Consider the following 70,750-nt stretch of genomic DNA (forward strand, 5'->3'; position numbering starts at 1 on the left):
ACACGAGGTACCATCAGCTAAAGGCCAGTGAGTGCAACAGATGACACTTTCTGAAAACAGGGGCAGCAAGAGGCTAATAAAGCCGGCACTTCAGAGGGTACAAATGGAAATGCACAGGTGAGTGTGTAGCAGTAGCACCTAATGAGGCCCAGACCTTGAGAAAGGTTGGTTAGCCTTCTTCCTTTTCGGAGAGGTGGGCTAAGTAAAACAAGGCATTGAGCTGCATTTAAATAAGAAACCTATCTACTGTCTTCACGACTCTGTGAAGGTAGACCCACTGTCCCCTTTTTACTCACCAGGAAACTGACAGCTTCAATTGTCACCTGGGAGCATGTGACAATTGAAGCTGTCAGTTTCCTGGTGAGTAAAAAGGGGACAGTGGGTCTACCTTCTCCCTCTATCCCTCTGAAACTCCTACTAGATTCCTTAATTCTGAAGCAATCCTCATCTGGATGTCTCCCAACTCCTCCCCACTCCCAAACATGTCCCTATTCTCTGGCCACACTTGGGAAATAATTTACAGGATTAAAAACAGGAATGTATCTACAAAGGACAGATACAGCCCACTCCATTTCTTTATTCTAGATATTCGTGGAGAATTTCCTAGCCCTCACCAGCTTCAAAAGCTGTGCTACTTTGGGTGGTGATGCATCAATGACTAGGGATCCTAACAAACCTATGGCTGTCCATTGCAGGCAAGATTGTTGAGCATTTGGGGACAGGGGCATACGGAAGTGCCCCTTTATCCCCAGTTTTGCTTTCTATGATTTCAGTCCAAACCTATATGAAAATTCCAGAATTAAACATGTTTTAAATTGCACAGCATCCTGAGTAGTGATGAAATGCCTCGCCCAGGCCTGGTGGTGACAATCCCTTTGTCTAGTGTCTCCATACTATATACACTCCTTGCCTGTTAGTCATTGAATAGCTTTCTCAGTGATCAGACTGACAGCCCCTATATTGCAGTGCTTGTGTTCAAGTTACCATTATTTTACTTTAAAGACACATTCACATAACTTACTACAATATGGTTATGACTATTTTATTATTGTTAACCTCTCATTGTGTCTAATTTATATATTAAACTTTATCAAAAAAATACTGTATATATAGGGCTTGGTACTATCCAGTTTTAGGCATCCACTGGGAATCTTATCCCCCGTGGATAAGGGGACTACCATATCTAACCAATTTTACCATAAAGATAAAAAGGCGTCCTAGCTGGCTCAGCTCAGTGATTAGAGCATCAGCCTGTGGACTTAAGGTCTCAGGTTCGATCCCCAGCCCCAAGGGGCACATGCGAGGCAACCAGTCGATCTCTCTCCCCATTTTCTCTAAAAAATAAATGAAAAAAAAAAAAAATCCTCAGGTGAAGATTTAAAAAAAAAAAAAAAAAAGCTGTGTTAAATGCCATCACCCATATATAGAGTGTCACTTCTATTTATTACTATCCCAATTCCTCCAACATTTACTTTGCCATGCCTAGGTAGTTAGCAATATGCCATCTGTACAACTTTATTACAATAATGCAATTTTTTTCTTCACAGCCAATTTCTACCTTTCAGGATACTGGATGAGCAAAGGCTGAGATGGGGGACTGGGACTCTCTATCTACTTAAGCAGCAAAACAAAATGGTAATTTCAAAACTCAGACTCTTAGGCGCCACCTAAAGATTAATGTACATTGGTTAATTTTTTTTGTACAGTGATCCAACTGTTAGTAGTACTAAGACACTAAATTTCTTGCAACACAGGTATACTCAGACGTGCATCGCTGATTTGATAAAGGACCTTAATGTTAATTTCTCTCCAGAATTCATTGACCCTAAATTCATTAGTCCAGAGAAACAGCTTCCAAGACCAAAGAATTTAAAGAAATTCTTAAATGTATTTATCTAGCAACTTTTAAATACTAAAAAGTAACGATTCTGGTGCAAGTGTCAAAAGAACAGGGCGTGTGTTCCATATACATCATACCCTTGGCACATCTGAGGGTCACAGAAACTAACTTACTATACGTATTTCATGTTCCACTCTACACTTAAAACTTTCAGTTCATTACCCAGATGATACATAAACCATAGAGGAATGTTTCGTATAAAATACCAAAACTGCCCAGCTGGCGTGGCTCAGTGGTTGAGGTTCAATGTGACCCAGGTCACAGTTCAATTCCTGGTCAGGGCACGTGCCCAGGTTATGGGCTTGATCCCCAGTACGGGGCCTGCAGGAAGCAGCCAGGCAATGATTCTCTCATCATTGATATTTCTCTCTCTCAAATATTTTGGAGAAAAACAAAAAATACCAACACTTACCATTTAAAGTTATATTTACTAGTTTCATTAGGAATGCTTTAGGTGCTCCAAAATAACTATTATCAATGGACACTAATTTCATTTCTTCCTTCATAATATATACACTATATTATTTTTTTAATGTTAATCCTCATCAGAGGATATTTTCCCATTGATTTTAGAGACGAGTAGAAGAGAGAGGGAACGACAAACATGTGAGAAACACATGAACTGGTTGCCTCCTGCACGAGCATAGACCAGGGCCCAGGTTGGGGAGGAGCCTGCAACCAAGATATGTGTCCTTACCAGAATCGAACCCGGGAGCCTTTGGGCTGAAGGCCGACGCTCTAACCACTGCGCAAAACCAGCTAGAGTCATAATATATGCAATGAAAAACTTACTGACATATGGACAGAAGATACAAAACATGAAAAACAAAGGAAAACACATTTACATACTTTATAGGCAAGCCAAAGCCTGAGAAAATGGAATTTCAGCAATATTTTAAAATGTGACCTGCTTTTATTACATCTTACCTATAAATCATGCACAAAGGCCCACAAAATAAATTTTCTTAGTAAACGAGTTTTGGCAAACTCAATAGTAAAAAATAAAGATGCCTCTTTTGCACAGAAAAGTCCTTACTAAACCCAAGAAGTGTTTTTCACAAGATACAAACTGAACCCTAGTTTTGGATGCAATGGCTGTTGATTTGGCTTAACTTTACCACACATTAAATTTGCTGATAGTTAAGGGACAGCAGAGGTGAGGCAGGCTAACAAAAAAAGTCACCAAGACAACAATATGCTTCAATTTTGAAGACTCAGTTTATTAACTGACCAGATTTACAAAAATAAGCATGGTAGATACCTGAAAGGGAAAAACAAAAACAAAAAACCATTAAAGAAGCCACCTCAATAGCTAGGAATTAACATAAATCAGGAGATTATGAAAGTACCAATTCAGTTTCCATTTTTAAGTAGAAAAAAACAGATCTTCCCCCCTCCATAAATACCCTCAAAAGGAGTAACCAAACCAACTGTAACCCCACTAAATATATTAGGACTCAAACCAAACCCGTATCAATATTTAGTGGGAGAAGTATTTGAGACTGCATCCCATTTACTCGAGTATTAAGTAAATCTCTCTGAGTAGATGCTCACCTTAGTTCATCCTTCTAATAAGCCTATTGATCTGGTCTTCCCTGTTCCCAGCATCTCCACCTTCTACAAAATGGGTGGTCTTCTTCTTCATCCCACCGCGTGGAGAAGATAACTTAAAGGGCCACAGGAAGTTGTTCACTTCTTTGAAGCGCTTTCCAACAGTGTAGATCTCATGAATCAGATCTTCCATGCAGATGATGCCATATTTACCTGAACATTTTAAGGTTATTATTTTTTTTTAAAAGATCGCTAAATTTTAAGGCACTTGAACAAACACAATTATAGACTATAATATATACTTAAAAGTCAATAAAAATGAGTAAAAAGAGAAAAATGCAGGCCACAAGATGTCAGAAAATACTAACTCTGTCTAATATCAACTTTTCCCCAAAGAGGCAGAACCTACCAAGAGATCGAGCAATCAGTGAGTTATCTGTCAGGGCAATTCGTTTTTTGTTGATTTTGCCATAACCACGCTTGTAGATCAATTCATTCACTGACTTCAGGTTTGGGTACCTGAAATAAGAAAGCAGACATAAATGACCAAAGAATAAGGTTACCGCTGTCAAAGCACCTAAAATTCATCTCGCCAACATAACCTCCGTCCCCAGTAGAAGTCAAAGGAGAAGGCAGACTCACCCCCAAGCAATGTATGGCTCCACAATCCTCAGCATGTTAATGGAAGCCTTGTTGAGCTTAACGAAGGTGCCGTTGAAGATCTGGCGAAGGCGAAGAAGCTGCAGCACCTTCCGGACCTTTGGGCTCACACCATTGATACTGCAGTGAAAAAAGACCAGCAATGTAACGTGGCTTTTTAGAAGAATTTTTATTAACGAAGGACAGGAAACCATTACAATTTTGGACAACCCAAGTCTACCCAAATAGATGGAATCCTCTCCTGCTACAAAGACCACTGGTGTCTTTCCTTATTCGGCTACATTTTTCTATCACCTCTCCCAACTTGCCCCCTCCCCAAGTGAACGAACGGCCTTCGGACACATACCTAGGACATTTAAACATCCCCTGACCCTTCTGCCACTTCCGGTTTTGTACACATCTGCTATCACACTTAGGAGGCTACACTTTGACTTCTCATCTCCAGGACCCTGCTCAATCAGATAATGGACAGGACCTTTGGGGCACAGCTAAACCATTAAGACAACTCCCTCTTGTGCAAGCTGCCCCCCAAAATACTTTCATTCCAGAACCAAGGCCTCCAGAAGTAATGTCCCGGTTTTGCTGATATTGCATAGTTTTCTTCCCTTCAAAACCAGACTGCAGCAAAAACCAACCAAACAAACCAGGAACTCACCCTCTGATCCGGATGACAAATGCCAACTTGGGTTCGGCGGGGACGTAGAAGTTGCCCGCTTTTCTCGCCATCCTGGCCATTCGGATCTCCGTTCGGTACATCTGCCTGTACTCCTTGTGGTAGTGCTTGGCCTTTTCGTAGATGAGCTTCCTCCTCGCCTTTCGAAGCTGAAAAATCAAACAAGGGTGACCCATCCGATCTTTCGCTCCCAAACACAGTCAGTGACCCGGACCAGTTCTTGAGAAGGAAACGAATCCTCCCTCGACACGCTTTTCCTTTCCTGCCAGTGTGCACGGACATCCCCCAAAGCAGACAAGACACCGCCTTCATCGGAGGAGCTCACCCCGCTCCCGGGCAGGCAGGTGAAGTGAGCAAATCCTGCAAAGGGCACCCTGCTTGCTGGCCACCCCGAAGCCTCTTCTTACACGGCAGGGGTCAGAAAAAAAAAAAAAAAAGAAAAAAAGTTGCCTTACCATCTTTTGGGCAAACTTCTTCCTCAGGCGCTTGATCTTCAGCTCCGCGAAGTTCCTGCGCTTCTTCTTGAGGGTTTCTGGCACCGCGGGGACCTTCTTCTTCTTCTTCTCTCTGGATGGACACGCATTAACATGAACAGCTCAGGAAGCGCCCAGCCCCGCCGGCCGCCCCCCGTACCGCGCACTGAACGCAACTGCCCGCACTGGCTCTACCTCATGGACCTTCCGCTGCGACGGGAGACCAAGACTGTAAGCGATTTCTACGCTAACGAGGGCCTTTAACACGGACACTCGCCTCTAATCCACGCCCGGTCCCAGCCTCGCACAACACAAATACCCCCAGCAAAGCTAACACAATGGGAGACTGCTGCCAGACACGGATCCCGAGACTGTTAGCGAGGGCTTTAACCCCAGGAAAAAAAAATCCCATCACCCTTGCTCAGGCCTCAAGCGCCACATGCTGACAGCAAAGCACTGGCGGCAGGGACGCCTGGATCAAGGACCAGACAAGGACGAACCCAATTCAGAGGTTCCGTGCCTCCCTCACAAAACAGAGGGGGGGGCAACCGGCCGACTCCGCACATTCTCAGCTCTCCCACTTCGCCTCGTTCCCCACAACTCCAAAACCTCCGCCCCAAGGCTGCCTGCATCCCCTGCGAGCCTGCGGCCTCCGCCAATGCCACAAGACGTCACAAACACACAGGTGAGTAGGCAAGGGCACAGGGCACAGTAGGACCGGGGGAAAGTGGGACAAAAGGTCTCTGGTTTCGGGGATGGAAGAGGATTCTCGAGGAGAGGAAGAGCCACTTACTCTGCACCCTCCATGGTTCCAGCCGGAAAAGAGAAAGGGGGCGCATGCGCACTGTTCACTTAAAGACGACACGCGAAGCCCCAGGACTCATAGGTGTCCCGGGATAAGCCAGAAAAGAACTCAGAACTGAGAATACGCCCTGCGAACGCAAAATTAACAAATTCCTGATTCAGTCTCTTAGGATCAAGTTTAGGATAAAATTTGTATGGGGAAAAATGTGTATCGATTAAACTCTTTAATCAATATGAGAGCAAGGAGTGCTGACACCTTGACTAGTCCTTAGGGTGCGTTAACCCGGTGCGGATCAAATTCCACCCAGTAATGAATGCAAATGACACGCCACCGGTGCGAACTACAAATCCCAGCATGCATCAGTCCTAGTGCCTGCCCGGCGGGAGGGCGACGTTTGGCCGGGACTGCAGGCAGCCACCGCGGTGGTGGTTCCAGTCAGGGAAAATGAGGCTCTTTTGGCCCACGATGTAAAGGGCTAGCTGAGATTCCAAGTCGCTCCCGAGAGCCGGTTTTAAGCACCTTTTCGGCTCTCTGCCAACCCCAGTCACAGCCTCCAGCGCCCCAGTTGCCGCGCGGCCGAGGTCCTTCCGTTCCTCCAGCCTGAAGGGCTGTCTTCCGCAGCGCCTGATTGCAGGCGGAGCCGTCCAGAATGACCTGGTTAACCAAAGTGGCGAGAGGGGCACAGCGAAGATCGGACGCCCGGAGGAGGATGGCCGGTGCGCTGCCGACAGCCGGGCCTGGCAGGCGGAGGCCCGGACACCCCACGGCAGGGGGCGTGAGCCGCGAAGGGAGGTGCGACGAGGGCTGGAGGCTGCGGCCACGGCCATGTGAGAGGGGCTGCCCCGCCGTGGTTCAGCGGACTGCGGGCGGGCGGGGGGCTGGGCCGGGGGCGGGGTGCGCCCGGGGGCGGGGTGGGCCGAGCGGAGGGAGGGCCGATGCCGCCTCTGGCTCTTCCCGGTCGCGGGTTATATAGCGCGGAGCGTGGATCCCGCTCAGAGGCGGTCGGGAGCGCTCCGACTTGCGAGTGGCATTTCGCTGCGGAGCCCGGTGCCGGAGTGACAGCCTCGGAGCGTGCAGGGGCCCCGAGACCGCGGAGCAGCTGCCAGCGGCCGGGCAGCGCTCGCCGGCGCCGGGCGAGTCGCCCCTTCCCGGCTCTCCCGCTGCCCCGCACCCCACGCTGCCACCCGCTCGCAACTTGGGTCAAGTTGACAAGTCCCGCGGCGGCCCGCCGGCCCGAGCCGTCTCCGCCGCGCGCCCCTCCCCCGGGGTGAGAGGGAGCCGCCGCGCCGGCTCCGGGGACGCTCGGGCGGCGGCGGCTTGGCCATGAGGGCAGCGCGCGCCGCCTAACTCGCGGCTGTCACCGCCGCTGCAGCGGGACCGGACGGCCAGGCGGGCGCTCCGGGGCCAGGCGGGCGGGCGGCCGCCGGCAGGAGGCGCCGAGCCGGGCAGCCGCCGCATCGGGCACCGCTTGGGCCCCCGCGCCGAGCCTGGGCGGGAGTGGTCCCCTCGCACCCCAGCCCGGCGGGCACCTCGGACAAACGCCTTCTAGTCCCGGCCGCTCGGACAAACGCCCCGGGGCGGGGAGCCCGGCTGCCGCCGGCGCGGGGTGGGCGCGGGCGCGGGGCTCGTGCGGGCCCCCGGGCGTCGCGATGAACATCGTGGTGGAGTTCTTCGTGGTCACTTTCAAAGTGCTCTGGGCGTTCGTGCTGGCCGCGGCGCGCTGGCTGGTGCGGCCCAAGGAGAAGAGCGTGGCGGGCCAGGTGTGCCTGATCACCGGCGCGGGCAGCGGCCTGGGCCGCCTCTTCGCGCTCGAGTTCGCCCGGCGCCGGGCGCTGCTGGTGCTCTGGGACATCAACACGCAGAGCAACGAGGAGACGGCGGGCATGGTGCGCCACATCTACCGCGACCTGGAGGCGGCGGACGCCGCGGCGCTGCAAGGTAACCCGCACCCGCGCCGCCCTCGCCCGCATTGTTGAGTCCAGCCCCTCCCCGGCCCCGCGCCCACCGGGGAGGGGGGGCCCGAACCCCACTGCCGCGGTCAGCCTGGCTGTCCTGGAAGAGACATGCCCTCCTTCCCCCCACCCCCCATACACACACCTACACGGCCCCCGCCCTCCCCATCCAGGAGCGCGATCGCCTCTGTTTTAAAGGGACGGGTGCCAAACCCTTGTCTTAGCCGAGGTCCGGTGTCTCTGAGGACGGGGAAGGCCGAGGGCACTTGTGTCCACAGGCTAGAATCGTAGAGAAATGCCCGCATCGCCTTGGCGATGGGAAACTTGTCTGGGAAGTTGTTCTCGGAGCGGACCGATGCACGTTTGGTTCCTGTGGTCTGAGCCTCCTAGACGAGGGCCGCGCTGGTTTCACTGTAACTTTAATCACCAGAAAATAATTACATTGTGTCACCAGAGATAAGTACGTACTTTAGTGAGACACTTAGCCTGATGGAAAGACGCGCTGCACCCGCTTCTTGAGACAGAGCTTGAATGACTTGAGCCCTTCGGAAAATTTTTTCCATGTTGTTGGTAGCCTCGGGAAATCTGCGTTTTTGTATATTTTTCAACTGACCTGAATCTGAGACTTTAAAAACAAACAAACGTGGAGACCACCACCAAACCTAAGTATTGATTAGGCCAGGAAATTTGACAGTCACTTTTGCTTTTTAACAAGATGTTTGGTTTCCAGGGAAAACATTGAACTGTACAGAGAAGATTAACTTGGGCACCACCCCTCCCCCATATTGATCATTTGTCGCCAAAATTATTGGCACCTGCTGTTTAGGTCAGAAAAATCAAAGGTTAAAATGTTACATTTTCAGCGATGGTTTGGAGGGCAGCAAATACAGATTTTTGTGCTCCCTGCAAAAAGAGAGAAAGCTATTCGTTTTCCAGGGCAGAGATTGCGGTTTTTAAATTGAGTTCTCGGGTGATAACATGGCATAGTTACCTGTGAACTTGATTTATGTAAGGGTGCTATGCCAGTTCGAACACACCAGTGTGCACTTTTCCTGAGAAACTCTAGGATCATTTATTGGCTTTGGATGAATTCAGATTATTAGTTACAGCGTTGATTTGTGAGCCTTGAGGTGCGTTTCCATTTTGAGGGTGCTCATACTAAAGAGTAAAATCCACTTCTGGCCACTGTCCCGCCCCAAGAGGAGTGTGTACTGTGTGTGCCTGGGAGGAGGGGTGTTGCTCCCTGGGCCCAGATCAGTTCTTTCCAGGTGTCTTTCGCTCCAGGAAGCGGATCCCATGAGGTCTGACTTGTATTGGGCTTGTCACAGTTACATGACTTCCCCCTAAGCAAAGCTCTCCAGCAAATTGCTGTAATTCCCCAAGACTTTTCAGGGAGGGAAGCAGCTGTAAGCCCAGCCATTGGCAAGCCTCACGGTGTTAGAAATCTGAAGCTCACTGTAGAATTTTTGTTTTGTGTGATCTTTGTCCTACTGATTGCCATGTGACTCACGTTTTGCAAACCCCCTCCCTTCTCTGTTCCATTCCCCCCCCGCTCCCCCCCCCCCCCCCGCCCCTCATCTGGACTTCTGAGGACAGCTGGGAATGGCGAGGAAGAAATCCTGCCCCACTGTAACCTGCAGGTGTTTACCTACACCTGCGATGTGGGAAAGAGGGAGAATGTCTACCTGACGGCAGAAAGGGTCCGCAAGGAGGTTGGCGAGGTCTCGGTCCTGGTCAATAATGCCGGCGTGGTCTCTGGGCACCACCTCCTCGAATGTCCTGATGAGCTCATTGAGAGAACCATGATGGTCAACTGCCACGCACACTTCTGGGTAAATATAAACATCCTCTGTTCCTTTCTGGGGCCTCTTCCATGAGAAGCGGGGGACGGAGAGAAGCTTCAGTGCCAGCCTGAAAGCCACCTGCACACTCCCACCTCAGACCTTCCTTCTAAGCACTGTTCCCATCGGCGAATTACGTCGCTCACTCACCGGTTACTGTTAAATCGCTGTTTGCTTCCCGCCCCCACCCCCAATTCAGCATTTCTTGAGAGGGTAGAGGACTGAACATTTTGAACTAGTTTGAAAGACTGCCATAAAAATAACAAGAGGAAGCATAAAATCCTGGGTTTGTTTATTTTACTTTCCGTTGAGTTTGTAAAACATCGGCTGTTCTTATGAATTCCTAAAGTCAGAGTTTAGGCTTCCAAATTACTGCTCGGCCGCATTTTGGGAAGTGCCAGGGATTCTGAGATCAGCGTTTGTGGTCCCCTGGGCACAGCCAGGCCACCCTGGCAGGCACTTCACATCATGGACCATCGCAGGGTCGGGGCACTGTCCTGTTGGAGTCCATCTCAGCTTAGAGGAGGCCTCGCAGGAGACAGAAGCCACCCTTATAGGACCACAGGGTCCCTACGTAGGGGCAGGAGGGTTGTGAGATCTGGGGGAGCAGACACTTAGACCATCGAGGACGTCAGCTCCTGGGTGATGGGGAGAACTTCGGAGCTCCGACAGCGCCTGAGGATGAGAGCGAGGGCTTTCCACTGCTCGAGGGACCAGACTAACCCAGTTTTTCAGCCGAACTGATTCAGTAATGGTAGGTGTGAAACCCTCCCCTGTAACTGTACATGGTTGACCCACTTTCTGCTTTACTTCCCCAGAGTATTCCCCCTTTACTTTTGTAGAGAAGTGGGGTCCGATAAAGAAAAGGGTAAGGAGAAAGGACTGTGTGTGTGTGTGTGTGTGTGTGTGTGTGTGGTGTGTTTTCCATAGGCAGATTAGCTTTCTAATCGAACACAATGAAGAACTGTTTCTCCTAAATAGGTCACCTTAAACCTCACTAGTTTTTTAGCAACTGCTTAAAAACTTAACCTAGCTTTAGAAGTACTTAAGTCAAGTGTTGCTCTTTTAACAGCAAACCATTTCTCTTATCCTGGAAGAACCTTATACATTTTATTTTCAAACATGAACTTTATTTAATTCATTTTCAACCCTCTAGAAATGAACATATCAACGTTGTGGGTTAACGCATGTCATGTTTTAGAGGAGGAAGGAGAAGACCAGATGCAGTCTGGGGGCATTAAGTGTGCTTGTGTGTGTGTGGAGGTGAGCGAGTGTGTGATGTGCGCAGTGGGGGTAGGGGTGGGTGTCCTTGCTGCCGCGGGTCCACAAGCGCAGTGGCAGGTGATGGGGTGGGGCAGACGAGTGAAGGCCAGGGCAACTGACAAACTGGGCAACACAGCTTACCCAGAGTCTCGTGTGCTTATAATTCTGAGTGAAACAGTCTCCTTAGCAATAGAAGATGTATATACATTGCAGGTGGACTGTAGTTTTCCTGTTTGAAGAATGGTAAGGGTGAAGCTGCCATGGAAACTTGAGTTCAGTCAGCTATTCATCCTCAACAGGTATTCAGTCTTTGGGAGGCTAGTTATCAACCCCGGCACCGGGACTGGCTTTTTCCGATAGCCTTTGACTGAGCTGATGCTCGGTTTCTGAACTCTAAACACTTATCTACACAAAATACTCTAAAGCAGTGGTTCTCAACCTTCCTAAGGCCGCGACCCTTTAATACAGTTCCTCATGCGGTGACCCCCCAACCATAAAATTACTTTCGTTGCTACTTCATAACTGTTATTTTGCTACTGTAAACAATATGTAATTATATATGTTTTCCGATAGTCTTAGGCGACCCCTGTGAAAGGGTCGTTCGACCCCCAAAGGGGTCGCGACCCACAGGTTGAGAACCGCTGCTCTAAAGTCTAACCACTTACTTTCTCTGCATGCTCCTTTTGCTGAACTATAAAATTTCAAACGCAACCAGATTTTTCCAGAAATCCCCTATGATCTGCAGTTAAGTACTTATAAGAGGGAAGCGGCTCTTCTTCTCTAAACATCCTATGAAACGAGAGCTAATTTAGTGGGTGTTAAGCACAGAAAAGCCATAGCTTCGGCTTTGAAAATACACATCAATTAATGTACTGTACCTAAACATTAGGCTGCTTTCTAACCTAAGGAGAAAACCCAGTCACCTCTCCAGTAGCAGGATTATTGTGGAGCGGAATCTACTAGTACACAGCACGCAGGAACAGACCACCTTCCCAGAGGCCCTTTGAGATGTTGCCTAACTCCACAATTTAGGGAGTTCTTGGAAGCCTGGACCATATGACGTCACTTCATATTAAAATATGGGAGGCTCCTGAGTTCTCCAGCTGTTTTTCCCCCAAGCATCTAAACTTAAGAATTTATTTTCAATATTGAGTCTGAAAATTCGCTTTCTAGTTAGCATTTTTCACTTCTTGCCAAGAAACCTTTTAAGATCTAGCAACTAAAATGTAAAAGAAGACTTACTATCATGTTAATTTTTACAGTGATTCTTTGGGGGGGGGGGCCTACATGGCCTAAGAGCCACTGGAATTCAGCTCCCCTTCCAGTGGCCCCTCTTAGAGGAAGATGTTTCTGGTAGCTGTTCAGACATGTTCAGTATTGGCGTGTGCTGTTCTCTTCCAGAAAAAAGTCACCAGTGTGCCTTTTGACTATATGCAGGTGGGGAAAAGTTGTCCCAAGCATTTTTTAAAAGTAGATCAGCTGAGCAAAGACTTGTCCAGTCATTTGAACAGATCGTCTTGAGCCAGACTTTTAAGTAGCAGTTGTTGGTGGTTTTCATAAAATAATCAATAGCATGCAGTCCTGACCCCGAGTGAAAGTCATATGCAGTTAAATAGAAAACCACGTGGGTGTCATGTGGAGGTCCACCAAAAAGCTGCTGCTTGCAAACCATTCCTCACTCTCTTCCCCCGCCTGGAAGGCCCTCCGCCCCTCCTCCAGCAGCCTTTGAAGGCCTCACTCAAGTTCTTGCTGTAACCTTTTCTGGCGTTTTTGCATATTAGAGCTGCAAGTGTCCTTAGAGATCATCTTGTCCAGCCTCTTATTTTCTGATGAAGCTACAGCAAAATGACTTGTCCGAGCTTTCTCTCTTCCTGCCGTGAATCTCTTGCAGCCTCGCATAGTCTGTGTTCTTTGGTGCAACTTTTTATACTGCGTGCTCTGAAACCCGCAGTAGATGGCACACAGTCTGAAGGCAGCTTATTATATGCATCTGTTTGCTTTCCCCCTCCTGGCACAGAACTCGAGTCCTAAGCCACTCAGTAAATGTTTGATAATCAAGGCCAGGCATCTGCTTAAATATTTAGATCAACTCTTCAGAGCATGCTCACATGGGTCTGTCCCCTGCAGCTTCCAAAGGTAAACATTATGCTGGACTAATTGAAGCTGGGAACGATCGATGAGATTTCACAGTGGGGCTGTCTCCCGTTAGGTACCGTGCGCATCTCCTTTTGCTTTCCTGCAGTTTTTCCATTCTCCCTGCCCCACCTGTATGCTCATCTTTACTGTAGCGCAGTAAGTCTGCTCGGTGGCGCGAGGCTGGCGACTTTGAGAGGGCTGGTGTGAATATGCGAATTGGAATCAAGCTCAAGTGGAATGCCTGGTGTCCATTCCCATTTCCCAGTGACCAGGCCTTGAGGAGAGGACTCCTTCTCCAACTGCTTCCTTGCTTCTTGCTATTCCCATGCACGTTGACGGTTTTTACCGGACGTGGCACTGTTCTGCACAGCCCTCCTGTCTGCTGTGATACTTCACCCTTTACCCTCCAGTACTCTTCCATCACCAGGAACCTTCCTAGGAACCTTCTCTTGGTCACCAATCAAGAAGGGATAGATTGGGGGCAGGTTCTAGTCAGCATAATCTGTTGTGCACCCATTCCGGTGAGGACGAGACCATGCAGAGTGTATACAATACCATGCCCTTTGTTGGTCATTATCTCAGGTTCTCTATATTTTGGTGAGAAATATAGAAAGTTGGCTTCCATACAGGAACTGCAAACCCATGTTTCCCCCCAAAATATTAAACATGGCTTCACTTGTTATTTTTAAGCATAGAGCCTTAGCTTGCTGTTTCTAGAAGATAGTTTATCTGTAGATCCTTCTTGACCAAGGAGCTGCATCTGGCCTTTCGATGTGAGCAGCACATTGATCCCTGATTAACCAAAAGGGGGAAGCAAAAGCATTTAGCTGCAGGCCTTTTATGTGCAGGAGAAATTTTGCATCGCAAAGGACTCAATCTGTCACATAGCTAGTTGGTAATTTACTTCTATTGATACGGTAGTCAGACAAGATAATTGGTAGTTAATTAATAGACCACTTAACTTAAAAGGTTTCACAGTTTTAAAATACTAATTACTGAATTAGGCATTTATCTATATCCAAATGTCTAAAGTCTATTTAGTTAAAATCCATCCAGGAAAAGTAAAAGCCCACCAGGAGACCTGAGTAATGTAGCACTTAAAGACATTAGTACCTAATATCTCATGAATGGTCCCTAATTATTAACGTTCAAGTTTTTGTGTGTGTGATTTACTAGTTTTTAATCTCAAAGACTGTAATCCTCTGTTCTCTGGTTAGAGAAACCTAGTTTTGTTTAATGCTTCTTAGATTTAGAATTTAAAAAAATATTTCTGAAGTATTCATATAAAACTGTATAGTCAATGCTTCCTCCTCCAAACCATAATATTGAGAATTATTAGACTGCTAGAGGTGCATGAAATCTGTGCATGGGTGTGGTCCCTAGGTCTGGCCAGCGATCGAAGCATGAGCGTCTGGCATAGAAGGGCAGGTCCCAACTGACCTCTGGGCCCTGGGCAACACCTGGGCCCCTGCGCCCCCACATGCCCCCCTCCGCCTGAGTCACGGTGCCTGAGTCCCCAGGTGGAGATGCAGTGAGCACAGCTGGATGCTGCAGGCCAGGGTGCAGTGTGGGCCTTTGGGCTGCCCGGCGGTGCCACACAGAAGCCCGGGGGCAGTGCGCTCTCTCCCAGCCAGCCCCGCAGACTGGCTCCTGCATGAACCCACGGGGAGCCTGAGCGGCGCTGCGCACAGGTGTGGGGTGGGCTCCTCACAGGTGCCTGGTACCTGAGCTTGGGGGCTTCCCTTCACGCGAGCCCTGGTGTCCTGGGGAAGGGTAGCAGGGAGAGTGAGAGCAAGCTAGGCGGACACCCCACAATCTCACCACACCTCCATCCTTGTCACCCCCGCCCCCCGGGAAGCCAGCAAGAGGTCAAAGCCCCCCTCCCCCCCACCCAGGGGCTGGGTTGCTGACACCCGCCATGTTCCATACCGCCCCCAGTGGTCACCACACATCATAGTGAGCAGTTGGTCTCTCGGCTGAACAACTGCCTGAAGGGAAAATTTGCATATTGGGCTTTTATTATATAGGATATATTTTCTAGAGCAGTGGTTCTCAACCTGTGGGTCGTGACTCCTTTGGGGGTTGAACGACCCTTTCACAGGGGTCGCCTAAGACCATCGGAAAACACATATATAATTACATACTGTTTTTGTGATTAATTATTATGCTTTAATTATGTTCAATTTGTAACAATGAAAATACATCCTGCATATCAGATATTTACATTACGATTCATAACAGTAGCAAAATTACAGTTAGAAAGTAGCAACGAAAATAATTTTATGGGTGGGGGTCACCACAACATGAGGAACTGTATTAAAGGGTCTCGGCATTAGGAAGGTTGAGAACCACTGCTCTAGAGCACTGTTTTCCTTTCTAAGGATAGCTCCTAAAAACTTGCCCTAGCTAGTTTGGCTCAGTGGATAGAGCATCAGCCTGTGAACTGAAGGGTCCCAGGTTTGATTCTAGTCAAGGGTACGTACCTTGGTTGCAGGCTCCTCCCCGGCCCGGGCCCTGGTCAGGGCATGTGCAGGAGGCAACCAATCGATGTGTTTCTCTCACATTGATATTTCTCTCTGTCTTTCCCTCTCTCTTCCACTCTCTCTAAAAAAATCAATGGACAAATATCCTTGGGCGAGGATTAAACACACACACACACACACACACACACACACACACACACACAAATACACTCACAAAAAAATCCCTTGTAATTCAAGGCCTCTTTTAAAGTCTGTACTAGAACTAGCTGCCTTCTGTTATTAAATAAATATATGCATAAAAATCAAATGTTTGAGCTGTAGAGATAAAGACTTATTATGTCTTGAACTGAACTAAAAATTGCCTTAGTAATTCTTGTGGTCACACTGAGTAAAACTTCTCCTTAGATAGCAACTCCTTGGGTACCTGAGACTGTGCCTGACAAAGTCATTGCATAGCCTTCTTTCCTAAAACAAAACAGGATCACATGCTCATTGAACTTTGAGTGTCTATATTTGATACATTACATGCTGGGCCCATGTCTATTGCTACTAGAAATCAACACCTATGACATGATAAAATGTCACTTTACGTAACTGGTCTGAGTGAGCAGGGAACCATCCTATAAAAATCTTCCCCACATTTCTGACATATATTCTCTTATGTGTCTGGTTATCTTGATCGTTTAGAACAGTGGTTCTCAACCTTCTGGCCCTTTAAATACAGCTCCTCATGTTGTGACCCAACCATAACATTATTTTCGTTGCTACTTCATAACTGTAATGTTGCTATTGTTATGAATCGTCATGTAAATATCTGATATGCAGGATGGTCTTAGGTGACCCCTGTGAAAGGGTCGTTCGACCGCCAAAGGGGTCGCGACCCACAGGTTGAGAACCGCTGGTTTAAGAGCTCTTACCAAGTAACCGGTGCCATAGGAGGAATAGCAGTGCTCCCCCAGTTGCCAAATCCAGTGTGTAGCTTGGTCTTTCTGCAGAGTGTGACCCTGTTGACTGTCTCTCTGAAACTCGGTGGTTTAACTTCCATGATAAGCCCCGTTTCTCCTGCTTCTCTTCCTGTCAACCCTCTTAGCCTCCCTGCCTCTGAAACGTAATGACTCTGGTATTAGGTGCTCACACCTCTTCCCGCTGGGCACTTCTGGCTGGGTAATCAATCTATCAGCAGCTTCAACTGTGATTCCTGTGGCAGGTCCCAAGTTCACAAACTGCCTTGTCTGTTCTGTGCATTCCCTAACATCAGCAGGTCTCAAAATTGAACTCCCTCCTTTTTGCTCCTTCTTGAATTCCCAGGCGCGGCCAGGACCAGGCTTGGAGACATCAGCAGTGTCTGTCTTTGTTGGTGCTGCACACACGGGGCACCCAGCCCTGACTGCTCTGTTGCTTCCATGTGCTGTGATCCCTCCTTTACCCTCTGCCTCCACCTGTGTGTTTCCGTCACTCTTGCCTGGTCTCTGGAAAGAGTCTCCCAATGTCTTTCCCTGTTTCCAGCCATTGCTCCGCACCCTGGGGTTTTCTAAGCAGACTTAAGTTTGTGATGTGCCTGCTTAAGGGTACACTGACTGGAACCGACCCCAAACCCTTGCGTGACCATTTTGTTCACAGCACGAAGTCCAGGCTCATTAACACCGCAGCTCAGACCTCCCCAAGCTGAATCCACTTGCCTCAAGCTCAACACTTAGCCCCTGGTTTGCCCTAAACGAGGTCAAACGGGGCTGTGCCCTGAAAGAGCCCTGGCCACTCAGCTGCTCTGCCATTTGAGTCCTGTCTCACTGGGAGACAGAGCTAAATAGTTCAGACAATGGGTCACTACTCCAGGGAAAGAAAAAACAAACACAATCAAGATGTTTTCATGTTGACTAACTAGTATCTTTATATATTAAGGGGCAGTCCTTGTAGAATCAACTCCAGTTCCAGGTTCAGGGAATGGCCCTCTTGTTGGATTATGTGCTGTTTATCTCATTTCTGGAAACAAAGTTGGTATTTGTTCCTTTTCCCATGCAAGACTTTAGCCATCATCCAACCATGTAGAATGTATCTAGAGGACATGTCGGGGTGGATGCATTCTTTGACCTGTGCTAATGCTAACACAGATTGAATAGCTTTTCCCGAAAGACTGAATGGACATTGCCTGGCGGAGTCCCTACCCACTTGCTGCAGGATTGGGTCCCTGGGGCCAGCAGAAGAGCTACAAACCCAGTGGCCAATGCTTAACTGCCCACATTCTCTCATTTTATTCTCTCCCTTTAAATTTGTGTTTACCTTAGCCATTCTTCAGGTTGTCAAGTGAATTTACTTTAGTATCTTGACTATATTCCTTAAGATGTGGCAATCAGAAAATCCCTTTCAGTAGTCTTAACCTCACTTGGGAGTTAGAATGCATTTTTAAAGTAGGAACCCCCTTTTTATTTCAGTTTGTCTTGAGTTAAGGGGTGTTAATAGCAGGTTCATCTAAAATTTCTGTCTCTTGAAAACTACATTTAAACCTGTTTCAATTCTGGTAAGTAGTCAGTTTGCCTCTGTCTAGCCCAGAGAGCTGCCTGTGTGGATAGATGTGTAGGTGGTCCTGTGTGCTTGCTCGGCTTGGAATGCACAGTGAGTGACATATGCAGAAGGCTCGTGACCAGGTGCAGTGACACCCCTGGACTTGGAATAGTCCTTCCGGGCCTGGCTATTGTTAAGTCCTAAATAGCCAGGATATTGGGGGACCCCCAAATTGTACTATGCTGAAATTCCACTAGGGGGCGTACTGGCAGGGGGGATTTGTATCTTATTTCCTTCTCCACACAACCAGTTATTTTCCCAAGATAAAGGGCCTTTTGTAGCTAATCTTTGAAATATGACAAACTCTGATAGATTTTAAAAAATGGGAACTATTCCCTGCCTCCACTGAATGGGTTAATAAATCCAGTGTTTTGAGTCTGATAAGATAAAAATGTGTTAAATCTCTCGGTTTAGTGATTTCTTATCTCAGAAGTTACTGTCAAAGTTAGCTATTCAAAGAACAAATCCCTCTCCTAGTTTCCATTAACTGACCTAAAAACTCCTTCTAGGCTCAGACCCCTTGTAAGCATAACTGGAAAATAACTCGGAGGAAGGGGGCTTTTCATCCTCCCTTTGAGAATACATATAGACAATTAAAGCATGCGGCTGGTCCCTGAGGTGGGGAGCCTGAGAGGGCCTCCCTGTGCTGTGACCCACACTCCGTGAGATACCCCTGTTCAGAGCGGAGGTTGTCAGAGCACGGCCTTAGGATTTCGTCGCCCTCGCCCGACAGTGGGCCGGCTAGTCCCAGTCACCTGGGCCTCTGGGTTTACAAGGCTTGCGCCATCTCAGCCTGGAGGGGATGCTTCCAACAGCAGGAATGCTAACACCTTTTACTTGCTCTCACCCAGCATGGCCCATTCCTGAATTCCTTTTTCTTTTTTTCCCTTTATTTGTCAATTCTCTTAAAACTTACGTTCACACCTGTCAGAGACCATTTTCCAAAATGCTCTGAAAGTAAAAGAAGTGAACCAAGGGGGTGAAAATGGAATATCCTCTCCTAATGATGATAAAACTTTCAGCACTTCAGCAAATGCTGCGAGAACATTTAACAAGTGAGGGCAATTACTGCGGCAACCTTGAGTGCTGTCACATTAGCCCAACTGACAAGCCACTTAGAGTGACTTCACATCTGGAGACAAAACACGGCTTGGTCTGTGAGGCTCTCAAAGTTCACACAAAATTGTGAACCCTGGCACTGGCGTTAACGTTGCGTGACACTGGCGATTTTTGGTTTGGGGAAACCACAGTGTTTCTCATTTGCTGCTTGCATAAAGTCTGCATTTCTTGCTTTTCCTTCAAATAGCTCAATACTGGAATTTTAAAATATCAATGTGGTTCAGCTTCTTAGTATCATTCTAAACAATGGAGCTCAAAGTCAGACTCCCCAAATCGGTGTAACTGGGAAAATACTTGGTGGTGTAACTTGTGTAGCACATGGGTATTTTGAGGACAAAGTGAAACTTAAAATCCACAGCCTGAAATTTCCCACCTGCAAATTGTAGCTAACATACTGCCCCCTACTGATTTCTCAAGGATTTTTTAAAACAAGATAGTTTCATAATCTCCTGGGAAAGAGGAAACAGCAGATACAAAAAGTAGTTCTGTGCTGTTAGTGTTTTTACATTTGCTGGACTCTTCTCCGTCAAGCTTTGTAATTGATATTTTAAAACAGTTGTTTTCTGGTCCTAGTAAAAGAGGGCTAAAGAAAAGGATTAGAAGGGGGTGTTATGGGAAAGTGTTGGGGTGTTTCCCAGCACCGTCTGGGACTCCGGAGGAGAAGGTGTCTGAACAATCACTCAGCAATGTGTTTTTGAGGCTGCTCCCAGGGGTCAGGACGGGCTTTTGCCGGAAGTGTGGTCTGGTGCTGCGTGGAGGGCAGGGAGGCCTGGGAGCCATACATAGCAAGAAACCAGGAGTTGCAGGAACTTGAAAAACACAACATAACCTAAAATAGATAGCACTTATAACCAAGCTAGCCTATAAATATATGCTTAATGAGCCTTGTGTGCATTACTGTGCTTTTATATAGCCCTTAAGTTTTATAAAGCCCTTTCATGCACATTCTTCGGAATTAAGTAGACTTACCCCCATTTTTATGGGTGAGGAAACAAACTGTGACAGGTTATGGGACTTGCCTAAGGTCAGTCACCCCTGGGGAAGGAAGAAGCCAGGACCCAGGCCCTCATCCTAGGGCTTTAGTTTGAAGCCTCTACAAAGTACAGCGTTAGTAAGGTCTGCGACTTAAGGCAAAACAGTGCATAATGTAACCACCTTCGTCACAGGCCAAATGATATAATCAAGAGTTAAGTTCCTAGGGCATCTCATCAATGTTAACGAATCGATGTTGAATGAATCAGTGTTATTCCAGGACCTGCTGTACTTCCCTGGGCTACATGTTCAAAGCCCCTGGACTTGCCTGTGAGTCACTTCTGCTTTTGTCCTGTGGTAGAATGTAAGAATCCACCTTCAAACGTTGATTTTTTTTTTTTTTAACTAGCATGGTTAGTTTAGCAATAGCTAATTAACTCTAGCTTAATATCCCCAGAAAGATAGCTCCATAAATTAGACAAGCATGCAAAAATTGTAGACTAAAGAATGAATAGAATTTTATTACCAAAGCCCAATTCATGTGTTTTTCTGCCTTATCTGTAATTTTCATTGAGAATAGAATAGTGCATCCCTGCTCACCCAGCCTCTTTCCCCCTCCTCCTCTTCCCCTTCCTCCTCCTCCTCCTCTTCCTCCTCCTCCCCCTCTTCCTCCTCCTCCTCCTCCTCCTCCTCCTCCTCCTCCTCTTCCTCCTCTTCCTCCTTCTCCTCCTCCTCCTCCTCCTCCTCTTCATGTATGTGTCACCATTGACAAACTGGATGCGAAATGTATTTCTGACAAACTGGATGCGAAAAGTAGTGAATAAAAAGGCTCTTCTACAAGGACTGGCTGAACAAAGTCCTATAAATACTTGGGACCAAAATGTCACTAACAGCATGATTTTAGTGCAGTTTCATTGTTAAGGTTATTATCTCCTGAAAAATGTAAAACCTTTATTCTGTTACATAACAATCTTATGGGATCAGAATTCCAGATAACTCTGTAAGCTTTGCCTTAGAAAATGCTAATCATGGTTTTTCAAAATTGTGCAGTTCTGACGGGCTGATTGTGTCCACACTTACCCCTTTATTAAAGGGGTCACTTTTTCCTAGGCCAGGCTTTCTCCCGGGCTCATCAAAGCATGACAGCGTTAGAGAGGTGAGCGTGAGAAATGAAAGAGATGCAGAGGCCTAAAGGTCTGAATTTCCTGTCGGGAAAGCCGAGCCTTCACAGCCTCTGGGTGATTCTGAAGTCTTCTCGGTTGCGTTTTGAGAGCTTGTTCTAATGTGGACCGGGAGTCTGTTCAGGCTGCTGTAACAGAATATCACAGACCGGGTGGCTTATCAACGAAATAAATGTATCTCTCACAGATCTGGAGGTTTGTCCAAGATCAAGGGTCCTGCAGGTTGGGTGTTTGGTGAGGACCTACTTGCTGGTGTGTAGACAGCTGTCTCTGCTGTAACCTCCCATGGCGGAGGGGGGAGGGAGCTCTCTGGGTTTCTTTATAAGGGCACTCATCCCATTCATGAGTGCTCCACCCTCGTGGCCTAATCATCTCCTAATACCATCACCTTGAGGATTAGGTTTCAACATGAATCCTGAGGGGGACACAAACATTCACAGACCACGGCCGAGGAGCCTGCTCACTGCTAAAATGGACCCAGGCTGTGTGCATACAGTGAGTCTGTAAACAGACTCGGAGCACCCCCAGAGCTTTGGGGCTCTTCTCGGAATTGAACTGTCCTTTATCTAATAAACATTGCTGGGAGAAGAGTGTGGGGCGTGGAGAACGGCCTTCCCAGCCCCTAAAATCCTGGTTCGATAGAGCAGAGAAATGAGTCTGCCTCTGTCGCAGCATTGCTAGCAGGGACTGCTCTGAAGCCTCGGGAGCTGAGGCGTGGGCAGAGCCTCCGGCTCACAGAACTCGGTGCGCAGCCTGGGCCCACGCAGAGGGCCACACGTTGGAAAAGCAGACCCAGGCCCCTCCCAGACCTACGGGGTCGAAATCTGCATTTGATTCAGGTCCCAGGTGATCCGTGCACGTCAGAGTTTGAGAAGGAACTTTGCTTGAAGGGAACCACTGATTTATAGAAAAGGTGGTTTCTACAATCCTTGAATTTACTCAACATGCCCAGTACAATACAGGTACTTGACAGACCCTCACACATAGTAAATTCTACGTTGTGATCATGCAGGCTTGAGAATACAGTAAGTTTTCAGGAATAACCTTTTGATTATATTTCTTTCATTTAGGTTAAGATTTTAAGTTTTTAAAAAGACTCCAGTAAAAAAAAACTAGAAATCAGAGAAGAATTTAAACTGTTTTCACATATAAAACACAAGGGGTGATGGAAGGTGATCCTGGGGACAGTGCTGGGATGGGGTGGGGTGGGGTGGGAGGGCAGCAGGGCCCTGCACTTCAGGCCTGAGCATGGCCGGGCCTGCTGCCCATGGCCGTGCCCCGTGGAAGTGGTTACAGTCACCAGAGCAGAACGGAGGCCCTGCCCTTGGGAAGATCAGTCTTCTTTATAATTTCTGAGATGTGATTCAAGTTCGGGGCAAAGCAAAGGGATTAATGACAACCTGTTGTTCAGCCGACGGTTTGGCTGCAATTTTGTGGATTATTTTCCTGATTCTATAAAGAGTTATTACAGAAGGGGAGGGCCCTGAGCTGGAGGGAGCTCCCAGAGCATTCCTTTGATCATCGAGGACTCGGCAGGGGGAGGGTCAGCCTTTCAGAAACAGGGCTCAGCATTCATGGTTTCTTTCACACACCGAGCTTCCATGGGCTGGAGTGAAACGCAGAAAAGCGATGATTGTTTTGCAGATAACTTGTAATTTTTTTTAACATAGAAGAGACATGAATTATTTGTTGGATTATTTTAAGGCACAGGCATGACCAGTTATCCGTGTGTGATGACTAGATATTCTTACTGCTCACCAGATGCGGGCCCTAATGGGGAGATACTTACTGAGTCATTTACGAGACTCTTGTGCAAGTAAGACCTCAGTGTTACAACTTGTATTCTGAAAGCATGGCAGGAATCAAAGGAAGAATTATTGGCTCTACGTCATCATAACATTTTTGAGCTAAGAAACTTGGAGATCTCCTTTTCATCTCACAAATGAGTTAAGTCAAGGGAGGTCAAGGAACGAGGAAGGCTAAGTGATTGGCAGTTGGGACCACGTGGTTTCTGCGCCCCAAAGGCAGGTTTGAGTTTTAAGTCGCCTCCTCTCCGGTGTTTCTGCGTGGCACACGCTCAGTGTACGGGATGTGGATGTCTGAGTCTCCGCCTCAGGGCAGGTTCTCTCCAGGCCTCGACAGTGGGAAGGCAACATAATGAACGCACTTAGTTTTCGGGGTGTCAAGGTGTTCATTTGAAAGGCCTCGCTCTTTTATTGGCTTCTTGGTTGCAGGGCAGCTGAAGGAATGGGCGTGTGTGTGCGTGTGCATGCGTGTGTGTGTGTGTCTGTGTGTGTGTGCGCGCAGGATTAACTGCTGATGCCTGCAAATGTGAGCTAATCCTGCGGCCTCAACCCAGCCATAAAAAGGACGGTAGATGGTACAAGTCGACGATGATGACATGTTGAGCCTCCTCTGTAGCTAAAGACAGAACATTTTGTGTCAGTCTGAGATTTTGATGAACATCTTGTTAAGATTGAGAGAGTAGTTCCAGGCTTCGGTATCTTGGGGCTCTATTGCACAATGTGTCCCTTTCTGTCTGCAAACACACCCAACTAGGAAAGAAAAAAAAGCCAGGATCCAGTTACATAAATTTCAGAATGTGTGCTGTCAACTGCATCCAGCATACTTCAAGTCGGTATATTGGTATTGAACATAGATCTGGGTTTCACTTCCTAATTGAAGGTAATTTTGTAATGAAAATTTTCAAGTAGCATTTTCTGCGTCAAAGTGCAATGTCTGAAGTGCGGTCAGGATAGTATTTGCTTAGTCATGTGCTCCGCTCCCGGGTTTGGTGGCAGGTATGTCACCATTTTTCAGTCTCTGAACACATTAATGACTTATCCTCTTAACCTTTGTAGTACAGTTCACTGTATTTTCAGTGCTTCACAAGTCTGTGCTGTTGAATCATAGTTTTTCAGGAGCGGGACTGAGTTTCCAGAGCACAGTGCCCCCAGATGTCATCTGAGCCTTGTCAACAGCAGTGTGGTCCCTGGGATTCTCTGGGAGCTACGTAGACAGGAGAACCACTGGAGGGGGGGCACCCTAAGGGTTCCAGTTACATGTTCTTTGTTCAGTGAGTCTTGATTGTATTACCTTTAATTGTATATGTTGCTGTTCTTTGTAGATTCGGAAAAATGTCAACATAGAGCGGAAAACTGTACTGTAAGTGCTGACGGTGGTACCCTTTCACCGTGGTATGATTTGTGGGTCTCTTTAGAAAGTTCACTCTGTTTCTTGGACATTCAAATGAGAGCTAAACACTGCAAAATGATTCTTTAAAAGCACGCCTTCTCTTGAATTGACTACAGGACAGTTGTAAAAATGCACAGAAATACATGAGGCCTCTTCCTGCTGGGGAACTCCCTCGCTTTCCCCTTCGTGCCCATTCACTTGGACTTGCTTATAAGTACGGGGAGCACGTTCTAGGCGTCTCGCCCACACGTCAGTCTCGGAGTTTCCCAGCAGGCTTTGCGGGATCCACACTTCTCCCGGTGCTCTTTGTTAGCTCTGGGCTGATTGGGCCTGACAGGGCTGCCGCCGGCTCTGCTGCAGCCTGTCATTAAGAGCACGGGAATGAGCGGGGCGGTAGGAACTGTAGGAGGTTAATTTGGCATAAACCTAACATTCAGAGATTTCTCGAGATAGGACATGTCATGTCTGTCCAGTCATCCTTCTGTTCAGGTTCTTGTTTATATTGTAAATATGACCTTTACAGTTATCTTTCAAAGTGCCCGGTGCTTTGAAGAGGACCCCTGAGGAGCCAGGGAGATCTTAGGCTTGTTAAGGAGGTTCCATAGGAATGTCAGCATCCATAGGAATGTCCCTTTTCCTTCTGGTGGTTTTTTTTGTGTGTTTTTGGTTAATCCTCACCCAAGGACATTTCTTCCTTTGATTTTTAGAGAGAGTGGAAAAGGGGGGGGGGGGGAGCAGAGACACACATCGATGTGAGAGAGACACATCGATTGGTTGCCTCCTACCCCAACCAGGGCTGGGGAGCGAACCTGCCACCACAGTAAATGCCCTTGATTGGAACTGAACCCCCGACCCTTCAGTCCAGGGGTCGATGCTCTAACCCCTGAGCCAAACTGGCTAGGCTCCTCTGTATAAAGTCACATAGCAACCCTGTCAGCTGGTGGCCAGCTGCAGTATTGGAGTCTCGTGAGGAAAGTTAATCACGGGTAAGGAAAGGTGTGTCTCCACACTTTTTAGCCAGGCACCATTATTAAGAGTTGTGGTTTTTTTTGCAGTTAAGATAATCCCTAGGTCCATTCTACCTGTAAATTCTCTCACGGAGCAGACCAATTAGTGTACATTGGTTACTGACTTTAAGTGCCCCCCTCCCCGCCCGCCCCCCCCCCCCCCCCCCTCCGCCCTGAGATCAAGAGCCAACCCTGTTTTCCTGACGAGAAGCTGGGTATCTTCCTCTGTTTCTTAGACATTTGAGTAAGAGGATATAGCGATGGACTGTGACTCTCTGACTTACGTTAAACATTTAGCCAACCTTGCCAGCTGCCATTGGCACCAGCCACTTTGCTTCCTTCGTCTCAGAGGCCCCTTTTCCAGGCCCAGCTCCTGCCCCAGGGAACCCGTCCTTCCAGGGGAGAACAGTCCTGGTGTCGCGTGGCTGCCTGGGCCGCCCGCCCAGGTGCACTGATGGCAGCACAGCCATGAGCTTGTACTTAGGCCGTTGGGTGTGCGCTTCAGGTTTGTCCTTTCTGTTCTGCTAACGACTCTTTGAGACAAAGTGAAAGATCGCGAACCTTAGCTTGAACTGACTGGTGTCATGGCAACTAGCACTTCACCTTTCGCTGGTCCCCATCTCATACATGCTGCAGTATTTGCGCGCATTAATAATTCATTGCCAAGTGCCAGCTTTCTGTGCGCTGTCAGACGGTGTCAGGGACGGAACATGCTGTGCTATCTCAGATGTCATCTCCCAGGCTGGGGAGGGCAAGAGTCATTAGGAAAGAGACTAGTCCGGGGTTTGGGGAAATTCCTGAAAGTGAGGTGCATTCTAGCCACTGATTTATCGCATTTCCCTTGTAAAGTTGGGGTAGAATCCGTGCTGATCAAAGTTTATTTGGTAATGTGCTCCAGACATAAGGCAGGGGTTTGGTTGTGAAAATAATGCACAAGTGGTCATTGCTCACCTCCATTCAGGCAGCAAAGAAAATGATTAACAGCCTTGGTGCTCAGTCACGTGGATCTGGCTCCAGCGTGAGCCCTGCAAACTCAGAGTTAGAAAGAAACCTGCGTGGTCCCTACGCGCATGCTCCCGTCCCAGGCTGGCCTCGGCCCGGCGCACAGTAGGGGCTGAGCATTTGATGCCAGCCCTGGAGCATGACAGTGTGGACTCTGAGGCCCATGTGGCATCCCACTTCCCTCAGCACCTCGCTTTCCTGGCATTTTGTAGTTGTCATAGTAACTGTAGTATTAGACCTATGATTGGTAAACTTTTCCAAATAAAGAATATTAGGCCTTGGTCTTGGAGTGAGAAATACCATAACACATTGCCTTTCATTGACAGAGGCCAGTTCTGTCCCTGACTAGGCGAGAAATCACATGTTTTAAACAAAACATTGACCTGACCCTTCCCTCTCAGAAGAAAGCTTCAGATGGAAACAAACTATGTCACACTTTACTAGCTACTTACAGGGAAGCATACTTCCCTGAAAACAGCGATTCACAACCACAATTAATTGGGGGAAAAATGGTCACTTAGCCATGTTTGGATTTTTTTCCTTTTCCTTTTTCCCTTTAAATACAAACCAGCAGCTTTGACATCCCTCCAAACTACGTTGCAGAGGGTGCAGGGGAAGAAGCCCAAACGTCATTTTTTTTTTTTTTTTTTAGAAAAAAAGCAGCCATAAGACCCTGCTTTTGTGAAGGTTAGACTAGAACTGCTTTCTATTTGGTGTTCTGACTTAACACAGTGAGGCGCTGGCGAGTGTGAATTCTGCACAGACAGGAAGGGACCCGCTGTCATTTCCCATCCCTGGCCAGGGCAGAACACAGAACCTGCATGGAGTCGGCATTCAAGAAACACTTGTTGCCGAAACCGGTTTGGCTCAGTGGATAGAGCGTCGGCCTGCGGACTGAGAGGTCCCAGGTTCGATTCCGGTCAAGGGCATGTACCTGGGTTGCGGGCATATCCCCAGTAGGAGATGTGCAGGAGGCAGCTGATCGATGATTCTCTCTCATCGATGTTTCTAACTCTCTATCTCTCTCCCTTCCTCTCTGTAAAAAATCAATAAAATATATTTAAACAAAACAAAAACAAAAACAAAAAAAAGAAACACTTGTTGAACAAGTTAATGCCACCAGACTAATTTCAGAGGAGGGGACATTCATCAGTTTCAGAAACTTAGAGGAAATTAAACTTTGAAAACGATTAGGAATTTGTTAATCTTCTATCCCCTACTTTCATATGGTGCTGGGACCTGGATTAGTCATTTAACACCTGCAAGCAACATTGTGGCGCATGAACAAGGGTGTCGTTGAGCCGACCCACTCAGTGTCTGTGTGTGTAGTCGCGGCCAGCCACCAAGAGCCGGGGAGACACTGGCCACATGGCGGTCACAGTCGGCGTTCGGATTTGTCAGGTCACAAAGTAGCATATCTTAGTGGTATCTTACACTGTGTTTAATTTCTTGGGATTTAACATTGAGTTCTTATATTTAAGAACTTAAAAATAGGGCCCTTCATACTAAATCTATCGTCTTTCGAGACTAAGCAGACTTTTAATACTTAAAAATGATTTCTGGATAACATCAAGAATAAATTTAATATTTTTTTGGAGTATAAATCTGGAGACAATTAATTATAACCAGATACTTACAAGAACACTCATAGACTCGCTTATTTAAGGATAGGTTTTCTGTTGGAATACAGAAGCCTCTTTGTGATGTTACTTTATTGCAATTCTGTGATATAATAGCCATATGTCAGCTATAGAGCCTAAAGGAGAACCTGTAATGACCTAAAGTACCACAGCTTGCCCTTTTTGGCTATCAAGCAGTCCAAAATCATAGCTATTATCACCATTGCCCTAACCATTCCTGCTTACTACTACGAAGAAATAAAGTCAGGCTGAAGCATGGGCTGTCACACACCCAGCCCTGCGGCGGGTCTGTAGGCACACAAGGAGTCCCGTCACTTTCTCCCCAGTGCTTGTCACTGCGTGGGAATCTCCCTTCATCGCTGAAAGAACCTGTATCTTCCCGCCTAGTCTGGGAAGATATTTCTAGACATATTTATCAAAACCAAGATATTTCTAGACATATTTATCAAAACCAAGATACCATATAGCAGATGTTACGGTTGTGCCTACTATGTGTCTTAAAGAAATATGGACCAAGTCAAGGTGAACAGAATAATATTAGGTAAAGGCTTAACACCCCAACTACTTTCGATAGAGAGGTCCTGGGAAGCCCCAGTGACATGAGCACATGAAGCAGAAGGGACTGTGGTGCATAGTATGCTCCGAGGTGCGTAGGAGGCCCGGGGGGTGGAGCGTCAGGGAAGAGCCGTGGTGAGACCTGCCAGGTGAGAATAAGCATGACGTGGGCGACAGCAGCCGAGGCCCAGACAGATGGGGTCCGAGTTGGGGGCGGGGGGTGTCACATGCCGGGCCAGCGTCAGACTCAGGAAAACCTTAGGACATGTCACCAAGCTCCATCTGGCCAGCTGCATGCATCATGGTTTGGAACATGGAAAAACTTCAAAATTGATGGAATGACTGTTTTTCATCTTGGACGTGCAAAAGCTTTGATAACACATTAGATATTTATGCAGAAATTCAGCGATCACTTAGCCAGAAACTCCTCTGAGAAGGGAATGCAGCTCTTCTTAAAGTCCATTGTGTGCAGCGTTTGGGTTTTTTAACTTCATAAATCATGGGAAGCTGTGTTGGCAATGGGCTATAACTCAACAGTAGACAGATTGCTCTTTGCTGCTTTCTTTTAAGAAGCAGGTTATAAAACTGTTGGGAGCCTGGTAGAGTAGTTCATAGATCATCTTAAGCAATTTGAAGTAATGTAAAAAAAAAATACGGCCTTGCATCTCAAAGGCAATAGAGCCTGAAGGAGAAGAGACTTCATTGAGGCCCCTTCCTGGCGTTGGAGCCCCGTGCTCTGCTACCTGAGCGGCCGTCACCCGCCCCCGTGGGAAAGCCACCCCCTGCACAGCCCTCAGTGCAGCGCGGTCAGTGAGAAGTTTCTGTCAATGCAGGGTTAGCATTATGACAGCTTTCATTAAAATGATTCTATACTTTTCCCCGGTTCTTACATACGAAAATACTTCACCTCCTGTTAGCACACTTGGCAGTAAAGCTTTGCGTGCTGGAAGGGACTGCTGGGACACCCCTGCATTCATGGTTTGTCACTGCTCAGTTGTGTCCATTAGGTAAACTTAACACAAGACATCTGTTTGTGGGGCGGCTGGAGGCCCTCCCAGACCATGAGAGCTGCACTTAGGTGTCCTGAGCATAGGAAGACTCTGACCTGGGGGTCGTTTAGATCAGCAGACAACACTCACTTAAAAAATGATAGAGACCCTTATACAAACGGCTTTCTTTTCATCTGGACACTGTCCTCAAAGGGTCTTGGGTCACGGTCTTGTTGGTCACGGCTTATAACAGGCCCGCCACGCCAATGACACGTGCGAGGTTACCCCGACTCTGAAGGGATCGTCTCCTTGTTGGTTAGTGTGAACTCTGTTCCATGCTGTTGGGTTGGGTGTTAGAGGAAGCTGCTCGTGTCAGTTCTGAAGCCTGTCTCTCCCTTTTCTTTCAGACCACGAAGGCTTTTCTTCCCACGATGCTGGAGATCAATCACGGTCATATCGTGACAGTCGCGAGTTCCTTGGGGCTGTTCAGTACCGCCGGAGTCGAGGTTTGTCAGATGGGAAGCATTTCCTTCATTAAATCGCATTCTCTGGTGACGAGCACCCCCACATCCTAAGAAGAGTACCTGCTGCCCTCTGCCTGGTGTCCCAGGGCCGGCTAGTGTGGCGGGGAGCAGCGGGAAGGGAAGGCGCTGGGCCAGTCCTGTGTGCCCCGTGCCCGCTAGCAGTTTTTTGCTTGATGATGGTGGAAGACACAGGTTCAAGAACACAGCCGTGGAGGGCAGGGGCAGTGTCACGGGGAGCAGATAAGTGAGGCCCAAGGTTGACCAAAGTGAGCTACCTGTCTGTGTCAGCTCGTCAGATGAGATGGCTCTGGCCGATGTGAGGCGTCCTGCCTTGTCAGTGTGTGGAACTGGCCTCCACACCACATTCAAACCAGAAAGCGTGTGCATGTACAGTCCCATGCTGTTAACCAGAAAGCGTGTGCATGTACAGTCCCGTGCTGTTAACCAGAAGCGTGTGCATGTATAGTCCCATGCTGTTAACCAGAAAGCGTGTGCATGTACAGTCCCATGCTGTTAACCAGAAAGCGTGTGCATGTACAGTCCCATGCTGTTAACCAGAAAGCGTGTGCATGTACAGTCCCATGCTGTTAACCAGAAAGCGTGTGCATGTACAGTCCCATGCTGTTAACCAGAAAGCGTGTGCATGTACAGTCCCATGCTGTTAACTATAAAGCGTGTGCATGTACAGTCCCGTGCTGTTAACCAGAAAGCGTGTGCATGTACAGTCCCATGCTGTTAACCAGAAAGCGTGTGCATGTACAGTCCCGTGCTGTTAACTATAAAGCGTGTGCATGTACAGTCCCGTGCTGTTAACTATAAAGCGTGTGCATGTACAGTCCCGTGCTGTTAACCAGAAAGCGTGTGCATGTACAGTCCCATGCTGTTAACCAGAAAGCGTGTGCATGTACAGTCCCGTGCTGTTAACCAGAAAGCGTGTGCATGTACAGTCCCATGCTGTTAACCAGAAAGCGTGTGCATGTACAGTCCCATGCTGTTAACCAGAAAGCGTGTGCATGTACAGTCCCGTGCTGTTAACTATAAAGCGTGTGCATGTACAGTCCCGTGCTGTTAACCAGAAAGCGTGTGCATGTACAGTCCCATGCTGTTAACCAGAAAGCGTGTGCATGTACAGTCCCGTGCTGTTAACCAGAAAGCGTGTGCATGTACAGTCCCGTGCTGTTAACTATAAAGCGTGTGCATGTACAGTCCCGTGCTGTTAACCAGAAAGCGTGTGCATGTATAGTCCCATGCTGTTAACCATAAAGCGTGTGCATGTACAGTCCCGTGCTGTTAACTATAAAGCTTGTGCATGTACAGTCCCGTGCTGTTAACCATAAAGCGTGTGCATGTATAGTCCCATGCTGTTAACCAGAAAGCGTGTGCATGTACAGTCCCATGCTGTTAACTATAAAGCGTGTGCATGTACAGTCCCGTGCTGTTAACCAGAAAGCGTGTGCATGTATAGTCCCGTGCTGTTAACCAGAAAGCGGGTGCATGTACAGTCCCATGCTGTTAACCAGAAAGCGTGTGCATGTATAGTCCCGTGCTGTTAACCAGAAAGCGTGTGCATGTACAGTCCCGTGCTGTTAACTATAAAGCGTGTGCATGTACAGTCCCGTGCTGTTAACCAGAAAGCGTGTGCATGTATAGTCCCGTGCTGTTAACCATAAAGCGTGTGCATGTATAGTCCCATGCTGTTAACCAGAAAGCGTGTGCATGTACAGTCCCATGCTGTTAACCAGAAAGCGTGTGCATGTACAGTCCCGTGCTGTTAACCAGAAAGCGTGTGCATGTACAGTCCCGTGCTGTTAACCAGAAAGCGTGTGCATGTACAGTCCCGTGCTGTTAACCAGAAAGCGTGTGCATGTACAGTCCCGTGCTGTTCCCCTGTGGGTGCCTGTAGGGTTAACACTGAACACATCGCCCCACGCAGATGGGCACAGACTAGACGACTTCCGCATTCTGCGTGGCCATTCCCAAGTTTAATGTTGGGTAGTGGAGAACTTTATTCTTATACCATGTTTCCTTAGGCTGAGTTCTAGTTTAAGTCCACAGGTATAGTTATCATTTTTCCTTGTACTTCACCCGAAAAAGAAAATCGGGTCATAACAACTTATAACCTAAGCTAGACGCGCCGTTGCTCTCCTAGCATTAATTTAACTGTTTCTCAGTTTCCTTGGGGAACAAGAGACCATTTGTAAAATTTCCAGACACTTCAAAGTGAGCCTCTCTCCATTTCTAACTCCAGTTCGCTGGCTCTCCTAGACTCCTTTGTGGTAACTTCCCCCAAGTAATCTGATACTTCATTGATGTGGCAGAAAGTGTTCATGTGTTTTTGCTGTTGCTTTGAAAATATTATTTCTGCACTGAACCACATCAGATATCTGTCTTTTAAAATGCTTTCCTTTTCTTTGCTTAGTCACCTGTAACCTTTCGTAGCAAACATGTAACCAGAGTAATAGGCCCGGGAGAAGGTTGGGTTTGGTCTGGGGCTTCGGTGTACTCAGCTCTTGCCCTCCTCTCTCCCTCTAACAGGATTACTGTGCCAGTAAATTCGGAGTCGTGGGTTTCCACGAATCCCTGAGCCACGAGTTAAAGGCTGCTGAGAAGGACGGAATTAAGACAACACTGGTGTGCCCGTACCTGGTAGACACTGGCATGTTCCGAGGCTGCCGGATCAGGTCCGTGAGAACCTATCTTACTGCTGATAAAAAGTGTTTTAAAAATCATCGTTCCGTATCGGGAAAACGTGAAATTGGATCCTAGACGTCGGCTTGCACTTGGACGCTCATTTGACAGTTAACCTGTAATTTCCACTGGTCAGAGGCTTTGAGGTGAATGAGATGAACAGGCGGGTCTGTGCCACACTGTGTCACCCAGCAGACGTCCGTCTAGAAGTGTCAGAACGTGGCTTCTCCGGGCCTTCATGGAGGAGACGCAGCTCCCAGGAGTGCCCTGGAGGCCCCCTCTTTAGGAGGTGTTTGCTTCCTTAGTACCGTGTGGGAATGTCAGTGTCAGGGGAGTTACTCTCCAGGCTTGGAAGGACCTTTCTGCAGAGAGTGTATGTAGCCAGATTCACTCCAGAATGAGAAGAAACGGCTCGGTTTACTAGGAATGAAAGGAGGCACGTGGGAGTCTAAATGTGAAGTCTCATCTGACTTTGCTAAGCAGCATAAACCCCGCGAGTCAGTAAGAGGGTGCCTGCGATGACGTGCTTGAGACCTCTGTTGGATGCATTTGAAAGGCAAAGGAGATAACCCAACACGTTCCCTGTTGGTCACATCCTGAACCTGACCAAGCAGGGAGGCAGGTGGAAGGTGACTTCAGTCCTTGCAGTCTCAGGCTGACCTTCCCCGCACGCGCGCGCACGTGTGTGTGTGTGTGTGTGTGTGTGTGTGCGTGCGTGTGTGTGTGTGGTTTTCCCTCATTTGTTAGGAATCAGCTGCTCAGCGTCTGAGGAGCTCTGCTTCCTACTTAGCATCAGGGCAGGTGTCCAGAGCTGTGGTGGGACAAAGGAAAGGGAAAGGAGTAACGCGTTTCAGTAGGCTATTTCAACATGCGCGTGCTGACCTCAGCTGAAGGTCAAAGTCAATGCATGTCATGTCCGTGAGCCCTGGAGAACATACCTGGCTTCCCGGCCAGCGCCCAGGAAAGGCTTCTGCTGCCTCCGGAAGGCTGTGCGGGGCTCACACGCCACTACCTGCCCTGCCCTGCACACCACTCCGGCATCTCATTTGGGCGCAGTGTTTGTGATGCCAAACACCCTCTGCTTTTATGTTGAAAGAAAAAAATAAATAATTTAAGGCATTTAAACTTGACTCACTTTAGAGAGAGCAGACCGATTTTGCCCTCTTTTTTAAACTTGTTTTCCGGACTCTGCCTGTTCATAGTAGGAAAATTTAGAAAAAAAACAAAAGCAGCCGAAGCCAGTTTGGCTCAGTGGATAGAGCGTCGGCCTGCGGACTGAGGGGTCCCAGGTTCGATTCCGGTCAAGGGCATGTACCTGGGTTGCAGGCACATCCCCAGTGGGAGATGTGCAGGAGGCAGCTGATCGATGTTTCTCTCTCATCGATGTTTCTAACTCTCTATCCCTCTCCCTTCCTCTCTGTAAAAAATCAATAAAATATATTAAAAAAAAAACAAAAAAAACAAAAAAACAAAAGCAAAATGAAGTGAAAACTGAGGCAAAATCTTGTCGCTCAGACCGTTGTGCGGGGCGGGGCAGGGCAGGGCAGGGCAGGGCGGGGCAGGGCAGGCTTCCTGTGGTTGCTCAGCTTTCACTGCGTTTTAATCGATCGCGTGACTTGCAGGAAGGAGATCGAGCCGTTCCTGCCCCCTCTGAAGCCCGACTACTGTGTGCAGCAGGCCATGCGGGCCATCCTCACCGACCAGCCCATGGTCTGCACGCCCCGCCTCATGTACATCGTGACCTTCATGAAGAGGTAACGGTCCCCCCGGCACCGCCCCGGCCGCCCTGCGGGCGCACGCCTCGGTTTGCTAACCGCTGTGCTTCCCCTGCAGCATCCTCCCTTTCGAAGCGGTCGTGTGCATGTACCGGTTCCTCGGAGCGGACAAGTGTATGTACCCCTTCATCGCTCAGAGGAAACAAGCCACAAACAACAATGAGGCGAAAAACGGCATCTGAGGATCTTTTCTGGGTGGAGCGCCGTTTCCCTCGGAAGACGAGCAAGATGTGTCCGTTCACCACATCAGCGTAACGGACATTCTCGGGATTCTGAATTCGAGTGGACTTTCTTTTTTTTAATTAATCAACTTTTTAAAAAATAAAGTGTAAATTAACCGACTAGAGTACTTGGAAAAACGCGATCAGCAAAAGTGAGGTCGAGTGTTGCCAGTGGGGTCCCTTGTCGGCAGAACCCTAAAGCCAGTCAGTTCTTTCAGACAAGCACTGTGTGGCGTCTCCAGGCTCCCGTGACTTTTTTTAATGAGCAGAAAGTCTAGAGATGATAACTACAGTGTGTTTCATGTGTGTGGTTTTTCTTAATCCCCATAGCGTTCATTAATTCTTGTCATTAAACTCTAGTCAGTTGACTCCCTTGCAACTCCAAGGACCGATAGTGCGATGTTTTCTCCCGTTTCCTCAGTTTCCGTTCTGCACAGCCTGTGCAGCCTCTCGTGGTGTTTATATAGCTCTTCTAAAAAGGAATTTTGAAATCTCCATCAGTTTGAAACAAGTGATGTTTGATTGTTTCGGTAAGATAATCGGGTCTCTTTCTTAAGGTCACAACGACTAAGTGTTAGCTGGATTTTTAAACTGTCTCTCTGAAACCTTTCCTGAAGTACCTATCACTGGGGACCGAATTATCCCAAAAAGATTATGCATTTCCTACCTATGAATTCTGCTGCATACAGAACGTGCCCTTTCCTCAGGAAGTTGCTGTTTCCTTTCTTTGGGTGGACTTTTATCTAGAACACATAGCAGATCAGCAAAGAGAACGTTTCTAAAAATGGGGACTTCTAAATTTTAAAAAAATCCCCATTTTTGTGCCAACTATGATGAGTGGGGGGGGGGGATCTTACACTATGGAGTACATATGGAAGGCTGTAAAGATTCTTTTGAAATTTTTATTCACCTTGTACAACAGCAAATGACATTTTTACAGTATTTTTTTGTAAAGCAAACTATTTTGTGCCTTGAATTTGGTAAATGTGTATTAGTGAGACGTTGTAAAAGTGAACTTCTACCTCTGTATCTAAATGTATACCATCCACTTGTAAATGACTATAAACTATTATGTGATTGCCTTTTTTTTTTTTTTTAGAATGTCTTGTTTAAATAGCAACCAATGTTTAAGGCTATTAAAATAAGCCATCTTTTACTAATTAATTGGGAAGTTTTATAAAGGACTGATTAAATTTAAAGAATTAACTTACATACAACTGAGTGTGTGGTTTATTAGTCATCAGCAATGTCGTAGGGAAAATCATGTTCTTTTTTTCTCTGCCATATCACGCCTTAAGAAAAATGCTTGAATGGGATGGTGTCGGGAACAGACATGAACAGCTTAGGGTGCCATTCACGCCAATCTCCACTGTTACCATTGCTTAGATTAGGTCCCTTATCAGGGCCTTGTTTGTGCTAAAAGTGGGAAAAGAAAAAGAAGCCCATTCCCTCTGAGTCGGCCTGCCCCGCACAGATCAAATCTGCTCTGTGTCCACACAGGACAGTCCTGCGCGGCGCCTGTCCCCATCGCTGGTCTGTGAGGAGTGGCTTCATGTTATGTTGGGAGTTCTCTTTATCGAAGATAACCAAGCCGCACGCCACTGAGACAACGGAGGCACCAGGCTGCCTCTTCATTTCCATCTTGAGTTTAAAGAAGTATTTAAAGTGGCCTCAGAACAGTGTGGGCAGAGACGTGTCCGAGGTGACTCGGGTTTGCCTGCATCAGCCAGCACCCGCCAGCCACCCTGGAGAAATCCATTCTACTCAAGCGACCCATTTCTCCATCGCAGGACTAAGGAAACTTCCCTACGTTTAATTTTAATTCTCCCGTGTTGTCATTTAAGCTATTGCTATTTTTGTTTGTTGCTGCCCTTGTAAGGTTGTCCATCTCTGAGTTCCATAAACCCAGTTCATTTCCCTTTTGTGTAGAATTCAATTCCCACGTCCCAGCCTAGTTTAATTACGTCCATGGCTCTCCTTTGAACGTTGTCCAGCTTTCCTAGCCGTGCAGTTGGAAGGGGATACAGTGAATGCAAGGGTAGGGTTCCAGGCCTCCGCCGCGCTGGCGTTCTTTCCTCCGCATGGTCATCGTTCTCCCCAAACGTGAGCTCTCTTGCCGTCGAGCCTGCGTACCTCTGCTGCTCGCTCAAGTAATGGCCAAGGCGACTGTTCTTGCTGATGATTCCTCTACAGCCCCACTTGACATTACTGCTGACTTTGCATATGTTCTCTTTGCTGTCATCTGGCCCAGTCAGGCCACTGTTCAGGGCCACTGCACTCAAGGCTGACCCCTAGGGAGACCACTTCTGTCTCCCAGCTGTGTGAGAGTGCATTCTCCCTCTCTCTCCCTCTCTCTCTCTCTCTCTCTCTCTCTCTCTCTCTCTCTCTCTCTCTCACACACACACACACTCCTTTCAATCGGTTTAATGATAATCACATTGAGTGGGACCCAGGAATTATGAAGCCGGTGGAGATAAATCCCAGCCATTGTTCCCCCTGCTCTGCCAGGTCTGCTGCTCTGTCACAGGAGATTAGCTGAGCTTGACAGGGCTCAACTGCGTGCAGCCAGGCTGGGGGTTTTTTCTTTTCTTTCTTTCTTTCTTTTTTTTTCTTTAAGTATCCTGTTTCCTTGAAAGGCTATACCTTTCAAAATTTTCCCAAGTTAAAAAAAAAAAAAGTCAGATGTCTTTTTCAAAGTTTTCTTTTCCAACTGGCAGAAATACTTCCAAATTGGCGTTGACCTGAACCTTGGATATTTGCTTTTGCCTCCGACAAAATTTAAAATCAGTGGGGGTTGGGGAAGCAGGGTAGATCTTTCTGTGCCAAATCTATTGCCTGTGTCTGATTTAAAAAGAGGAACTGAGAAAGCAAGGCTGGGATGGGCCTGCCGGGCTGGGACCCTGGGCCACTGAGCAGGCAGACAGCCTTGGCCCCCGGGGCAGATTAGGAAAGCACACCAGGCATCCCCGGGCCCAGGGCCTGTCCCAGGGGCTCCGGGAGCTTACAGGGAATGCACAAGGTCACATCCGAGTATCTCTCTGTGCTGATGCTACAAACGAAGCCTCAGAGTGCGGCGAGGTCTCAGCAAGGGGGAGGCAGGAGGTGGCTGTTGCAATAAGCCTTGAAGGTTGGTGGTACAACAGGTGCGAGGAGGAGGAGGAGGAGGGCCGGGCCCAGGAACAGGGTCTCCGGAAAGGCCGGAGAGTGAACAGCAAGATCACACTCATTAGACCTCAAACAGGACAGGAGCAGAGAATGCCACGCACTCCCTAAGGAAGCCCCATCTGTTTCGAAAACAGCCTTCATTCCAGGGGCAGGACTGGTGGGCTTCATTCAACAGAGAAGAGAGAAGCTCTGCCCGGGGCATTTGCTGGCAGCGACATGAGCAGTTGTGAGGTTAACAGAATCAGGCAAGTGGCTATGAAGAATTTGGGGACATGGAAGCCAGGAGACCAGGTGGGAGGGAAGCTGAGGCAGGGAGGTGGTAAGAGGGGAAAGGAGATGGCTGGAGAGTGTGTGGACCAATGACAACGGCTGCACAGGGGACTTAACTTTTCTCTCTCTATATATATATTTTTAATATATATATTTATTGATTTCAGAGAGGAAAAGAGAGGGAGAGAGAGATCAAAATATTAATGATGAGGGAGAATCATTGATCGGCTGCCTCCTGCACGCCCAATACTGGGGATCGAGCCCGAAACCTGGGCATGTGCCCTGATCAGGAACTGAAGCTGACCTCCTGGTTCATAGGTCGATGCTCAACCACTGAGCCATGCAGCTGGGCGGGACTTAACTTTCCTGACAAGCACACTCATCAGAAGCCTAAGCAAGTGGGAGCAGCAGGTCGGACCGTGCATCTGATACCAGAAATTCTGCATGGAGATGGCAGGAACAGGCAGGCGGGGCCGCTCGCCCCTGAGCCCCGGAAAGAAGCCGGTGCCAAGATTCTGGATCCCCCTGCAGAGACGCTCTGAAGTGAGCCTGGGAGGGGGAGACTCCGAATGGGAAGGTCCAGGGACCCAAACTTGGGGAATGAGAGGGAGCCAGTGAAAAGACAAGTCACGGAAGGTGACGTCGGAACCAAGTTAGGAGGGGGACTTCCTCCTCCAGGGGAGAAACCAGACGAGAGAGAAACAGTTATCTCCTCTGCCTGGACCTAATCTCCAGTCTGAGTCACCCTTAAGAAACCCCAGCCTGACCCAAGAAAAAGAGTCTGCGTGGCCAGCTCCGGGGCCGCGGCCCCAAGGTGAAGGGCAGTGCTACCAGATAGCACGGGAGCTTCCACCGGCAGGCCCGCGGGTGGCCGGTCACTGGGTCCATTGTTCCCGGGACCAGAGGGAAGCTTCCTCCTGGGGAACCCTGCCGCTCGTTGGCAATTTTGTCAGCGTGGCTGCGGAAGCCGGCCTTGCTGAGACCTGCAGGCAACGAATGGTCCCTGGGAACCTCGGGAAAAACAAGGCACAGTTCAGGGTCGCCCAACGGATACATGTGACTTCAAGTGCGCCATTTCCACCAGCCAGAAAGACGGGGCACCATGCACTTCTTATCAGTCTGCGCAACCAGACAGGCTCCTATCTGGTTCCCTGGTGCGCTGACCTCACCGCTGGCGAGGCACGGCGAGGACCCGCTCCGGGCCGGTCCCGGGTCAGGATGGACATCACTGCTTTCCCAGGGAACGGCAAGGCAGAGCGTGGGACCACAGTCCTGGGTACTTTTTTTTTTTTTTTAAGTTTACCATTATTATTGATTTCAGAGAAGAAGGGAGAGGGAGAGAGAGAAACATCATGATGAGAGAGAATCCTCGATTGACTGCCTCCTGCACACACCCTACTGTGGATCGAGCCCATAACCTGGGCATGTGCCCTGACCAGGAATCGAACCTCGACCTCCTGGTTCATAGGTCAGCTCTCAACCCCTGAGCCACGCCAGCTGGGCAGCCCTAGGTACGTTTAATTATGACCCTTCCCGGGCTCCCTGTTCCTACATGACCGTGGCCATCTCACAACGCTAGCCCATTTCTACAACTCTCGCTCCGGGAAAGCCCTGAGAATGTGCCATCACTAGTCTAGACCAGGGATGGCGAACCCTTTGAGCTCGGCGTGTCAGCATTTTGAAAAACCCTCACTTAACTCTGGTGCCGTGCCACATATAGAAATTTTTTGATACTTGCAACCATAGTAAAACAAAGACTTATATTTTTGATATTTATTTTATATATTTAAATGCCATTTAACAAAGAAGAATCAACCAAAAAAATGGGTTCACGTGTCACCTCTGACACGCGTGTCATAGGTTCGCCATCACTGGTCTAGACTCTTCCTCATTCAGTAGTTATTTCTCCTTTAACTTGCTCTGCTTCTGTAGACAACTTGCGCTGTCTCCCAGGAGCTTCTCACAAGCTTTTCAGCTGAATTGTTGAAACCTTTCTAGCCACCAGCCAAGAGCAAGGGAATCGATTAGCAAGAAAAACAAAGCCTCTCCAGCCCAGGTTTGAGTTGGGGGTTTTCCTGTCAGGGTGATTTAAACCATGCTGTAGGGCAGCGGTTCTCAACCTGTGGGGCGCGACCCCTGTGGCGGTCCAACGACCCTTTCACAGGGGTCGCCTAAGACCATCCTGCATCTCAGATACTTACATGACGATTCATAACAGTAGCAACATGACAGTTATGAAGTAGCCACGAAAATAATTTTATGGTTGGGGGGTCGCCACATGAGGAACTGTATTTAAAAGGCCAGAAGGTTGAGAACCACTGCTGTAGGGAGAGACGTGTGTTCATAGCCGCCATGAGAAATGCCCCCTCGCCTTGCCCACACCTCCTGGGTGGTCCACCTGGCCACCACCCGCAGACCTCCCCTCCCCCACGGCGGCGGCCAGAGCCTGGCTCCTCCATCCCGGCCTCTGCCCACAGGTGTGTGTCTCCCCATCCAGCCGGCTCTGTGCAGGAAGCCAGCGGCAGGTGGGGGCCCTGCCCTCCCCCACCCCAGGCACACAGCGTCCTGCAGCTGTAGAGCGCCCATTTAAGAGCGCAGTATTGCAGGTTGACTCGTGTCCCCCCAAAAGATGATGCTGTCCTAACTCTCAGTTCCTGTAAACAGGACCATTTTGCAATCATAATTAGGTCCATTACCCCGGGGGGCCTTAACCCAATCACTGGCACCCTTTAAGAGATGGTGCTCCACCCCATCTGTCTCTTCCTTCGACAGACCCAATGATGCCCCTTCTTGCAGCCTCCGACCACCCTCCAACACGGAATAATCTCAGCCATCCTCCGCCCGAGAGCAGCCAACACCGTTTTTTGAGCTTAACTCCTCATTGCCGAGCAATTTGTCAGAGCTCCCAAATTTGTCAGAAGCATGCGACTGGGGCGGAGGCCCCATCAACCGCCCAGCCAGCCTGCATCTGCGGGCCTCCCCCACCTACCTCTCTCTGGGCTTCTGTTTCCACGGTGACCATGTGGCCCTGGAGGGTTGGCCGAGGAGAATTGAGAGGGCTCCCAGCGGCTCTTGAAGATATGAAACCAGCGTGGAGGCCACCCCCTCTTTCAGGACGTGCTGAAGCCTCCCCAGGATGAGTGGGGTGAAGCTCAGGATGCCATGGAAGCTGCCGTGGCCTTGGAGGGGAACCTGACCCAGGCCCTGTAGGATCTGCAGGCCCTGGGTTCCGACCCCACAGACCCTCGTCTGTGCCTTCCTGGAGATCCACTTCCTGGGTGAGCAGGTGAAACTCATCCAGAAGATGGGCGACACCTGATGCATCTCCAAAGGCCGCCCCCTGGCTGCGCTGGGCGAGTGCTTCCTCCGAAGGGTCACCTTCAAGCACCACCAGGAGCCTGTGGAGCCCCAAGGCCTCTCAGGGGCTCCTCTCTGCCCCCCTGGTGTCTGGCTTTTACCTGAGCCTCTCCCTGCAACCACCAGGCAGCCTTTAACCCCCCCCCCCCCCCCTGGAACCCTCTCCCATGCCTGGGGCCCAGGGGTAACAATAAAGTTTTCTGCAGAAAAAAAAGACAGAGACAGAGACAGCAGGGAGAATGCATGTGACGACAGAGGCAGAGACTGGAGTGACGAGGCCACGAGCCAAGGACTGCCGGCGAGGACGCAGCTAGGAAGAGGCAAGGAGCTCTCCCTCGGAGCCGCCAAGGAGGAACCAACCCCGTGCACACCCTGATTTGGAATCTCTAGCCTCTAGAGCAGTGGTTCTCAACCTTGGCTGCACGTTAGAATCACCTGGGAATCTTTTTAAAATTCTGATTTCTGGGCCTCATCCTCCGGAAATTCTGTTTCTTTGTTACTAATGAATGTTGTGGCCTCACCCCTTAACAAAGAAACAGAATTTCCGGAGGATGAGACCCAGAAATCAGAATTTTAAAAAGATTCCCAGGTGATTCTAACGTGCAGCCAAGGTTGAGAACCACTGCTCTAGAACTTCGAGAGAATAAATTGCTGTTGTTTCCGCCACTCGGTTTGCGACGCTATTTTCGGCAGCCCTGGGAATCCAGCACGTCCAGGGTCACTGCCTGAGCGCGAACCCAGCCCTGGCCCTCACTAGCCGTCAACGTCCGCCTGTGTAAGGGAAAGTCATAGTATCTGCCCCAGGACTATGGTGAGGGATGCAGGAGAGGTGTGGACGAGAAAGTGGCCACAGACTCAACCCGACAAGCTCAGAGGAGGCCTTACAAACTCCGAGACCTGAAGCAACCACCCGAGGTGGCCTGAACATAAAAATTCCCAACTAAAAGCGAGTCATGGTGGGCAGTCCTGGCCTAGGCCTGCAGCTTCCTTGACAAAGGTCAGTCTTTGCCTTAGGTGATCCCTGTCCACTGTTCTGACTCATGGAAGATAACATACCTTTGAAATGTCAGAGTCATCTCCTGCCCCTGGCCCCTCAGGCACAGAGCCAAGACCAGAACCCTCCTGTTACCTGGTTCCCCATACACCATCTCTATGTGCTGGAAACGTGAATTCTTCACTAGCCTGTACCCACCAATGTAAAAAAATGTATATGTCGCTCCGTTTAAGTTTTGATCCAATCCCAGAGATTTCCCGTTTGACTTTCTCCCACCCCCTTACCCTACCACCAACGGATTTCATGCACCCCACCCCCTTATGTCTCCTCCTTTGATCCCGCTGTATAAAATTACTGCCATTCTCTGCAGCATTTTAAAAAAAATAATTCTTTATCGTTGAAAGTATTACATATGTTCCCCACTGACCCCCTCCAGCCCCCCCCCCCCCCCCGCACCCCACCCCCCACATTCACCACCCTATTACTGGTGTCCATGGGCCATGCATATATGCATACAAGGTCTTTGGTTGCCTCCCACCCACCCTCCCTCCAAGATTCCACACATTGTTCCATGTTTCCATGTCTCTGGCTCCTCTCTGTTCATCAGTTATTTTGTTAATTAGATTCCACATATGAGTGAGATCACGTGATACTTGTCTTTCTCCGACTGACTTATTTCACTTAGCATAATACCCTCCAGGTCCCTTCATGCTGTCTCAAAGAGGATTCTTCTTTTTTTTTTTTTTTTTTTTACAGCTGCATAGTATTCCATGGTGTAAATGTACCACAGCTTTTTTATCCACTCATCTACTGATGGGCACTTGGGCTGTTTCCAGATCTTAGCTATTGCAAATTGTGCCTCTGCATCATTTTCTCAGCCCGTTGAGATTTTGCTTCCTAGCAATCGTCATCAATTTGGCTCAAATAAACTCATAAAAAGTTCTCTACAAGGTTGGACATTTCTTGGGCCGACAACCTCTGCTAGTCTTAGTGTCCTTGTGTGTAAACTGGGAACAAGAGTACCTGTCTCAGGAGTACAGCGAGGAGTGTGAGAGGACGCACACAGAGCACTAGGTGCCGCATCCATTCCTAACCGAACACGGTGAAGCGATTGCCTTTGTTGTTCCACTTATTTACCCGCTCATTGGTTGGTTCTTGTATGTGCCTTGACCAGGGATCGAACCTGTAACCTTGGCGTATTAAGATAACGCTCCAACCAACTGAGCTACCCGGCCAGGGCTCCACTGGTTGTGACCTACACGTGGTTCAGCCTAACAGTAAAGAGGGTGGTGATGGTGGTGGCAGCACCAATATCAGAGGCCCCCGTTTATAATACTGTTTGGTTTTTATAACAACCGTTCTCAGTCCTCTGACACCAACCAGGTGTCCTACCATGCCCTTCAGTTCTGACACCACTCGGCGTTAGCGCAGGCCCGGCAGCCTAAGGGCTCAGTCCCGCCAGCCTACCCCCAATTCCACTGCCAGCTTCCAGGGAGGATGCCAGGCTGCCCACATGTCTGCCCGGCGGGCTACAAAGTTGGGGGCTCCCACGCCCTCCTCCTCAGCTTTGATAATTGACTAGAATGACTCAGAACTCAGGTAGACACTATACTTAGTTGATTAGAAAGGACACAAATGAATGGCCAGATGAAAGGGGACACAGGGCAGGAGCGGGAGGGGAGGTGGCAGCCAGCTTCCATGCCCTTTCCAGACACACCACCTCGCAGCATCTCCATGTGTTCGCCAACCCAGAGGAGTGTTATTGCAGAAGCATGGTTGGCTCAGTCACTGACCACAGGTGATTGAGCGCCATCTCCAGCCCTGCTTCCCGCTCTGGAGGGTGGGAAAGGGGTGGTTGGAAATGTCAATCCTCACAGACCCACAGATAGAGAGCAGGCCTAGAGCTGCTGGCGGGGGCTGAGTGGGAGGGGGAGGGTGGAGTGTTGGGGGATGGAGGGACTGAGCAAACAAGAAAGAAAGAGAAAAAAAACTCATGGACAATAGTATGGTGACTGCAGGGGAGGGTCAGGGGGAGGCAGATGAGAGAAAAGAGGGGATAAATGGTGATGGACAGAGACTTGACTTGGGGTGGTGAACACACAATGCAGTGTACAGATGATGTGTTGTGGAATTGTGCACCTGAAGCTGTATACTTTCGTTAACCATTGGCACCCCAGTAAATCCAATAAAAAGGAAAACAAACTCAGTCCTCTGAGTGGCTAGCTCTCCCTCCAAACGAAGTGCCCACCAGGGTCACCTCATTAGCATAAACACAGGTGTGGTGGGAAGAGGCTCGTTATGAATACAGAAGACACTCCCATCACTCCAGAAATGCCACGGGTTTTAGGAGCTTTGTGCTGGAAAGGAGGTCAAAACTGAATACGTACACACACGCGCGCACGCACACACACACACACACACACACACACACGTACCATAAATACCTCCGGTGCTGCAGTCAGCTTTTGTACATCTGAGGACAGAGTCCTTAGTCATCTCAGCAGCACCTCACATAGAGCTGAGCGCAGTAGGTGCTTAATAAATGTGGACCTGCTCTCTGTGCTCTTCAACACCACCCGTGATCGGCTCCCCTGGGACACCTAAACACACTTCGCCAAGTTTTTTGTGCAGTAAAGGATTTCTTTTTGTGCACTACAGGATTTCCACCCCCTCCCCCCGCCTCCTCTGTTGCTTCTTAAGGGACTTTAGAGGACAATAGAATTTTCCTTGGCCTAGCAGAGTGGCTTAGTTGACTGAGCATCGTCCCGGGCACCAAAAGGTTGCCGGTTTGATTCCTGGTCAGGACACATACCTGAGTTTCTGGTTGATCCTTAGTCGGAGAGTGTACAGAGGGAGGCTCCTCTCTCTCTCTCTCTCTCTCAATTCCTCTCTAAGCATGACCTTGGGTGAGTATTAAAACAATAAAAAATGCCCTGACTGATTTGGCTCAGTGGATAGAGCATCGGCCTGCGGACTGAAGGGTCCCAGGTTCGATTCCGGTCAAGGACATGTACCTTGGTTGTGGGAACATCTCCAGTAGGAGGTGTGCAGGAGGCAGCTGATTGATGTTTCTCTCTCATCGATGTTTCTAATTCTCTATCCCTGTCCCTTCCTCTCTGTAAAACAAACAAACAAAAACCAACAATAAAATATATTAAAAAAAAATTTTTTTAAATAAAAGAATTGTCTATTCACACACCCTGAGAGCCTTTGCTCCCAGCAACCTCACCTGTGCTGGAAAGTTACTGATGGCCAGAAAAGTGTGTGAGGCACCCCACCCCACAGGTGCTGGTCCTCCTGGCCCCTCAGAATATCTGGCCAGTCTTGGAGAGTCAGGAGAGAAAATCAGCAGCCGGCCACGGGGTTTCCTGCAGGACGCTGGGGCCTTCACACCAGCCCTGGCAGGGGACCTGGACGCAGCTCTCACGGAGGCCTCGGGAGCCCCACGCTGCCCTCGCCTTCCTGCGGGGAGCGCGGGCTGGGAAAGGCAGAACCTGGCCAGGGAGGGAGGAAAGGAACGTGGCTGTCTCGGAAGGAACTGGAGCAAAAGCTGCGGCCCCAGGGACATTCCGATCACAGCTCCTCCAGCTGCTCCGACTTCCTGTTCCAGCACCGAGAGTGTCCCCGAGGACGCCCCCAGCTGAAAGGCAGGAGCCCCTCCCATTACCTGCTGCAGATGCGACTGCGGACTCAGCCCCTCGGGGAGGAGAGGGCTTGGCCTGCGCTCCCTCTCTGGGACCCAGCTTTGGGGAGCGAGTTTCATTCACGCCTCGAGGTTTTAGCTCAGTGAGCCCCAGAGTAAGAAGCGGGCGTCACCGGGGCACTTCTGGTCTATTCCCAATGAAGCAATGCCAGTGTGGAATGACTTCTCTTAGAAGGAAAGAAGTAATATTTTATGATCGGCGGGATGTGGAGGTGGTGGGAATCATGTAACTTCAAAGATCAATGAAATGTCACTAAAGAGGAAAAGATGAGGTTACGTGGACGGGAGAAAACTGCCAAAAGTGGCAGACTTCCCCAGGCCAGTCTACTTGGCTCTCTCCGCAGTGGAGGCTTGTAGGCTGAAATAGAATTATTTTTATTTTTATTATTATTTTTAAATATTTGTATTGATTTCAGAGAGGAAGGGAGAGGGAGGGAGAGATAGAAACATCAATGATGAACGAGAATCATTGATTAGCTGCCTCCTGCACACCCCCGCAACCTGGGCATGTGCCCTTGACCAGAATCAAACCCAGGACCTTTCAGTCCGCAGGCCGACACTCTATCCACTGAGCCAAACCAGCTAGGGCTGAAATATATATATAAAAATAATAGTTTATTGATTTTTTTTTTTTAGAGAGAGAGGAAGGGAAAGGGAGAAAGAGAAACATCAATGTGAGAGGGTAGCATCAACTGGCTGCCTCCTGCACACCAGGCATATGCCCTTGACCGGAAATCGAGCCGCCAGAGAAACACAGATTCCAGCGGGGTGGCATTTACAGCTCCTCGAGGTGCAGTCCTGGCAGACAGGCAGGAAGAACACACGGGGCTGGGGAGCCTACATAGCTTCGGGCGATAAATAAATGACATAACCTGGCTATAAGGCTGTACACACTCCGGGCAGATGAGGCTCGAGTGAGGGGACACCCTGACCCCCGAGATTCCAGCCCCCTGCAGGCCTGCATGGATGATGCGACTCGTCTGTGAGGAGCCGTGTCCGCAGTGAAACCTGTGGGCTGTCACCTCGGCCCACTGAGGGGAAACGTCAACTTGCTGACCCAACTTTACTGTTTCCTCCGTGAGTTAGCGTCTTTTGACCTTGGGAAGGATTCCAATAAAACAGTAATATGTTTGCATTAGGTTTTGCAACAATTTGTGTATACTGGGCCTCCTGGGTGTTTGTAATGTTTAAGAGGAGCTGGCGTGAAAGAATCATATATCAGTCCCGTGACTCCAATGTGAAGCGTCTAATTGAGTAATTGTTTACATTCATGATTTTACTAGGTTTGTAAACAATACTGGAATGTTTATGAGAACTCGAGATGCACTATATTTTTGTTTCATTTTTTTAGACTTACTAAAATATGTTTTAGTGTTGGGACTGTTCTGATGGTTAGGTATTTGAAATGCTTATATTTAAAACCAAATATATTCCATGTATAAATTTGTTGAAGATATAGAAGGGGATTTAACTAACAAGTGAAAAGCCCCTTTAAGAGTGATTGCTAAAATTAACTAGACTTATAAATAAAATAAATGAGAGTTGTCAGTTGAACTTAAAAGCTTAAGCAAAATTGGGGAGGTTTCCAACATATTCATTAAATTGAGTATAATTTTTTAAAATACGTTTTTATTGATTTCAGAGAGGAAAGGAGAGGGAGAGAGAGTTAGAAACATCAATGATGAGAGAGAATCATTGATCGGCTGCCTCCTGCACGCCCCCTACTGGAGATCGAGCCCACAACCTGGGCATGTATGTGCCTTGACTGGAATTGAACCTTGACCTTCTGGTTCATAGGTGGACACACTCAACCACTGACCACACCGGCCGGGTGAGTTTGTTTTTTTAAGTAACCGAAGATAGTATCTCTTCTACACACAAAGATCCCTTCTAGGTCATTACAAAATTGTCGAGTAAGACTCCTTCCACGTTCTGCGTGGAGTAGGGTTCGGTATCTGAAAGAGGAGCCGCACAGCAAATGAGAGAAAAAGACATGAGATAATTTTGCAAAATTGGGGGACCAGGCGGCAAGTCCCAAAGGACTTCCTCCGTGCTCAGGCCTCACCAAGCTTTTATTGATCTGGGATGCACCCATAGCATAGCCCTTAGGCAGGTGACCCCCTAGTAACAAGCAGACTAGCCCATCAGCAAGGATTTACATAATAATAAATGGGGGAGTAGTTTCAGCTACCACTGTCTGGACAAACAGAGGTGGCGCCTAGCTCCGAGCTTTGCTAGGGCTTCAAAGGCACCAAGCGGGGGGGGGGGGGGGGGGGGGGGGGGGGGGGGGGGGGGTTCGGGGAGTTCTCTGTCTATGCTTATCAGATAGTGAAGGCAATAAACAGTTTCCCACACAAAACCACTCACCTTGCAGAAGGGGCAGAAGAGATGAGTGGGAAGAACAAGGACCAGGTATACCTGCCGCCAGGCCCTGCCACTGCATGAGCTCCATGGACTCTCCCCCTACCTTTTTATTATAAAAATTTTCCAACGTACAAAAAAGTGAAAGAACATACAGTACAATGAACACCCACACACGCACCTCCTAGACTCCATGGTCCTAAACTTTTTGTCATACTGGCTTTATTTACACCTACCTGTCTATCTACAGAGCCATTTCAAAGTAATTTGCTGATATCATCATACTTTATCTCAAAATGCTTCAGTATAAACCTCCAACAGTAGGAATGCTCGCTTCTCCTTTTTTACAAACAAAGGATGTTTTCTCTGTAACCACATCACACCACACCTGCTGATGTCCACAAGGACTTCCTAATGCCATCTGAATCCCAGTCCAGAGTCAGATGTTCTCAAAGCTATGTCCAAACAAATGTTTTCTTCTGAGTTTAGTTTCTTTAATTCCTGTGTTATTTTCACTATACATTTATGTCATGTGATGCAGTAATATGTCATGTATCATATTTTATTATAGCCATTCATCTGGTTATATGAGTTGTTGTCATTTTCTGGGTTTTGCCTATCCAGATGATATTTTTTTAAAAACTGCATTCCAGCCCTGGCTGGGTGGTTCCGGTGGTTGGAGCATCATCCCATACACCAAAAAGTTGGTTAGGGGAAATACCAGAGGCAACCGATCGGTGTTTCTCTCTCACATCAATGTCTCTCTCTTCTCTTGCTCTCTTTCTCCCTCTCTCCCCTTTCCTCTCTCTCTAATCATTTTTAATTTATTGATTGACTTAAGAGAGAGGAAGGGAGAGCGAAACATTGATTTGTTGTCCATGTATTTATGCATTCATTGTTCGCTCTTATATGTGCCCTGACCTAGGATCAAACCTGTAACCTTGGCTACCCAGCCAATGCTCTAACCAACTGACGACCTGGTCAGGGTCTTCACATGACCTTCCTGTGTGTGCACACTCACGGAGAGAGAAAGAAAGATTTTTAAAAAGACTTATCATGTGGGCGTGAGAGAACTGAGGGAGCTTAAGGAACCCCAGATGTGACAGAGGAAGCCACCCTTAGGGAAAGTTTGAGATGGGTTTCCCTGGAAGGACTTCTCGGAGTGTGGGGGTTGGGTTGGCCAGCCCTGGTGCCAACAGGACTGACGTTCACTGTGGGTCAGGGCAGGACTCAGGGGCGGCGTGGGGAGGCCGGAGGCAGAAGGAGAAGCAGTGACCAGGTAGCTGTGGTCTGGAGGACTCAGCCGGCCTTTCAACGTCTACTTCTTCCCCTCTGTGTTTCCGCCCCCCGTCTGATGATCAGAGATGCGCCGTTTTTAAAGAGTTTCATCAAAGCCTTGCTTAGACGCAAGAGGAGGTCTTCACTCCTTTTGCTTAAAAACGGGTGCAGACAACAGATGAGAGCGCGTGTGTAGTTCAAACGGAAGACGGTTGATACAGACCTCGGAGGAGGCTGGCGCACCAGCAGAACAAACACGAACACAGAATGTGGAGGCCTGTACCTGCAGACGCCTCCTGAGCGCTGGCTTTCAGATACTAACTCATCTAATCTTGGCAACTGCCCTGGTGAGACCGTCACTATTATTAAACTCAGTTACAGACAAGCAACGGAGGCGTGGAGACATGGACTCATGTAGCTCAAGGTCACGTAGACGGTATCAGAGCCAGGATTGGAACCCCGTAATCTGGCTTCAGAGTCTCCACTCTCAGCTTCTCCCCTTTCTCACGTGCCTTCCCTCTGAGTGGGGGACGAATGTCCCTGTGTAACAGAGGAAGGGGGGCCCCAATTCCCTGCCGCACGTGGAAATTAAACAGGACCCTGGGAGCCGAGCCCACACCCTGGGGAAGCGCGGGGAGGAATCACATTGTCCAGATGCCTTTTCCGGTGAAGCGCAGCCTCCGACAGGCGGTCACACCAGGTGCTGCCTCCGGTTCAGCCAGCGCAGGAGCGAGAAGATGCTCGGTGGCATTAGTCAATCGGGAAATGCCAATCAAAACCACAAATAGGCCCCACTCCACACCCGGCAGGGTGGCTGTCATCAAAAAGGCAGGAGTTAAGAAAGGAATAGCATGTTTTTAAAAAGGACAGAAGTTATATGTTGGTGAGGAAGTGGGGACGACGGAGGCCCCTCATACGTTGCTCGTGGGAATGGAACGTGGTGCGGCCACATTGAAAAGTAGCCTAGCGGCCCCCCAAGAAGTGAGATGTAGAGTTACCCTAGGACAATGGTCGGCAAACCCATTAGTCAACAGAGCCAAATATCAACAGCACAACGATTGAAATTTCTTTTGAGAGCCAAATTTTTTAAACTTAAACTATATAGGTAGGTACATTGTTATTAACTTAATTAGGGTACTCCTAAGGCTTAGGAAGAGCCATACTCAAGGGGCCAAAGAGCCACAGTTTGCCGACCATGGCCCTATGATAACTCTAGATATGGACGTCAAGAAATTGAAAACAGGGACTCAAACAGATGGTTGTGCACAAATACTCTCTATTCATGAGAGCCGGAAGGTGGAAACAACCCAAATACCCAACAACGAATGGATAAGCAACATAGCCTCCCAGTGGAATAATTCCGCATAATTCGAGCTGGGTGGGAACCATCGCCCCATTTGCCAGGGAGGAAAACTGAGACGGACGGTTCTTTAGGTTGCCACGGGTCCTAGGGGGCCAGGGGTGAAGCCGGAATTTGCACCCAGACAGCCTAAGGCCAGGGCCAAGGTGTTTCCCCACAGGCCCAAGTCAGTTTCATGGAGAGCCCTGCCAGCATTAGACTCATGAGGTTAGAATGCCATCTCCTCCCCCCCAGCCCTCTCACCGGTGGGAGGGGCAAGACCGCCCCCCTCCCAGTCACCCCGCTTCTCCCGCACCTTTGCTGGAGGAGAGGTCTTCCCTCTTCCCTGTCAAGCTCAATTCTCAGAGCGTTCTTCCTCCCCTGCCCTCAGCCCATCGCCTGTTGCCAAATCCTGCTGGGCTGCCTCAAACCCTTTCCACACCCAGTGCCCCATTGTCTCTTTCCTTCTCTGCCTCACAAACTGAGAATGCAAGGACAACCAGACGTGGCCCCACCCTCAAGGAGCTTACTGTCACACAGAAACCAATGAGTAGGCAGTTTGTGTACAGGGATTAAGTTCCTGGGAAAGGAGGGACAGGGTCACGCCTACAAGTGAGGGCTAAGGGTGGGCATCTAGGTAGGCTGAGGAAATCCAGGAGGGCTTCCTGAAGGAGGGGGCGCCTGACTTAGACCCAGGACAGTAGGGACTATTGGCACTAGCCAGCTCATTCACAGCTCCCTGTGGTCCAGCCCTGTGTAGCAGTCATCCTTCCCCAGTCCCCAGTAATCCTGTGCTCTGCACACTTTGACCCTACAATGTCTGCACGCAATAAACATTGACAGACCCGGGTTCAAATCCCCATTCTGACACCACCCAGCAGGCTTGCCCTGGCTGTTTAACCTCACCGAGCCTTCCTTTCCCCAGCTGCGAAACGGTGAGAATAATACCTACCGTGTGCAGCTGGGGGAAGAATTAGCAGGAACATATGTCCAACTGGCACATAGCAGCTATTGAATCCGTGGTTGCTCTTAATATCTGTTTGTATGATCATACCTTCCCCCTGTCAAACTTCAGGTTCTTCAAGAAATCATCTGAGATCCAAGAGTTGAAATGAATGTGCCTCTCAGGGTTGGCCTTGGGTTAGTGACTATGACATGTACAAGTTCCTAGATGCTCAGCTCCCGGCAGCAGTGATTGTGTTTTATTCATTGTTAACCGCTCAGCCCAGCTGATTATAAAATTAAAATACGGACCCATCCTGTCCTGAGGAATGTCTGGGGCAACTGGGGGAGACGGTGCCGTGCTGGCCACAGGCCAGGGGACCGGACGCAGTGGTTGAATGGGCACTGGGGGGTGGGGTGAGGGGGAGACAACATAAATCAGATCCAGAAAAGGTGGAAAATATAGGAAAGGGAAGGTGGGAATGAATTAAGACGAACATGTTTCAAATTGTCTGAACTTGTACATGGAGTCATTTTGCTTCACAGATAAGCAATCCCCAAAAGAAGACATTTGAAGAGACTTCCCACCCACCTCTGCAGGATGGAAATTGATCTGACATTAAGGTGTGCTGCCCTTTGATTCTATGCATTTATTTCTAAGAAATTCTCTTAAGGAAATTATCAACTAAGAGTGTGATGGTGTATTCAAAAATGTTTTCTTACAGCATCGCCTATCATAATAGCAAAAAAATAGCCAACAACTAGATGCCCAATGATAGGAAGCTATTACATAAATGATGGCACAATATTATGTAGCCATAACAATGAATGTACCAAATCTGTGTTTCTTAGCATTGAAAGATGTTCATGATCGCCCAGCCGGCGTGGCTCAGTGGTTGAGCGTCGACCTATGAACCAGGTGGTCATGGTTAGATTCCCGCTCGGGGCACATGCCTGCGTTGCAGGCTTGATCCCCAGTGGGGGGCTTGCAGGAGGCAGTCAACCAATGATACTTTGTCATCATTGATGTTTCTATGTCTCTCCCCTCTCCCTTCTTCTCTGAAATCATTTTTTAAAAAAAGATATTCATGATCTAGTGAAAGTGAAAAAAAGCAGGTTACAAAATAATAACCATCCTATTTTTGTATTTGGGTGCGTATCTATAAATACATAGAGAAATTGAAGTCTGGGAGCATGTCTCCCAGGTACAGTGATGAGGTTCCACAGGGGCTGTAAGTGGTGCAGCAGGAGCCGCCTCCCTCTGTGCATGGAACAGCTGCTGGCCTGGTGCTCACCGGAATCCCAGGCACACGGTCCCCATCGGGCTGTGAGTCTAAAGCCACCAGCAGAGAAACTCTTCCCAGACAAGAGCCGGTCAGACAGAGTAAAAGGGCTTTTCCCGCTCTTGCCTGCCCGTGAGAGCAGAGGAGGGAACATGCTTAGGAGAAAGGTGGCGAGGTCCCTGCTCTGCCCTAGGAGTAGGGGTCACACACGCTCATGAGCAGCCGGTGGTTGTCTCCCCTAAGCGGTGATGCGCCCTGGGAAAGGAAGAGCCTAAGACCTCCTCCCCCGGGAAGTCACCAAGTCAAGATCTAACTGTGAGGGTTCCTCCCTGCCCGAGGCAGGTGGCTGAGCCCAGGGGTCCCTCTCGAGCCCCTCCAGGCACCAGCACACTATAACTGAGGTAAATCCTCAGGCTTGAACTTGCTCCAGGCTGCAGGGGAGCGGAAACCTTCCTGGGTGAATGGAGAAGTAAAAAGAACGGAGTTTAGAGGGAAAGGCAGGCAGGAGACTGTCCCTAGAGATGGTCTTACTCCCCCTAAGGGTCCACCAGAACTTTTTCTTCTTCTTCCATTAATGACAGACAGTCCCCAGCGGCCGCTTGGTATTGCTACCTATTCCTGTATGTCCAGGCATCTCCCAGCTCACCTCCTTGACGAGGTTGACCAACCCGGAGGGCTGGGCCCCTGTCTCTGGTCTCCCTATCTCACGCCCCAAGTACCAAGCAGGGCACCTTGTGCAATGATATCGTTCCTTCAGCACCTCATTCCTGTGGGCCTACTACGTGCAGCATGGTTAGAGGCCCTGGAGAGTCTTGTAGTGAACAGGGCAGTTTCCATAAGAGAAAAATAAGAACTTAAATAAGACAAACAATCGCACCTGACCTTCCACTCGGTGAGCCACGTGCAGACAGCCAGGGCTGGGAGAGGTCGCCAGACGGAATGGCGTTCTGATGTGAATGGAGTTTTTCAGGAAGCGTCACTCTTCGATAAAAGCCAACCAACCGCTCGCTTCATCTGCTGTCTGACCAGAGGGAACAGTGGTCCGTTCGGACCTGGAGGAAGAACGGTTCCGGCAAACTTACCGGGAGCCAGCGTGCGGTTCTCCGACCTGGCGTCTGCCTGGGGAGGGTTCAGGGTTCTATTGGTCGCACGTGAATCCCATGAACTAGCCGGGAAGTGACCTCTAACCCAGTAGCTGGCGCCGGCTACTCAATACCATTGGGTCATGTCCACACCATGCAACGAGCCCAGAGAAGGACCGCTCTCGAAGGCGAGCGGCAGCCTGGATTTGGATGATGTGTTACTTCTACGACGCATTCTGTCATTGTTTTAGCGGGACTCGCGCCCTCTTGCACTCCTACTTTTAGGAAATGCTTTCCCCACCGTGCACCCCTGACTTCTGAATGGGAGCTCCCGCCTCTTCCCGCTGCGGCCTCCCGCCTTGCTCACATGTGATTGGCTGAAGAGGGCCCGCCAGCCCCATCCGGAGCCAATCACAGCATCTCATCCTGTCCGTTTACAGTGGGTGGAAGAGAACCCCGCTTCCACCTGGTCCAGTCCCAGGGTTTGTCCAACTGGATCTCAAGCAAGAGACGCAGCATTTCCGGTGGGAAGGCTCTAGGGCAGCGGTTCTCAACCTGTGGGTCGCGACCCCTTTGGTGATCGAATGATCCTTTCACAGGGGTCGCCTAAGACCATCCTGCATATCAGATATTTACATTGCAATTCATAACAGTAGCAACATTACAGTTATGAAGTAGCCACGAAAACAATTTTATGGTTGGGTCACAACATGAGGAACTGTATGTAAAGGGCCAGAAGGTTGAGAACCACTGCTCTAGGGTCTGAGATGCGGGAGCAGCATGGCCGTGTGGAAGGAGGCAGCCTGAGGACCGCACCTGCGCTCCCAGGAGCAGAACTGAGAGATGAGAGACAGCCGCCCGCAGCAAGCCTCCCCGCATGAGGACACCCCAACCTGACATTTCCTATAAAGTCTTCTTTTTGCCTGAGCTTGTTCAAGATGGCGTTCCGTCACTTGCAACCAAAGTGTCTGAGACCCTAGTCTGTCTTATTGTAATGTGTTCCTCGCCCCCGAGGAAGGAGCTGGAGGAGGTCCCGTGATCCGTTCAGCTTCCCACCGCCGCCACCAGAGACAGCAGCAAAGCCGGGGACCCTGGAGCACGTCTGTGACCCTTAGAAGGGTGTTCCCTGCTCCAGATCGCATCCCCTCTCCCACGCACTGGTGCACCCCGGTGGCTGTCTTTTCCACAACGCGAAGCCACGCACGTCACATCCGTGTTTGGATCCTGCGGGGACACACGGTCACAGCAGAGAGCCTCCGAAGGGCTCCTGCCCACCATTCCCTTCCTCCCTCCCTGCAGCTCCTGGAGTGAGCACGCTGTTCCCTCTGCCAGGGGCCTGGCCTCCTGCCCGCCCACCCGGGAGGCCTGGCACATCCCTCCAGTCCCCAGGCACGCAGGAGGCCTCGCTGCTACCCACCACCCCAAGAGGAGCCATGCTTCCTCGTCTCTGCCCCTTCCTGGATCTGCCTCTACCGAGGTGGCGTCTCCTGGTTCTAAGCCTCCTCTGCCTTCCGGAAGAGAGGTTCCTGGGGACAGGGCTAGGAATGCCATCCATCTCTAACGCTGGGCACACAGTAGGTATTCAATAAATGTTCGCTGAAGGCCAATGCAAATATCAAGCATTCATACCTCGTTCACAATCAGCATCAGGTTGGGGGTCGACTGACTGTGGTGCTTTGAAGCCAGGGAGAGCTGACCGGGCAAATCTGAACACCTCTGCAGAGATTCATCACCTCGTGTACCCAATTAACGCTGAGCCATTAGCCCTTTCTGCGGCTGCCAGGATCTATTAAGCCATTTAACTTCTCCGCAGGCACTTCAGCATCAGTCCCAAGGGCATTTTTTTCAGGCCTGGGCAGCCAACGCCTAAATGGCTTAAGTGGTGAGCGTTCTATCACTCCCACTGGGAACCCAGCCGCCCAGGCAGCGCTTTAAAGTTTCAAGGCTCTAAGACGACTGTGGGACAGGAAAGCTCCCGAAACCCCGACTAGAGCCAGCCTCGGCCCTGAAAGAAACACTGGCCTGGTGGCTTTCCTAAGGGCCGACCTTCTGAGTCACAGAAAACCGCCTTCTGTGGGGTGATTGGGATGGTCCCAGGAAAGTCCCCGGGCGGACGGCTGCCCCTCGGCAGTTCACTGCAGGGCCTGAAATTCCCTCCATTAATCACTGTGCAAATATGTACTGAGCACCTACTAAGAGCCAGGCACTTGGAGAGTCTGCCTTGCAGCATTAGAGGGTTGTTCTGTTAGGCTAAGGTAGGCTTTATGCCGAGCTCAAAAGCAAATGTCCCTCTGCCCGGCCGAGTGGCTCAGTGGTTGAGCATCGACCTATGAACCAGGAGGCCACCGTTTGCTTCCCAGTCAGGGCACACGCCCGGGTTGCTGTGGAAGGCCCTGTACCCGCTGCTCTCTGTAGTCATTTCCTCACAATCATGCACAGGGCACATGCGGGGGGGCGGGGGAGGGAAGGTGCGGGGGGGGGGGGGTGGGGGGGAGACATGCAGGAGGCAGCCCATCAATGATTCTCTCTCATCACTGATGTTTCTATCTCTCTCTTTCTCTCCCTTCCTCTCTGAAGTCAATAAAAGCATATTTTTTTTAAAAAAAGCAAATGTCCCTCTAAGATTTAAAAAAAAAACACAAAACAAAATGTCCCTCAAAGGCAGTGGTTCTCAACCTTGGCTGCACATTAGAATCACCTGGGAATCTTTTTTTTTTTTTTTTTTTTATATATTTTATTGATTTTTTACAGAGAGGAAGGGAGAGAGATAGAGAGTTAGAAACATCGATGAGAGAGAATCATCGATCAGCTGCCTCCTGCACATCTCCTACTGGGGATATGCCCGCAACCCAGGTACATGCCCTTGACCGGAATCGAACCTGGGACCTTTCAGTCCGCAGGCCGACGCTCTATCCACTGAGCCAAACCGGTTTCGGCTGGGAATCTTTTTAAAATCCTGATTTCTGGGCCTCATCCTCCGGAAATTCTGTTTCTTTGTTATGAGGTGAGGCCACAACATTAGTAACAAAGAAACAGACTATCTAAATCAGGGGTTCTCAACCTTGGCTGCACATTAGAATCACCTGGGAATCTTTTTAAATTTACCCCATAACAAAGAAACAGAATTTCCGGAGGATGAGGCCCAGAAATCAGAATTTTAAAAAGATTCCCAGGTGATTCTAATGTGCAGCCAAGGTTGAGAACCACTGCTCTACGGGCAGTCCGATAAGCATTATCAGTCATTAGTACCATCCTTCCAAGAAGACCCAAGGCAGAGGACAGCTGCATGGATGGGTCCTAGGACCGGTAGTTGCCGGGGAGAAATGTAAGCCTTACGGGATATAGACCAACTCTCTGTGCAATGCATAGGCACCATGGGTGAGCTTACCATTTCCAGTTCCCCACCCCTGCGGCCCGTAGGAGTTGCCAGATCAGAGACACCAGACCAGTGGGTGTGTACAATAGACCTTGTATATAGGAGTAGCCTGTATCCCACAGCCTGCTTCAGCTTTTCATTCTATCAGGAAAGGCCACGGATTTGCCCTGAGAATGTGGACGCAAATCTAAGCTTCCTGGTTTGGGCATTTAGTTTAGCGTCTGGGAGCAAAACTCGTAGTTAGGGCCAGTTCTAAGCTGCAATAATAATAATAACCCAACAACCACAGCTGTCACTGATCAAGTACCCACGAGGTGCCAGGCCCTGTACCCGCTGCTCTCTGTTGCCATTTCCTCACAATAATGCCCAGGAAATGTGTTTTTAAGAAACCAACGCTACACTTGATCTTAGCCAGAAGGCCAAGAGAACTGGGAGGGGAACCAGGTATGCCCTCTGGGAGCTGATTCACAACAATGAACAGTTTCTCTAAAGCAGTGGTGCTCAACCTGTGGGTCGCGACCCCTTTGGGGGTCGAATGACCCTTTCATAGGGGTCGCCTAAGGCCATCGGAAAACACATATATAGTTACATATTGTTTTTGTGATTAATCACTATGCTTTAATTATGTTCAATTTGTAACAATGAAAATACATCCTGCATATCAGATATTTACATGATGATTCATAACAGTAGCAACATTACAGTTATGAAGTAGCAACAAAAATAATTTTATGGTTGGGGGTCACAACATGAGGAACTCTATTAAAGGGGTCGCGACCCACAGGTTGAGAACCGCTGCTCTAAAGAGACGGAATGGCTCATCCATACCTGGATTAAAGGTATGGAGAGAGGAAGAGGGTAGATGGTTGGAAGGGATCCTACCACAAGCACCATCTGGGGCACACTCGTCTATGCTGTCCTCTTAACCCCCCAAAAAAGTCCCATGTAGTCGGTGGAGACAGCACGGACCAGGAAGTCCCACAGCCCCTTAAACCAGCACCACCGCCTTCCAGACACTGTTTCTCCCACTGGGTGTTGGTTTCCCACAGCGCGGCCCGCGGCCATGGAGAGCTGACCCTTGACCATTACAGCTCACTGAAGATGGACAACTGGATGGAATTGTGATTGGTCAGCCCTCCCATGAACTCAGGGCCTGGCGCCTCCTATAGACCAGTCACAGGCCAGAACCTGGACCACGGGACCCACCTGTGAGTCCTGGCCTGATGCTGAGCCGGCTGGCCCAGGCAGACTCTGGTCCCAGGCCTCCTTTAGACCAGCGGTCGCCAACCGTGAGGTCCATAAAGGTTAGCGAGCGCTGCTTTAGACGGATCCGGGCCCTGTCCACCCTCCCTGCCTCCCTCCTTAGGAATCCGTGCCTGTGAGCTGTGGCCCCGGCCTACCTGCGCTCCTTTCAAAAAACCCCGGGATGATGCCACCCACAGGTGTGGGTGGTTGTCTCATCAGCCATCTCTCCTGATCCCTGGGGCTCTGCCTTCTCAGGTTTCATGCACTTTTGCCGGACAAACCAACCGTGTGCTCCCCTTCCCAGGAAATGAAAGTAAAAACAGTTTCTAAGGCATTAAAAATCATTACAGTCCTTTATTGTTGTTGTTAATCCTCACCCGAGGGTATTTTTCCATTGATTTTTAGAGAGAGTGCAAGGGCGGGGGAGAGACAGTGACAGACACATCCATCGGTTGCCTCCCGCTCATACCCTGACCAGGGCCAGGGAATGAGCCTGCAACTTAGGTACCTGCCCTGACCAGAATCGAACCCGGACCCTTCAGTCCACAGGCCGACACTCTACCCACTGAGCCAAACCAGCTAGGGCTACAGTTGTTTTAAAAAATTATCTTCATTGTTGAAAATATTACAGATATCCCCCCGTTTTTCCCCCTCCACCCCACACCCACCCGTCCCAGGCCTTCACCGCACTATTGTCCATGTCCATGGGCTACGTATGCATCTATGTGAATCTCTCCCCACATTACAACGTTTTATTATATAACATAGGCTCTATAGATAATTATGTTATTAAATATAGCACTGTATGTTATTTAGAGATATGTTATAAATACCCTCTAATAATTAAAGTCCAGAACTTTTTTCAACATATAAAAAACAGAGAGAAGAATGTAATGACCTCCCACATCCTCATCACCTAGACTCAACAATAATCGACACTTCGTCCATCTGGTTTCATCTGTCTCCCACACTTTTTTTTTACTCCGGGCATTTTTAAAGCAAATACCAGAGAACATATGATTTCGCCCACATTTTATTTTACATTTTTCCTCCCTTTTGATTGAATTTATTTGGGATGACATTGGTTAATAAAATGACATAGGTTTCAGGTATGCAATTCTATACTCCCTCATCTGTGTATTGTAGTGTGTGTTCACCTCCCCAAGTCAAGTTTCCTTCCCAGATAAGCACCTTTTAAAAGACATAACCATCCTGCCAGCATTACCTTAACAAGATAAACAATAAACCCTTCATATGCTCTGATGCTCAGTCCCACTGTTCAGCTTTCCCAGGTTGTTTTAAAAATGCCCGATGCCTTATTATAACTGCTGGGTTTTCAGGAAGTAAGCCAGGTTCATACACCGCATTTGGTTGTCACATGTTTTTATCTAAAACCATCTTCCCTCCTTATTTGTTCTAATGCCATTTATTTGTTGAAGAGAGTAAGTCATTTATCAGGTAGAATTCCCCCACATTCTGGACTTGGCCGGCGTGTCCTCTTCATGTGGTTAGTTTCACTATTGCTGGTATTTTGTGTAAACTGCTAAGCACGATTTAGAGCAACGATGTGCAATGGAAGTAATCTGCAAGCCACAGGTGTAATTTATATGTTCTAGCTGCCACATTTACAAAGTTCAAAGAGGTAGGTAAAATGATTTTTAGCAATATATTCAATTATTTATTCAAAATGAAACAGCCAAACTATTATTGGTTTCAAACTGTTACCAATATAAAAAGTTATAAAGGAGCCACAGGGACATCGGTAATATTACCAGCAATAAAAATGAGCTATTTTGTATTCTTCTGTCCACCGCCTCTTCAAAAGTGGGGGTGCATGGTGAACTGTGAGCACAGCTCAGTTCAGAACGGCTACATGTCAAGTGTTCACGGGCCACACGTGGGTAGGGTCGTTATGGAGGCTTGTTTAGATTCAGTTTTCAATGTTTTATGTGAGAAGAATACTTCGTACGTGTTGCTGTAGATTTCCTATTTTTCAAATTCCCTGTCAACCTTTCACCAGGTAGTTTTAGCATTCACTGGTGGCCATTTCTAAATCCGTTACTTTATTAGGGCTGTAAATGCATGATTTCCTAAGTCTATTATTCCTCTGCATTTACTAGGGAGAAGTCGTATGTAAAGATGAGCTTGCCCTCACCAGCTCTTCGGCTACTCTGAAATATAGGCCACGTGGGAAAAGTGGCCTATGGGCTTCTTCTTTCTCTCAATTTTCAGAGAAATGAGTTGGTACCCAAACGACTGCTAATGGTGACTGATAAGGGGTCTCTTTTTATTATTGTGAACGTATAGTTTTCAATTTGCTACCTATCAATACATTGCGGTCTTTATTCTTTATGATGCGAAAAATTTCCCACTTCGGGCCAGTGAGACCTTCTGGGCGGCTGCTGGGCCAGTTTCGATAGGTCCCCTGCTTCCTGGCACAACCACGGAGGCCCACGGTGAACGTTTCCTGCTCCAGTCAGAAACCGGCTATTTCTCCAGGGAGCCCTGGTTCCTTCGGTGAATAAGATCAGGACTTTACAAGCACCCAGAGGAGTGAAAAGGACAAAGATTGTCTTCTTTTTGGGTGGAGAGGGTAGGATAGGAGGAGAAAGGGAGATTTCAGAGGGCCTCCCACATCTCTTCCTGCCCTGCCCCTCCCTTTCTCGGAGTCTCTGACTCGCCACACCATCTACTCTCAGGACTAGAATCTTCTATTGCCCTTAAAGTGCAGGTGAAAGTTCAGCCAACTGGAGCCCAGGGGTCCCCACCTCACCTCCCTTGGCGAAGAGCCCAGAGCCTTTGTCCACAGTTGCATCACTTCCCACCCAGCCCTTCCTGAGCCAACTCCCCAGGGTCCCCGGGACAACACAGTCGGCCTCATCCCAGTGACATCAGGGAAACTCCTGTTTCCAGCAGCTTCTCCTTCAGCTGCAAAAATGTGCCGCGGTAGACAGGGCGTGGGCCTCCGCAGTCTCTGCAGGAAGCGGAGTTGTTTTCTCAGCACCACATCCGAGCGCATCTTCCGTGAGAGCTGTGGTTGCCCAGCTGGTGTGCAGCCCTCCCATCCCCTCGCCTGTCCGGCTCCACCCCGGATGGCCAGCCGGGGGGCAGCAGGGGGCGGGCAGCCCCCACACCACGTGGTGGGCGTTAAGGAGGTCGCAGGACCAGCCTGGAGGAGCCAAAGGTAACGGAGGCTGGTGAGGGGCGCCTGAGGTCTCTTGTGGGTTTCCCCAGTGGTCCTTGTTGCTTCCACCCCCTGCTCAAAAAGGTAATAAACATCACTGCAGTGAAACTGGCATCAGGTTAGGGGAGTCCCCCCCATGCCTGCCGCACCCCAGCAGTGTGGTCGTGAATCTAGAATGCTCATTCCAGCCCTGACCAGTTTGGCTCAGTGACTAGAGCGTCGGCCTGTGGACTGAAGAGTCCCAGGTTCGATTCCTGTCAAGGGCATGCACCTTGGTTGCGGGCACATCCCCAGTAGGGGCTGTGCAGGAGGCAGCTGATCGATGTTTCTCTCTTATCGATGTTTCTAACTCTCTATCCCTCTCCCTTCCTCTCTATAAATAATCAATAAAATAGAATGCTCATTCCGTGCCCTTGCCACAGCCCCCCGGCGCTCTGGCCAGAAGACAAGGAGAGAAGCAGCCGCCTTCCTAACGTAGACACCTGCTCATTCTGGCAGCAGCTCAGAGGACAGACGCACCGGTCAGAGGCCTACTGTGTGCCTAGGGTGCTTTCCCGATTCTGTTTGCTCCTGTCAGCAGCCCGGCAGACAGACACTGTGTCCCCGTTGTCCAGCAGGAGAAGTTGAGGGAGGATTCCTAGAGGTTAAGTCATGGGCCCTGGATCACGCTCACGCCAGGTCTCAATGTCTCTGAGGCCGGGCTCCTAAGGTCACGCTGGCCGCCATTGGGCATATGGACACCTTCCCTCCACCAGGCGCTTTGCGTTTAGGATCATTTTAACCTCTGCTCCCCTTTCTTTATAAAGGGCTGTCATTATGCCCCCTTTACAAATGTCACAAGATTTGTACCGAGGCCTGATTCCAAAGCGTGTGCGTTTTCCAATGAGCCGCCCTGACTTTCACGAGTAGCTTCTCCATTCCTCCCCACCCCGTGTTCGGGCTGTGCGGCACATTGAACGCACAGATGTGCACAGACACGCGGCAGCGCTTTCCCGTCTGAATGGCATTCGGCCTCTGTTGTCCTTAGAGGGAACCCCAACAGGAGGCGGGCATCTGGGCTGCAGGGGGTGAGGTGTCTATCAGACTGTGGCACTGTTCGGGACTCCCAAACCGATCACTGAAAATATTAATTAAGATGAAGCTATATTTATAAAAGTCTTAAAGCCCTGACCGGTGTGGCTCAGTTGGTTGAGCACTGTCCCATGCACTGAAGGGCCACAGGTTCAATTCCTGGTCAGGGCATGGACCGGAGGCAGCTGATCGATGTTCCTCTCTCACATCAATATTTCTCTCTCTCCCTCTCTCTCTCTCTCTCTCCTCTCTCTCAAAAAATCAGTAAAAACATATTTTCAAAAAGTCATTAAAAACAATAAAGAACTAACGGCACAGTTGGTCCACAGAAGTGGCAAAAACCAAGGCTGTAGATGACAACTTAGCAGACAGCCCCCTGTCCTCTTCATGGACCAGCCAGGACACGGATGCCTGAGCGAGTGAAAGGTAATGACTGTAAAACAGGACTAGAACGCCCGGGTGCCGGCTTTTATCACTAAGAACAAGAGTACGGTTCCCTTTTCTCTGGCGCATTAAAGTGAAATAGAAAGCCTGCGATCAAGAGCACTCTTCCCCCTTCTGTAGACATCTCATGAGATTTACTGGAAAACTACCTTTCGTGCTAGGAGAGTTTCTGGGAAACAATATTCCACCCCAAGAATAACACCCAGTGGAATGACGATCTTCTAGGAAGTGCGGTGTCTGGTGGAGGCAGCGCAGCCCTGAGCCGAGAGGACTTTTGGCAGCTCCGAGGGCGGCCGCAGAGCTGTGATTCAGAAAGCACTCCTCCGCTTATCTCCTCTCCGTGGGATGGGGGAGCGCCTTCTGTGAGGCTGAGGGTGTCCGCTTATCGGGGGATTTCCTCTGGCATTACAGAAAGTGATGAGGGTGTCTCCATGCCCCGGAACGAGGGGTGAGAGGCCGGCGGCCGGGCCAGTGACTCCATGGGGTCCGAGTCTCACCCTCATTCCCAGTGATGTTGGTGCAGGAACCCTGGCCAAGTGACTCATCCACGGCCCAGCACTGCCAGGAGGGCAGCCTGAAGCCGGGGTTCTTGAGCTGAGCCCGGCTGCCCAGGAGAAACCCACTCTCGTTTGGTCCCCTCTTAAGGGAGAGAGAGCCATGTAAGAAGGCACAGTGGTGCGTGGCATCGCTCTTAACAGTGGCATTGTTCATCGAAGTGCTGTTGGAAACAGCGAAAGGTTGGAGGAGACACTGTTCCTGAGTGGGAGACTGGTTTAGAATATTATATTAGGCCTGGGTTGTCGCATGACCAAATAGAATGAGACTATTTACAAAAGAGTACAGCAACCCACGTGAACTGACAGTGAGAGACCTCCAGCATGTTTAGATGGAAAAGATGAGCCACAGACTCTTGTAGAGAGCGATCCAGTGTTTGTGTATAATGCATACCTGTGTATGTCAATGGGTAGAGGAAGGTCTGGGGGAAATTTACCTGTGAAGGGGTGGGGCAGAGCTGCTCCATGAACTTTGGGGGAGGGGTTGGTTGGTGAGTAATGGGCCCAATGGTGCTGCGATTTGCTGTCCTAGGAGAGGGAGGAGACGTTGACTCAGTAGGAGAAAATGAGTGGCTAACGAAGCTTGTTCCCAGGACACTGGGCTTTTTCCCCTTTTCCGGGACTGAGAAGAACCTGCCTTAAGACATGGCCTTGCCCTAGTCTGTTTGGCTCAGTGAATGGACTGCTGGCTTGCAGACTGGGGGGGTCCCAGGTTCGATTCTGGCCAGGAGCACATGCCCGGGTGGTGGTGGGGGGACATGCAGGAGGCAGCCGATCAATGGTTCTCTCTTATCATTGATGTTTCTGTCTCTCTTTCCCTCTCCCTTCCCCTCTGAAATATATATATATATACATATATGTATATATGTGTGTATATATATATATATATACATATATATATATATTTTTTTTTTTTTAAAGGTATGGGCTCTCCCACAGGAGGTGGTCAGATGGCACCCTGAGGACCAGCCAGCCCAGGTGAACCTAAAGGGCCGGGCCTGTTCCACCCCTGGGACCGGACCCACTTCCTCCCCCTCCCCCACAGTGTTTGGGCCCCCCAGGCTGCACCCGAATTCCCCAGGGCTCACCCGTTTCCCTGGGCATTTCCCTGAACTCAAGGGCTTCCCCTCCCTTTATGCGTTAGTCCTATCAAGTCATCCCTTAAAGCGCTGCTCTCTGGGAGGGAATCAAGAAACAAATTCCGGGCACCTCTGCCCAGCAACACATTTGCATGTTCACTGGTATTTTCTGGGAAAAAGCCCTTCCTGGGAACAAGTCCATCCATTCTTTCAACATGCACTCTGACAGCACCTGGCCCCGGCCAGGTGCTGGGAACACAGGATCCCTGCCCGCAGGGACACCCACAGGGCCGCAGTCTGGCCGAGGCAGCTGGCTGCGGGGATTTCCAACGAGAGGGCAGCAGGTACGAGAGATGTCTGGGGAGACATGAGCTTCATCAACGTGATCAGAGCAGACCACGCAGGCGCCTCCCAGCATCTGTGGAACAATCCACTTCGGGATGGGAAGCTGGGTTCAAATCCAGTCTCCACCACTGGGCGACCTCGGGCAAACCAGGTGGCTCGAAGCCACAAGGTCCTCATGAGAAAGATAAGGATACAAACAGAGCCTGTGTCCTAGCCCCTGGGGCTCCAGTCAGACGCGCTGAGACGTGTTTAGTTTACTTCGCACATCACATCGTGCGCAGATGTCCACTAGCTCTTCTGGGAGGTGCGTGTGGCCTTGCGGCTGGTGCGCGCCCGCCTCAGGGGCCGGCACGGTGACACAGCAGTTCGGCACAGTGGTCAGGTGCCAGCCAGCAGTGCCAGAGCAGCCGGGGGCACAGACTCTGGGCCAGGCATCTGGGTAACACTCTGTGACTCTGAGCAGGTGACTTAACCTCTCCAGACCCCGGTCTTCTCATTTTAAAATGAAGACAATAACACAATTCACTACAGGGGCCTGTTGAGAGGATCAAATCCATGTGAAAGCAGCAGAGGCGGTAAGCTCCGTGACATCAGTCTTGGCTGTGATATTTTTGGATTTGAAACCAAAAGGAGAGGAAACAAAAGCAAAAATAAACATGGGGGATGACATCAAACTAACAAGCTGCATAGCAAAAGAAACCATCAAGGAAGTAAAAAGGCAACCTAGGAATGGGGGGGGAAATATCTGTAAACCATATAAGCTGGTAAGGGATTAATATATGGAGAACTCATACAACTGAATAGCAACAAAAACCAAGAAACCCAAGTGATTTAATTTAAAAAATAGGCAGGGTATGAAAGAATCGATGTTTTTTGAAAGGAAAAAAAAAATACAGCTGGCCAGCAGGCACATGACAAGATGCTCAACATCACTAGTCATCAGCGAAATGCAAATCAAAACTACCATAAGCTACCACCTCACACCTGTTAGAATGGCTATTTCGGAAAAGACGAGATAACAAGTATTGGTAAAGATGTGGAGGAAGCAAACCTTTGTGCACTGTTGGTGGGAATGTAAACTGGTGCAGCTGCTACAGAAAGTGGTATGGAGGTTCCTCAAACATGTTTAAATAGAATTGCCATATGATTCAGCAATTCCACTTTTGGGTATTTATCCGAAGGAAACAAAAACACGAATTCAGAAAGACAGCTGCACCCACATGGCTCTTGCAGCATTGTTTACCACAGCTAAGACACGGAAACAACCCAAGTGTCCACTGAGGACTGAATGGATAAAGAAAAAGTGTTATATATACGATGGACTATTATTATATGTAATATAATCAGTGTGACAGGGACTACCAGTCACGCATTGCTCCTACATGGCTCCCTTCTGCTAGGAAATGAGGCAGAATTCTCTAAAACCAGGGTGCTTGGAGGGGGTTCCATCATATAGGATGGAATATTATTCAGGCATAAAAAAGAAGGAAATATTGTCATTTATGACAACATGGATGGATCCTGAGGGCGTATGCTAAAGGAAACAAGTCAGATAGAGAAAGACAAACACCATATGACCTCACTCATATCAAACACAAACAAAACCAACCCCCGACCTCGTAGATCCAGAGAATAGGCTGGTGGTGTCCGGAGGGAGGGGGCGGGGTGGGTGAAATGAGTGAAGGGGTCAAAAGGTACAAACTTCCAGCTGACGTTTGGCTCTGCCTCTCTGTCCCACGGCTTCACTAACAGACTTTCACTTTAAACTTTAAATGAAATAATTTAATTAAATTAATAAGCCCTGGGGATATAATGTACAACATGATGACTAGAGTTAATAATACTGTATTGTATATGTGAAAGTTGCTAAGAGAGTAACTCTCAAAAGTTCTCATAAAAAAATTGTTAACTGTGTGTGTGGATGGAGGTTAACTAGGCTTCTTATGTTGATCATTTTGCAATATCAAGTCAATATGTTGTACACCTGAAACTGACATAAGGTTATATGTCAATCATATGTCAGTGTTTAGAAGTCTGAGGAAAGCAGATGAACAGAGCCTGGTAAGGTTGGGCCAGTGTGAGCTATCGGCCAGGACCCCTGAGGAAGGTCATGCACCCATGAGCACGAAGGCTGAGTTGGAGGTGCTCAGAGCACCCTGGTTTCAGAGAATTCTGCTCCACTTCCCAGCAGAAGGGAGCCATGTAGGAGCAATGCATGACTGGTAGTCCCTGTCACACTGACTCTGATGTAGCATTAGTCACAGATAAAAACGTGCCACCCCCAGATGTGAGGTTTCACTTTCTTTTTTTTGAAACAAGAATGGGGTCTAAATAATAAAACTAACAGTTGATTATTTCAAAAGTGCAAAGCCACCCAACGGTTGTGGCTCAGTGGTTGAGCGTCAGCCTATGATCCAGGAAGTCGCTGGTTCGATTCCCAGGTCAGGGTACATGCCCGGGTTTCAGGCTCGATCCCCAGTAGGGGGCATGCAGGAGGCAGCCAATCAATGATTCTCTCTCTCATCCATGTTTCTACCTCTCTATCCCTGTCCCTTCCTCTCTCTCTAAAATCAATAAAAACATATTTAAAAATAAATAAATAAATAAAAAGTGCAAAGCTGGGGATGTCTATCAGTTTTGGGACAAATAAAAATCAGTGAAAGACTATTCTAACATGAATGAAATTTATGAAGCTGCTGCATTCTGAGGAACTGAGTGTCTTTCTGCTGCTCTGGGGGAGGCAGGGGTTCCAGGAACACCAGGGGCTTCAGTGTCCTTCGAGCAGCACTGACCTCACACCCAGGGGGGCTGGTCCTGGACCCAGGTGGGAGATCCAGGGAGGCAAGGCATTGCATCATCTCTTTCCCAGCATCAGGGTGGGGTGTGTGCCAAGTGCTGGTGAGCAGAATTGCAGTAGAGCCTTTGGGATTTCAAAGGAGGCCTTGCGTTTTAAGGCCTGGGACGAGTGGGGAAGGATTCAAGGAGGGGATGGGCTCTGAGTCACATGGGGGTGATGAGAAAGGAGGCTTCCTCCTAGGGAAAACATTTGGTACCAAAGAAAGGATCCATTTTCAGCCTCATTGAATTTGGTAAGAGGTGGACTGGAAAGAAAAGGGGAATTTTAGGGATTAGTATGGCAGAGAAGCAGTGGGCAAGCATGTCAAACTCGTGACCCGTGGGCCGCATGCCTCATTTATGTGGCCCATGTTAAGCTTTTGAGTTGGACATGCTTGTCTTAGACAGGGGCCAGGCCTCAGTTCACCATGCCCCTTAGCCAACGGCACAAATCAGACAAGGGGATGCAGACTTAAATGTGCCTTCTGCAGCAGGCCTCCGTTTATTTTTCAAAAATAATTTATTTGTGGCTCAGTTGGTTGAAGCATCATCCCATACACCAAAAGGTCGTGGGTTCAATTCCCAGTCAGGGCACATACCCAGGTTTCGGGTTCAATTCCCGGTCAGCAACCAATCAATGTTTCTCTCTCATATCAATGTTCTCTCTTTCTCTCCCTCTCCCTCTCTCCCTAAAAAAAATCAATGAAATCATATCCTCAGGTGAGGATATAAAAAATCCTATACAATAAAAGGCTAATATGCAAATTGTCCCCTTGACTGGGAGTTTGACCAGGGGACCTCAGCCCCTTCCCCTGGCTGGCCCTGTCCCCGATCACCGCCCCTGCCCCCCCCCCCCGCCCCCAGTCCGATTGGGGCGGGCTGGCCGGACCCCACCCATGCACAAATTTGTGCACTGGGCCTCTACTAAATAATAATTCATCAAATGTTCCAACCTCATGATATTGTCCTGTATAAACTTGGGGACAATTCAAAACATTGAGCAAAACTTGGTGTTTGTGTGATGGACAGGTCAGCATTATATAGACCTGTGACAGCCTGTGGCCTTTGAGCTTTGATGCTTTTTTTTTCTAGTCAGGAACTAAGTGAGGAATTGCACTTACAGCACCAAAGAAATTCTATCTAACAGCAAAATGCAGGAACGCTATTGCTGCAGGAATGGCCATGACTCTGGGAGGTGGGACCCAGTTCTCACCGTGGTACCACCAGCAACCACCTGTCACAGACAGGCCTGGAGTTTAATATGTGAGTGACGGTCTGTCAACCATCATTGATGGGCTCAAAAACACCAGCGAGGGGAGTGCTGCTTCCCAAGTCCGGTATTCACCATGAAGCCTATGGACTGAGTGCTCCCAAAAGGTATGTTGGCCTAGAACCTGTGAAGGTGACTTTATTTGGAAAAAGAGTCTTCACAGATATAATTACTTTAAGGACCTTGACATTATCCTGGGTTAAGGTGGGCCCTGAATCCAATAACAAGTGTCCTGCTGAGAGAGGAGAGGGCCATGTGAGATGGAGGCATCTATGCACCAAGGATCACCGGCAGCCACCGGAAGCCACCAGAAGCTGAAAGATGCAAAGAGCAAAGAGGTTTCTTCCCTGAGCACAGCCTGTCCGAACCTTGACTTTGGACTCCTGGCCTCCAGAATGGGGACACAATA

At 49.0% G+C, this 70,750-nt stretch overlaps 2 protein-coding genes across 3 annotated transcripts; one reads left to right on the forward strand and one right to left on the reverse strand.

The window, feature by feature from the left end:
• Window positions 1–3,099: 3,099 nt before the first annotated feature.
• On the reverse strand, window positions 3,100–6,916 carry RPL7 (ribosomal protein L7). Its single transcript, XM_081111554.1, has 8 exons — window positions 6,318–6,916; window positions 6,051–6,189; window positions 5,240–5,351; window positions 4,767–4,933; window positions 4,094–4,231; window positions 3,861–3,970; window positions 3,455–3,664; window positions 3,100–3,161 (listed from the first exon to the last, which is right to left on the reverse strand). Exons 2-7 carry the CDS (start codon window positions 6,062–6,064, stop codon window positions 3,456–3,458), a joined length of 750 nt encoding a protein of 249 aa, XP_080967680.1. The 5' UTR covers window positions 6,065–6,189; window positions 6,318–6,916; the 3' UTR covers window positions 3,100–3,161; window position 3,455.
• A 760-nt stretch (window positions 6,917–7,676) lies between these two features.
• Window positions 7,677–36,376, forward strand: RDH10 (retinol dehydrogenase 10). Of its 2 annotated transcripts, none has more exons than XR_013997110.1 (6): window positions 7,677–8,000; window positions 9,611–9,846; window positions 30,364–30,462; window positions 33,016–33,314; window positions 34,791–34,922; window positions 35,002–36,373. XR_013997110.1 is itself a non-coding variant. In XM_081111754.1 (6 exons), exons 1-6 carry the CDS (start codon window positions 7,712–7,714, stop codon window positions 35,123–35,125), a joined length of 1,026 nt encoding a protein of 341 aa, XP_080967880.1. In that variant the 5' UTR covers window positions 7,677–7,711; the 3' UTR covers window positions 35,126–36,376. The 2 variants fall into 2 exon arrangements, 1 of the variants encoding a protein (XP_080967880.1); XM_081111754.1 differs by having other exon boundaries at window positions 33,016–33,161; window positions 35,002–36,376.
• Window positions 36,377–70,750: the final 34,374 nt, after the last annotated feature.

The sequence above is a fragment of the Myotis nattereri genome, assembly GCF_964212035.1.
Source record: "Myotis nattereri genome assembly, chromosome: 17".
Taxonomy (NCBI): Eukaryota; Metazoa; Chordata; class Mammalia; order Chiroptera; family Vespertilionidae; genus Myotis; species Myotis nattereri.

What these genes read in the sequence shown, in the direction of transcription:
- RPL7 (XM_081111554.1), bottom strand. An exon ending in AGAAGTTTGCCCAAAAGATG is followed by an intron (nt 4,934 to 5,239) that starts GTAAGGCAACTT and finishes TTGATTTTTCAG; the next exon opens with CTTCGAAAGGCGAGGAGGAA. An exon ending in GAGCCATACATTGCTTGGGG is followed by an intron (nt 3,971 to 4,093) that starts GTGAGTCTGCCT and finishes TTCTTATTTCAG; the next exon opens with GTACCCAAACCTGAAGTCAG.
- RDH10 (XM_081111754.1), top strand. Translation starts at nt 7,712, where the DNA reads ATGAACATCGTGGTGGAGTTCTTCGTGGTCACTTTCAAAGTGCTCTGG. An exon ending in TCAGTACCGCCGGAGTCGAG is followed by an intron (nt 30,463 to 33,015) that starts GTTTGTCAGATG and finishes TCCCTCTAACAG; the next exon opens with GATTACTGTGCCAGTAAATT. An exon ending in TTCCGAGGCTGCCGGATCAG is followed by an intron (nt 33,162 to 34,790) that starts GTCCGTGAGAAC and finishes CGTGACTTGCAG; the next exon opens with GAAGGAGATCGAGCCGTTCC.